The following is a 70,386-nucleotide window of genomic DNA, read 5'->3' on the forward strand; positions in this document are numbered from 1 at the left end:
CTGCTCGGTACAGCACACTCAGCCAGCGCAGACCAGAGGAAGGAAATGCACTTCACTTGGAGGGTATTGCGATGAAAAATGGAGTGGTTTTGCTCAAAGGATTCTATCCTGATTTTAACCTGTCCCTTCATTTTTTGAGTAGTGCCCCCATGTCAAGAAACAGCAAATGTCCAACAGCAGCTCCATCACCCACTTCCTCCTCCTGGCATTCGTGGACACACGGGAGCTGCAGCTCTTGCACTTCTGGCTCTTCCTGGGCATCTACCTGGCTGCCCTCCTGGGCAACGGCCTCATCATCACCGCCGTAGCCTGCGACCACCGCCTCCACACCCCCATGTACTTCTTCCTCCTTAACCTCTCTGTTCTTGACCTGGGCTGCATCTCCACCACTGTCCCCAAAACCATGGCCAATTCCCTCTGGGACACCAGGGACATCTCCTACGCAGAATGTGCTTCCCAAGTCTTTCTGCTTTTCTTCTTCTTGGAGCAGAGTGTGCCCTTCTCACTGTCGTGGCCTATGATCGTTTTGGTGCCATCTGCAAACCCCTGCACTACGGGACCCTCCTGGGCAGCAGAGCTTGTGTCCACATGGCAGCAGCAGCTGCCTGGAGCAGTGGGTTTCTCAATTCTCGCCTGCACACTGTCAATACATTTTCACTCCCCCTCTGCCAAGGCAATGATGTGGACCAGTTCTTCTGTGAACCTCCACAGATCCTCAAGCTCTCCTGCTCAGACGCCTACCTCAGGGAAGCCAGGCTCCTTATTTTAAGTTCTTTGTTAGCCTTTGGGTGTTTTGTTTTCATTGTGCTGTCTTATGTGCAGATCTTCAGGGCTGTGCTGAGGATCCCCTCACAGCAGGGACGCCACAAAGCCTTTTCCACGTGCCTCCCTCACCTGGCCGTGGTCTCCCTGTTTATCAGCACTGCCATGTTTACCTACCTGAAGCCCCCCTCCGTCTCCTCCCCATCCCTGGATGTGGTGGTGGCAGTTCTGTACTCGGTGGTGCCTCCAGCAGTGAACCCCCTCATCTACAGCATGAGGAACAAGGAAATGAAGGATGCAGTGTGGAAACTACTCGATTACAAGCTACTTCATATTAAGAAGGTGCCCATTGTCCCACTTGGGCTCCCACAGTATCACAGGAATAGCCTGGACTGACTTTTCTTCATACATGTCTTTATTTTTCCTTTGTGGGATATTTGGGGGGTTGTTTTTTTGTTTATACCTGTGATAATATTATTCTTGGCCTCCTACCTGCCTTTTCCTGACCCAAAGTCCTCATGCACATATGGATCCGGGCTCCCCATTTAGATAAACTCAATAAAGAAACCAGTAGAAAATTATTTGTCTCAGCTCCCATCTCGTCACATCTCCTCTGGAGCTGGGGGAACAGCCCCAGCCTGCAGGAGGGGTTCAGGGGACAAATGCCCAGCTGCCTGACAGAGGAGCAGCCCTGGTGGGCACTATCCCACTACTGCCTGCGCGTTGGGGCTGCTGCTTTCCTGGAGCCATGGCCAAGGACAGCAGCAGGACATGGCTTTTTCAGTGCTGGTCTCTCCTCAATTCCACGCTGTTCTGCTGTGCCCTTTTATTTGTGCTGCCCCTAAGGTCTCGTGCAACTTGTGACAGTCCTGTTATCTGTACGGTGGCATCCCTGTGGCTGAGGGCAGGAGCAGGCCACGTGAACCACTCTATCAGAGCTGGTCTCCATGCAAGCACCATCATAACCAAAGGGGCTCCTCAGGACAGGGCCAGAAGGCCGGGCGCCTCTTCCAAAGCTGGTGTCAGGAATACACCCAATAGGGTTCTCCCTCAGAAGGACTTTTGCTCTTCTGGGGTTCTTGATGGATTCAGGGTGACAATCGCAGAGTCCCACGGTGATGTGTTAGGGACCAAGGCATGGATGAAGACCTCCCTTCTTGGTTGCATATATCCACTGAAAGATTGGCTTATCTGCTTGGTGCTTTCCCACCTGCAGTGGGGCTGATGGCAGATGCCATCCTGAAGAGGAACTGAGAGCTGCCAGGAGAGCTCAGGCGACCTCCAGGGACAGTGTGTGTGTATCTGGGTGGGCGGTGAGTGGCACCTCATAAAATGAGTGACCATCCAAGGAGTCTCCTGGAGGAAAAGGTGAACATGAGGGGCCCACAGGCTAACAAGGGCCCTGAAATGCCAGGGGAGGCTGTGAGGAGACAGCAGGCAAAGGGCCATAAGACTGGAGAGTGTTTCAGGGCAACCTCTTGGAAACCCCATGGGCTGGATCCAGTGCAGCCATCCCCTGCCCTGTGTGCCATTAGAGACACCCCATGGTCCTGCCCAGCCCTGTCCTTGGCTCCTGAGCAATCAGGGATGATGGAAAAGGGCTCAGCAGCAGTGATCCTGCTCCAGCTGGGTCTGCTTCTGACCCTGACCAGCATGGCCAGTGCAGGGTCACCCCATGGCCCCAGGGCACCACAGCCCCCTCCCCCTGCAGAGCAGCACCGCCAGCATGGGGTTTTGTAGGAACCAGGAATGTCTGGCCAGGCCAGCACAGACATGCTCACCTGGGGAAAGGCTGTCTGGAGAGCAGGGATGACTGTGGAGAAGAGCAAGGGAGCATTTCTGTGCCTGCAGGGAGGACTCCATGAGAAAGAGAAACCTCTTTCTGCAGGCACCCACTCGGGGCAGGCTGCTCTGTCCCTTGGCCAGGACTCCTGTGCTGGAGTGAGGTGAGGGGCTGACAACAATGGGGCAGAGTCAGTCTGCGGTGGGCATCTCCTGGACCGGAGGCCATGCTTCCTGCAGTTTCCCTAACCTCCATTTTCTCATGCCATGGTGAGCCTCCAGCCCTGGGGCTGATGGGGAGGCCGAGACTCCTCCCTGCCTGACAGGAGCTGCTGTGCCCTTCAGAGGGGCTGGGGCTGTGGGGTGAGTGCCCAGAGCTCTGCAGCACCCTGTGGCGGTGTCGTGGTTTAACCCCAGCCAGCAACTAAGCACCACACAGCCGCTCACTCACTCCCCCCCGGTGGGATGGGGGAGAGAATCAGAACAGTAAAAGTGAGAAAAATCATGGGTTGAGATAAAGACAGTTTAATAGGTAAAGCCAAAGCTGCGCACACAAGCAAAGCAAAGCAAGGAATTCCTTCACTACCTCCCATCGTCAGGCAGGTGTTCAGCCATTCCCAGGAAACCAGGGCTCCATCATGTGTAACGGTTGCTTGGGAAACCGAAGCAGTCCGGTCAAGGGGTTGAGTGCATCTGTCACACTTTGCCCCACTGTCAGCCCACAGGCACCACCACAGTCCCTCTGCGCTGGGTGTTGGGTGTCTCCACGGGCCCTACCCTGAGCCCATGCAGGGACCCCAGTGCATCCCACATCCTGGCCGCATAATCCCAGGGAACCCTGGTGAGGCCCCACTTGGAGCGTAGGTTATGATTGTTGTGGTTGGTTGATCTCAGCCAGACCCACCCTGGTTTTCATTCACTGCCCTCTCCTAGAGGATGGAGAGAAGGAAGGAGAAAAGTCTCATGGATCAAGAGAATGACACCTTAATAAGAAAAGAAAAAGCTGTGTGTGCAAGCAAAGCAAAAAGCGGAATTCATGCACCAGTTCCTGGGGGCAGGCAGATGTTTAGCCACTTGCTGGGGGGCAGACTCTCAGCACACACAACACCGGCTTGGGAAGACAAACACCATAACAATGAACAGCACCCCTTCCTCCTGCTTTTGCCAAGGTTTTATCGCTGAGCATGACATCCTTTGGTGTGGAACAGCCCTTGGGTCAGTTCAGGTCTGCTGTCCTGGCTGTCTTCACTCCCATTTTCTTGCCCCCCCACCCCACAAGCCTACTGTCTTCTGTGGGGGGTGTTTGAGAGAGAAAGCCTTGATGCTCTGCAAGCAGTGTTCAGCAATAGCCAGAACCCTGGAGTGGTATCAACGGCAAAGGGTGTATCCGGAGTGAGGAATAGATTCTATTGCATGATCTCCATGAGCTCAGTTGGTAGAGCATGAGACTCTACATCCCAGGGTCATGTGTTTGTGCCCCACATTGGGTGCCAAAACGGACTGTCGTGGTTTAACCCCAGTTAGCAACTAAGCACCACACAGCTGCTCACTTGCTCCCCCACAATGGGATGGGGGAGAGAATCAGAAGAGGAAAAGGAAGAAAACTCATGGGCTGAGGTAAGAACAGTTTAATAATTGAAGTACAGTAAAACAGAACAGTTCAATAGGTAAAGCAAAAGCCGCACGCACAAGCAGAGCAAAGCAAGGAATTCATTGACTCCGTCCCATCGGCAGGCAGGTGTTCAGCCATCTCCAGGAAAGCAGGGCTCCATCACGCGTAACGGTTACTTGGGAAGACAAACGCCATCACACAGAACGTCCCCCCCTTCTTTCTTCTTCCCCCAGCTTATATACTGAGCATGACGTCACATGGTATGGAATAGCCCTTTGGCCAGTCTGGGTCAGCTGTCCTGGCTGTGCCCCCTCCCAGCTTCTGGTGCACCTGGCAGAGCATGGGAAGCTGAAAAGTCCTTGACCAGTGTAAGCACTACTTAGCAACTACTTAGCAACAACTTAACACTACTTAGCAGGAACCAAAACATCAGTGTGTTGTTCTCATCATTGTTCTCACCCTAAACCCAAACCACAGCACTATACCAGCTACTAAGAAGAAAATTAACTCTATCCCAGCTGAAACCAGGACAACATCGCTTTGTGCCCTGTCCCTCTTCTGTTCCTCCTACTTGAGACAGCCTCCCTGGAGGTCCTGGAACCTACTCAGCCCTATCCACACCCCATGTAAGATTTCACAGACATCCCTGACCCAGGGTCTGCCAGGGTCTGGACAAGGAGAGAGGTCGAGCAGGGCTGGCCATTCCCCCAGTGCAGGCCCTGAGCCCAGCAGGAGGAGGCAAAAATGGCCGTGCAGCAAAAGTCACCCATAAACCTGTGGAGAGTGGCCAGTGCTGGATGTGGCCGAGTAGGGAGGGCACAAGTGAAAGCTCCCTCCAGTCCCATTCCCGAACACATCGCCACATGCCCTACTGCCCTCAGCCCATGGAGAACACCAGCACAGCAGCACGCCCTCGTGGGGGACAACTTCCTCAGCCTGTTCCTGACCTCAGCTTTGGAAGAAGAGCCCAACCTCCAGACACTGGCACTGACGCAATCCCCTTGTATTACAGAGATGTGACATGGGAGGCCAGCTGTGCCATTGGGAAAGACACATGTGCAAACACCTTTGTGTCAGCCAGACTGGGTTCATGCCTCTGGAGAAGTGGAGTGCATGCAGACATTCCTAGAGAAACAGAATTATCATAGATAAAATGCCCAAAGCACAGGACATACCCCAGATACATTGGAAATCACTTGTGAAGAGACACGGGCAGCTTATTGCTGCTGAAGGACTACAGATTTAATGAGCTTCTTCACTGTGCCTTTGAGCTCCTGGTTCCTCATGCTGTAGATGAGGGGGTTCACTGCTGGAGGCACCACCAAGTACAGAACTGCCACCACCACATCCAGGGATGGGAAGGAGACGGAGGGGGGCTTCAGGTAAGCAAACACTGCACTGCTGAGAAAGAGGGAGACCACGGCCAGGTGAGGGAGGCACGTGGAAAAGGCTTTGTGGCATCCCTGCTCAGAGGGGATCCTCAGCACGGCCCTGAAGATCTGCACATAGGACAGCACAATGAAAACAAAACACCCAAAGGCCACAAAGACACTAACCACAAGAAGCCCAAACTCCCTGCGGTAGGAGTGTGAGCAGGAGAGCTTGAGGATGTGGGGGATTTCACAGAAGAACTGGTCCACAGCATTGCCTTGGCAGAGGGGTAGTGAAAGTGTATTGGCCGTGTGCAGCACAGCAGTGAGAAACCCACTGCCCCAGGCAGCTGCTGCCATGTGGACACAAGCTCTGCTGCCCAGGAGGGTCCCATAGTGCAGGGGTTTGCAGATGGCAACGTAGCGGTCATAGGCCATGACAGTGAGAAGATACAATTCTGCTGACATCAAAAAGACAAACAGAAAGAGCTGAGCAGCACATCCAGAGTACGGAATGCCCCTGGTGTCCCAGAGGGAATTGGCCATGGCTTTGGGGACAGTGGTGGAGATGCAGCCCAGGTCAAGTAAAGAAAGGTTGAGGAGGAAGAAGTACATGGAGGTGTGGAGGTGGTGGGCACAGGCTACGGCGGTGATGATGAGTCCGTTGCCCAGGAGGGCAGCCAGGTCGATGCCCAGGAAGTGCCAGAAGAGCAAGAGCTGCAGCTCCCGCCTGTCTGCGAATGCCAGGAGAAGGAAGTGGGTGATGGAGCTGTTATTGGACACCTGCTGTCTCTGCACATGGGGATCTGTTCAAGGAGGTAGAAGAAGTGAGAAGTTAGGGCAGACTGCTTTCAGAAAAATCTACTGACTTTCTTATAGAAACCCCTCAAACTGCTTTTCATTTTTTAGAAAGAGCTTTGGTGAGCTCTGGTTCGTGGTGGCTGAGGGTGCCCCAGGGAGCAGGAGGCTCTGCTGGGGGCTCTGCAGGGGTCAGTCCTGCCCAACAGCAACAGGTAAACAGGAACTCGGGGTGGTCTCATATTAAATCCACTTGTGATATCAAAGAGCATTTCAGCATTGTCACTCCCAATTCACCTGACTGCAGAGCAGAGCTGTGGGGAGTTTGGGTTGTGCCTTCTGTTCTAGTTGCCCCAGCACAGCTGAGGAGTGGTTTGAATGCAGCAATGCCTGGCATTTCTGCTGCACTGCAAGGGAAACCTTGTGGGTGCTGAGATTGGGCACAGGGACTGTCCCTTAGTGCAGAGTGAGGACAGCCGCTCTGTCCATCAGCCCTGCTCTCTGCTGCCCATGTCTCTGCTGCCTGGAGCTCTTAGCCACGACCCCTTTTTCTGTCCCCACATCTCCTCCCTCTCCATGCTCACAGAGCCCATCCCACCTGCTGTGTGCTCAGCTCTGCCCTGCAGACACCTCCTGGCAGCAGGGCACTGCCCAGGGGCATCTCTGTGTGTGCAGGAGCTAAGCAACAGCTCAGACAAGTCCTGACGAGAACTAGGGTCTCATTGCCTTCTCCAGAACAGAGAAATAAATTCCCATCTCCCACTGCCCACCCAGCCAACCAAGAGTGGAAAAACTCAAAGCACAGATTTCTTCCCTTTCAGGCAATCTCCTACCTTGACATCCCTCTTTAGAATGACCCTCTGCAAATGTCCTCCAGGTGATGTAGAAGTCTGAGCAGCCCTGACCCACGCTGCACCCTCTGGACAGCAGAGGGATCCTGCCCTGCTTCCACCCACAGGTTTTCCCCGCAGCTTTGAAGGGCGCTCCCTGGGTGGGCTGAGTGCTGACCCTGGCAGATGGCAGAGTCCCTGCCCTGGTGCACAGCCCGCTGGGGTGCAGTGACCCTGCTCTGAAGAACAGCCCTGGGCACCCACAGGTGCACACTGATCTTCAAAACCCCAGAAGAAGGGAGCCGTCATGTCCTATCTTTCTGACAGCGCACAGGGAAATCCTCTTCTGCAGCACGTCCTCTTCCTCTACATTAGAGAAACTCTGAGAATCCTCCTGAAAATCCCATAGGCTGTGGGATGTAGCAGACCTTGGATATCCCTCCAGGAACACCAGCTACATTGTCCTGCAGCCAGAGACTTTACCGTGTAGAGGGATGTGAAGATCTCTCCCATGCAGTGAGCTCTCAGCATCGTTCCACTCCACACTGCCTTTACAGTCTCTCTGCCTCACCCCTCTCCTCTCAGCACTTGCAGGCAGTGCCCTCAGCCCTGCCGCACTTTGCAGAGGAGCTGCTCCTGGGCAGAGCTGTCTCTCTGCAGTGCTGCCCACTTGCCATCAGCTCCCTCCATCCCAGGAGCCCAGCCCAGCTCAGCGGCAGAGGCCCAGCCCAAGGCACCACTTTCTCTGCCCCTCTGGGCTCCCTCCAGGTGTCCCTGGGGCTCCAGGGGAACCTGCTGTGAAACAGGCTGAAGGCATCACTCATGTTCCCTCCCTCAGCTGGGGGGAGAGACACTTCCAGCACTGTCATTTCTCATATTAGGAAAAGACTTTGGCATGAGAAACCCCTTTTTTTTGTCCCATCATTAGACAGGACAGCCAGGAAGGTGACAAGGAAATATCTAATTTCTTCAAGCCTGGGAGTTATCCTCAGTTCAATGAAAAAGGCACCAGGGGCTAGGAAGACATGCAGCTCTATTTTGTCCAGACCATGTCTCTGCTTTTGCACCCACGAGGTCTTGAATGCTTTGTACCAGGGTTCATTATGGCGAGTCAGAGCTTGCCTGGTTGCACAGCTTTGTTGCCTCAGCCCAAATGTGCAGCAGTGCCCTCAGCCAGGGGCACAGGCAGGAAGAGCTGGAGCTGTTCCTGAGCAGACAGAGCTGTGACATGGTGGCAGAGCTCAGGACAGCTGCTCTTCAAGGACAGCATCCTCCAAGCGCAGCAAGGGTCCAGATCAAAACTCAGTCTAAACTTGAAAGGCAATTGAAGGGCACCATAAGGAGTGTTTACTGCTTCAGGAACAGTTAAAGAAGAAACAAAGATCCTGTGTGGCCACTGCTGAATTTAGGAAGAGCAGGTGTAGATAGATGTGAGATTCTGTGTGTCCTCTTTGCCTCAGACTTCCCCAGCAAGGTCTCCCAGGCCTCTGTGACTCAGGGCAGGACTCTGGAGGAGATCAACCAGCAGTGCATGGGGATCAAGTCAGGGATCACTTGAGCAAATTCTTCCCAGTGTATGGGACAGGAGGGGCAGCATCGCAGGGAGCTGAGTGAGCAGGCAAATGGCACAGCCAGGCCACTCTCCAGCATCTTTCAAAGGTCAGGGAGTCTGTGGGAACTCCTTGACAATGCGGAAAATGCAAACGTTGCATGCACCTTTTTAAAATGCCCAAAGGATGTGCAGAGGAGCCAATAGCTGTGCCCCAGATCGTGTTCACCTGGATCCCATTTCTGGGTGTCTGAAAGAGAAGGGGATTAGATTTACCCAGGGGAGCTTGTCTCTCCCCATCCTCTTTGCTTTCTCAACTGAAAGGACAGGATTGCTGGATGCAGGGAGAGCAGTGGTTGTCTTTTAACCTGGAAGTCAGTGAACTTTTCAACATTACCCCTCCACAATATTCTTGTGCCCAAGTTAGGATATTCTGGTCTACCTCAGTGGATAAGTAGATGGGTAAATAACCAGACAGATGGTCAGGCTCAGAGGGACGTGGTGAATGCGTGGCACTCTGCCTGGAGGCATCTAGCTAGTAGGGTCCTGCTGGGGTCTGTGCTGCAACCTTCCCTGTTTAACGGGCTTTTAATGACCTGGAGGAGATGAGAGAGTGCTTTTTCATAACATTTGTAGAAGACACCACATTGAGGAGAGCAGACACTGCACTGGAGGGCAGGGTGGCCATCCCAAAGAACAAACACAAGCTGGAGTGACGGGCCAATAGGAACCTCAAGATAGCCAATAAGTTGTGCCCTTGAGGTCAACTAAGCCCATGACACAACATAGGCCAGGGACTGCCCAGGTCTGCAGCAGATCTGGGGAAAGGCTTTGTGGTCCTTGGGTTCCATTAGGCAAAAGAAGAGCAATCAGGAAAGAGGGCCAACAGCATCCTGGGCTGTAGGAGCCGGAGCACAACCAGTCTGCTGAGCACTTTTCACATCATATCTGGAATATTTTCCTAGGTTTTGACATCCCACAGTGCCAGAGAGACCTGGACAAACTGGGGCCTGTTCAGTGGAGGGCCACCAAGGTCAGTAGGGTGGGAGAACTTGTACTGTGAGAAGAGGTTTAGAGAGCTGGGCTTGTTCAGACAGGAGTAGAGAGGATCTTGTGGGAAACATGCGGCAGCATCACACAGTTCCCAGGAAGATGGAGTCAGGCTCATGTCCATGACACAAGGACAAGAGGCAATGGGCTGAAACAAGAGAGGGTCAGGATAGATAGAGGGATAAATTATTCCAGCATAAGGATAGTCAAGTGGTGGAAGCTGTTTCCCAGGGAGCGTGCACTGGCTCTGTGCTGGAATGGGATCAAGATGTGTTTGGATAAAGGCCTGAGTACTCTGTCTGACCCTGCTTTGAGCAGGAGGTTGGTCCAGACACCTCCCGAGGTCCCCTCCAGCCTGAATGATGCTGTCCTTCCTTCCCCTTCATGGTTTCCAATTAGAGAGAGAGCGCTCAGGTTCTCCGTGACCCCAGAAGTCATTCACATCAGGTTCAGGGCTGCTTCACAGGTGTCCCCAAACAGCCCTGACCACATCCTTTGCTTCCCTTTTCATTTGCCCAAAGCCAACTTCTTCTCTTTTACTATCCTTATACCCTCCAAGAATAACAGCCTACAGTGTTAATCCTTTCAGAGTCAGTTGCTCAAGGAATGTCAGCATCCATGTACAGAGTCCAGAAATGACCTGGGCATTGAAGCCATCATTGCGGAAAGAAAGATGAGGCATTTGACTGGTCCCTGAGCCCTGGAATCTGTATGCCATGCCTCCTGAGATTCCTGGCAACATCTAAAATTTCAGTTCAGAGAAATGTGAGTCCTCTTTAAGTGTCCAGGAGAGAGGGACAAGAAAGCATGGTACAGTTTCCCAAATGCCATGACAGTGCCCAAAGCATCAGTCCCTTGGATGTTTCTGTGATTTCCCTAAAAATGGCAGGATCTATTTTTTTTTTTTTTTAAAAAGGCAGAAAGATTATAAAAAGCATGAGGAAGATCCAAAATGCTTAATGCCTCTTCTGAAGAGTCAGTGGTCCTGAACAGCAGTGATTGGCCATGTGTCTGGGAAAGAGGGTTGGGAGAAGTCTGGGAGAAACAAGCTGATGGCTGATGGTGTTAGCAAATCCTTAAAACCATGTCTGAAGCCAGCAATGGAAAGCAGTGGATGTCTGATGGTGGAGGAGGAAGAAGAAGATTGTCCTGGGAAGATGGCAGGAAGGAAGGCCCCTCCTGTGCAAATCAGGGATGAGACAGGCATTTCCATCGCATGTGCATGGCTCAGCCTGACCGATGGGGACTGCCCACTGCTTGAGGTGTCTGTGCTCACTCATGCCCCATGAGCTGACCTGGCTCTCCTCCCCTTCTTCACTCCTCACACTTGGGTGGATGTCAGGAAACCTCCCTGAGCCTGGAGGATGCACAGCCCTCCTGGGGTGAGGTCCCACCACTGCAGGGGAAGAGGAAGGGTTGGTGAGACACATGGGCATGCAGGGAGAGAGCAGTGCAGGTGCAGCAGTGAGTGCATTGAAGGCAGGAAGAAGACTTGACATGTCGGGGGCTGTCATGCTAAAGTGAAATAGGTTGAGTCTTGATTTGGAGGCAGCAGAAGCAGGAGGATGTGCGGTTGAGTGCCCCCAGGAAGAGCCCAGAGCATCACAAGAGGGAAAGGAGCCCCCTCTGCAGGGGATGGGGATCAGGCCTTGGCCATCCTGCTTGGTGAAGCACATCAAGGGCTTTCACAGTCTGAAAACATCTCACATTGAAATGTCCTCCTGTGCCATGTGCCTCCGATTCCCTGCTTCACCAGCCCCCAGGGACAGGAACCTTGTCTGCTCATTCCCTGCATGGTCTCTTTACTGACAGACTGCAGCAGGGCCTGCTAACACCCTCCAAAACCTTCAGCTGTGCTGCTTTTACTGCTCTGGAGGCTTGCTCAGTCTTTCAGGAGCTGCAGTTCAGGAACTCGGCACCAGAGGGCTCATTGCCACACAAAGCACCACAAAGAGCCTATAGTGGGCATAACTTTCCTTTAGTCTTCAATTCTTACGTGGCTTCCTAGAAAGACTTCAGGAGTGTAGTCAAAGTGAAAAGATGTCAAATCAAAGAGGCAAAGTGAATCAAATGCTTGATTTAGAATAGCCAGTTCTGCATTAATCCCAGCATATTTGGGTTGCAGGAATGTCTTCAAGCAGAGTCTGCACCATTGAGACCTATGGGGATGGACCAGCACAGCCACCCCCAGCAGGGGGAATCCCCATCTCCTAGGCTGAGGCATGCATTCAAGATGCAAACCTCTGCAGTTCCCACTTGTTCCAGGCCTCCAGGCAGAGTCTGACTCATTCTGCATGGCCCTCTAAGCCTCTATCAGCTCATTTTGCTTTTGCCAAGACACTGTCACCCTTACTCACTCCTCCTCTCATCCTCACTCACACAAGCTAACTCAACCTGTTGCCCATCTCATAGAGGAGCTCCATATATCTGAGCTGCTCCTTCACACTGGGGGCATCCTCCACCCTCATCCTCCCTGCCACTCCCAAGCCTCTGATCTGAGGCCCCTTTCTGTGGCCAGTGGAGAGAGATCTGTTAAGTGGTGAGCATAAGGTCACCCACCTTAGGACCTGATGAATCATGAATGGGAAATGTTTCTCTTCCCATGGGTAGCAGGAGGAACCAAGAGGAGGTGATTTGGGAGGGATTCATCTCAGACAGCTGTAAATGTCTCCACAGAAGCCATTTGCAATGAGTCAGTCTCATCAATCAAAAGAAAGAGGTACTTTCAAGGTAAAATTTGTCTGAGCTGACTAAGACTGGTTTTGTCTTCAGGTCACTGGCAACCCACAGAACAGGTACTAACCTCCTGGTCGTACAAAAGAAAGAATTGGTTGAAGTACAGCAGAAGAGTTCTTTACTCCTTTAATAAAGTCCTCAGAGTGAACTGGGATGCTTCTACTCTTTATTTATGTGCATTTTCAATTTAGTCGCTAAAAAAAAAAAGTATCCATTATTCATCCTGCTCAAGTGCCAGGGGACTTCTGTCCACTTAAGGAAGCGTGGTATTTCCTGTCCACACCCATTACATGGAAGAGACGCTGGTCCCCACGCCATGCTGCTCATAGTGCATCACTTCCATGTCTCCTGGGTCTCACCTGGCCCCATGAGAATTCCCTGCAGCCCAGACACATAGTCCTGTACTTCTGTGTTTCATCCACCCCAAGTACATGAAACCAAGTGAGGTCTGTATGGTGTGCTTTGTTTTGTCTTGTAGGCTGCCAGTAAGGATGTTCTGCATGCACGTGTGGCGTGAAATACAGTTTGGTGTCTGCGCAGACTAGAGGAAGCAGCACCTGGCACAGCCTTGTTCCTACACCTTGTAAGGAAGAGCTCTTGGGGGGAGCTGTGCCTTCACTCTAAGGAGCACTTTCCTGAAGGAACGATGCCCACAGCTGCACCCAGCCTTTTCCCTGGTGTGAAGGAGGTGAATAAGGTGATCAGTCTGGAGGACATGCCGTTAGAGCAAGACAAGGGCCTCAGATATTTGCTGCCTAGAGGTACCAGTGGGGATTCAGTCAAACCTAAGCTATATCTACCCCAAAATATCAGAGCCATTGATGCACAAGTGGCTGTGGGTAGGATTTATCACAATAACATGCCTGAAACAGCTAAGCTAAATCATCACCTGTAATTTCAAAATCTCTTCACTGAAGAAACATTGGTGGCATTCATTACCAGCTTGGATGGGATAGGATTCATCTCCCTAACTTAGGCATTTCAGCCTACACTCATCCATCTTAGTTTTCTGTATTAGTAATACGTGTGCCAGCTTGATGGAATCGTTTATGTATTTCAGTGTTTCCGTGGCTTGTCAGGGAAGTTATTTATTCAATGCAAGAAAACTGTCTCAGTTCAAATGCAAAAAAATCTCTCACATTGCATGACAATCCCATATTTTCACGTAAATGAAGGAGCAAATCATGGGTTTGATCCTCTTTCCAAAAGAGAATATTTTTCTTGCCAATCATGAGTGAAAAGTAATCCAGGAAAATTACAAAATGGCAACACTGTGGCAGGGATTAGAGGAGATGTTTCTGTTTACTTTTGGAGAGACCTTAAGGTACAGTTGTAACCCTCGTGTCTTCAAAGGATGGCCCCCGCTGAGCAAGAGTCCCTCACTTGTGCAAATCACCAGACGTTGCCCAGCACATGGGTCAGTGCACCTGGCACTAGGTATTGAAAATTTAAGCTGCCAAGCCTGTGCTAAGTACAGTTCCCCTGAAGTGCCATAGACCACTGTAGGAGGAGATGACACCATCTTCTGTACTGCTCCTTCCTCCCCGCTGTCAAAGGAGACCAGGCAATGAACTCATCTTTTTAGACATTGCAGTCATAAAAGTCTATGTTGGAATAAGTTAATCCCCCTGAATTTGCTAGATCAGCTGAAGTATTGGCTCTGAGAGCATTGCGTCAAGGACTGGACATTTACTTCAGCAGACCTGATCTGGAGACAGCTGCCTTGTTACTCAAAACTACATTTCTGACCAATATTCAAGATTTTGCACCAAAGCGGAAGAGAGGTAATTCGAGGCAGTTAAACTGGACTTGATTTCAGGCATGTTTTTGTTCTAACCAGGAGGTTAATGGAGATGTAAGTGCCACTTGGTAGAGAAATAAAGCCATTATTTTTCTTTTGATTGTGTTCCACCTATTTTCTGTCATTTCCTAAAGATGAAGAGGTTCAACAAAGATCTGCCACCAAAATAATCAGGAAACCAGATTTAGAAGCAAGGAGAAGTTGCATCAGAACTGGTGGAGGGTGAAGCTTGTTGAGAACTGGGCGTGCCATGGAGGGATGAAGCCCTCTGCTTGTTGCTTTCTGTCTCGGTTTCCACACGTAGAAAATGCCATTATGGTATTCACCAGGGTTTGTAAAGTGCTTGTAGGTCATTTGAAAGGCATTGCTAGATAAGGCCTTCTTATGGTGATCTCTTGCAGGAGAGAACCTGGTGTGATATTCATTTCAGGAATCTTTACACTGCTAAGAAAGAAAGGTCTCATTCCTGCAAATATGTCATCATCATGTGTTTGTCCTCCCCACCCCTGTCCCCTTTCAAAATCCACTTACAAAAACTCTTCTTAGATGGAAAAGTGTTGCCTGAAGATGATCACCCTTCTCTGCAAGCGTGCCTTGAGAGCATCTTTCATCATCTGCTTCCTCAGGCTGAAAAGAAACGGACTCATCAAAGGAGTTACCACTGTCTTGAGAAGGGCCACTGCCTTGTTGTAGGAAATGTGGTGACTTGAAGGCTGGACATACATGAATATGCAGCTGCCGCAGCCCAAGATGACAACGGTGAAGTGAGAGGAGCATGTAGAGAATGCCTTGTGCCGTGAGGAAGCTGAGGGCAACCTCAGTATGGTGTTAATGATGTAAAGGTAGGACACTGCTGTCATGCCCAGTGAGCCAAGTAGGATGATGGATGAGGCCACGAAGGTGATCAGCTCAACAATCTGTGTTTGTGCCCGGGACAACTTGATCAAAAGCACGCTGTCGCAGAAGAAGTGGTCAATATGATTGGCATTGCAGAAGGGCATCCTGGCAACCAGGACAGTGGAGACAACCGTGGCCAGGAAGCCTGCAGCCCACGAGCCCAAGAGTAGCTGAAGGCAAAGCTGACCATTCATGAGCATGGGGTACTGCAGAGGGTGGCATATGGCCACAGAGCGGTCATAGGACATGAGAGCCAGGAGGACAAACTCGATGTAGCCCAGAAGGGAGTAGAAGTAGCCCTGAGTTAAGCAGCCTGGGAAGGAAATGGCTTTGCTGCCCATCAGCAAGTTTCCTATGGCTTTGGGTATGATGGATGTAGTGATGAAGGTGTCCAAGCAGGAGAGGTTACAGAGGAAAAAGTACATGGGCCTGCAGAGGTCTCTTTCAGGCAGAACGAGGGCAATGATCAGCAAGTTTCCCACTAAGATCACCAGGTACGAAGCCAGGAGAGGGACTGCCATTAGGCGCTGCTGATGGTGGCGGGAGGGGAAGCCCAAGAGAAGGAACTCTGTGACAGTTGTGTGGTTCAACATTTCCGCATTGGAGCTGCAGTGAGCAAGGACAGATGGTCAGTGGAGGAAACAATGCCTGAGGAGGTTACAAGAAGATGAGACAGAGCGAAAGAATGTAGAAGGATGAGAAAATGCGTTCATGGAGACATTCATGCAAAGGCTGGAAGGAAAACAGAAGAGAGGAGAGAAGAATCAAGCTAGAGCAAGAAGGACCCATTTTACGCACTAGGAGCAAACGTAGTATGGGGGTTAGAGCAGGAATCCACTATAAACACAATGCAAGTTATTGTATTTGAGCTCTCTACCCAACAGTCCCTTTACAGGCAGTGGGGAAGAAATAGATGTTTCTCAATCAGTTTTATTCTAATCTATTTAAAGGTATCTTTTAGGATGAGCTACAATGCATTCTAGTGCAAGATAAAACAGCTCAGCCAAGTGCCTTTAACCTTTTGATTAGGACAGAAAGAGAGAGAAGGCGGCATGAAGATGGTGACAAATGTGGAGGCGTGTGGGAAGTAAAGGTAAGAAGGAGGGTGAGAGAAGAGGGAAGTTTTATTCCCTGGGAAAGGTTTGGTTTTCAGGGAAAGTCAGAGCCAAAGAGGGAGAAGACAAACATCCCGTGTTTAAAACTATTCCATTTTCAGGTCTGTCTTTCCATCCATGCTTGAACTTTGTTGGGTAGAAGAGAAAACTTTATAAACAGATTCCTCCTCTGTCACTGACAACTTTCTTGCTGAAAAGCAGTTTTGATAAACCTTTCTGGCTGTCGGAGGGAAAAAGAAAAGAAGATTTGAAAAGCAGCAGAGAAGAGGGGAATAAATAAAGGAAATACCTAAGAGCATAACAAGATTGAAAAAGATGGGGGGGTAGGGAGGCGGAGAAGGGAAATTCATTCAGTTGGGGGATAAAAATTACCTTGTAGAGCAAACAAATAAAGAAACCAAATAAACTAATGAGAGACTGAGCCTTCTCTCTCCTGTGGTGTTTGGGGTTTTGTTTCTTTTTCTGGTTTTCTTTTCTTTCCTGTGGAATGAAGCTCGGTTTGGTAAGGAGTTCATCCTTACCAAGTCAAGAATTTATTATCTGAGGGCTTGGAAAGTTTGAATTCCTGGTGCAGCGCTTCTTTCCAAACAGCCTTCCCCTATGCGGGCCATCTCCTTCCTGTCCTGCTGGTTTTGCTCACAAAACCTACACAAGCCTGAAAACCTTAGACCCATCTGGTTCTGTGCAGCTTAGCTGAGATGGGCCAACAAGCCCACATCAAAGGAAGGGGTGGAGATCCTGACACAGGCCTTGCTTCCCGAGAAATATCACAGGGAAAGGAGGAATACCAAAGGAGGGTAGCAGGTAAGAAGGTAGGCAGGCCAGGAATTAAAAAACAGCCAAATCAATGAAAATTGAGGTGAAATGTGACAAACCACTGACATGAATCTATGATGTGCTGGGAGCATTAGCGGGGGGAAAGAGAAGCCCAGCAGACTTTGTGTGAAGCACCATCTCCTTTCTTCCCACAACCCCTAAAGAACAGTCTATCAGGGCTCCTTTCAAGGCTCTTGTAAAGCCTTTGTGGGTCAGCTGGGAATGCCATTTGTGCTGAGGCACTTCCTCCAGACTGAAGGAGTCTCCAATTTTTCTTCCCCTTTTGTGGAGAACATTTCTAAGGCCTTCGGTACGTTCCCTGAGGAGTCATGGCCTTGGGTGCTAAAGGGTTCCTCAGCAGAGCAGCTCTGAGAGGGTGAGGGGAGATTAATGACAATGATAGCTGGCAGCATGGTGACCTAACCCCTGCAGAAGTCGAGATCCATTCTGTGAAGTATTCTGTGAGGGAGAAGCACCAAATCTTAAAAGGTGCTGTCAAGAGATGTTTAACGGTGAAAGCAGCTTCTGTGGAGTGACTTCCATGCTACCTGCCTTGTCTTTACAATGTTGGACACCTAAATGATAGGTGGTTTTTAGTGTCAGAGTAATCTCCTTAGTTTTCCTGGGGTTTGCCAATGAAGTTCAGGACACAGTTCAACTTATTGCAGAAATGGATTTCTAAAGGTAGAGGAGAGGAGTTGATTCCTCTTCTGCACTTGCAAGGGGAGGCCTGACTGACCAACTGACACCTGGCCTCTTCATTGCAGACCTCTGGGAGATTTGCAGAGATCATTCATTGCTGCCTAAGGGCCACCTGACTGTCTCCTTCCAGTCCAGAAGGAAGCCGATGTCCTGAGGGTTTGGAGCTAAAACTGGCAACATTGTGAAGGCCTCTCTGCCCATCTTAGTGCATCTGAAATAGGACAAGGTATCTCTCTTTGGGTGGAATTGTTCCTCTAAAGCTAAGAGAGAGGAATCTCATTCAAGGCTTTGGGAGTCTCCTCCTTGATGACATGGAAGAAGACTCTCCTTCTCCCTGAGTACAGATAGCCTCTTAGTCCCCCTTTCTCCACAGGGCTCATGAAAACAAGACCTCTTTGCACTCATGTAGGCCAGCCCCATCCTCTGGCACTGTCTGGCAGAGCACAAACCTCTGCCCATGGACTTCTTCCTGATCTCCCAACTTGGCAGTGGACTGGATGACCTGCATTTGTCTCAGTTGGGCCCCAGATCACTTCTCCTTTCAACCCATTTCTTCATTTCCCAGTGCAGGCAGGGGGTGTACAGCAGGGGCTGATAGAACCCACTCTCCCTCCATTTCATATATAGAGTTTATGTTGCTGTAGGCATGATAGTCAAGAGAAGGTTTAAAGGGAAATTGGAAGGAGGCCATTGCAGTGGCTCTGCGGATCAGTAGAAGAGATGTTTCCCAAATTATCAAAGAATCATAGAATCGTTGAAGTTGGAAAAGACCCTTTAGGTCATCGAGTCCAACCATTAACCTAGCGCTGCCAAGTCCACCACTAAACCATGTCCCTAAGCACCATGTCTACCTGTCTTTTAAGTACCTCCAGGGATGGGGACTCAACCACTTCCCAGGGCAGCCTGTTCCAGTGCCTGACTACCAATTCAGAGAACTAATTTTTCCTTCGCTCCAATCTAAACCTCCCAAGGTGAACCTTGAGGCCTTTTCCTCTTGTCCTATCGCTTGTTACTTGGGAGAAGATATCGACCACCACCTTCCCACAACCTCCTTCCAGGTAGCTGTAGAGAGCGAGAAGGTCTCCCCTCAGCCTCCTTTTCTCCAGGCTAAAAAACCCCAGTTCCCTCAGCCGTAAGACCTGTTCTCTAGACCCTTCACCAGCTTCGTTGCCCTACTCTGGACATGTCGCAGCACCTCAATGTCTTGCTTGTAGTGAGGCAGCCAAAACTGAACACAGGATTCGAGGTGCAGCCTCACCAGTGCCGAGTACAGGGGGACGAGCACTTCCCTAGTCCTGCTGGCCACACTATTCCTGATGCAAGATAGGATGCTATCAGCCTTTTTGGCCACCTGGGCACTCGGCCGGCTCACATTCAGCTGGCTGTTGACCAACACCCCCAGGTCCTTTTCCTCTGGGCAGCTCTCCAGCCACTCCTCCCCCAGCCTGTAGCGTTGCATGGGGTTGTTGTGACCCAAGTGCAGGACCAGGCACTGAGCCTTTTGAATCTCATACAGTTGGCCTCAGCCCATCGATCCAGTCTGTCCAGGTCCCTCTGTAGGGCCTTCCTACCCTCCAGCAGAATATAACTTCTTCCCAACTTGGTGTTGCCTGCCAACTGACTGAGAGTGCACTCGATCCCCTCATCCAGATTGTTGATAAAGGTATTAAACAGAAGTGGCCTCAGGACTGAGCCCTGGGGAACACCACTTGTGACCAGCCCCCAACCGGATTGAACTCTGTTCACCACCACTCTTTGGGCCTGGCCATCCAGACAGTTTTTTACCCAGCAGAGAGTAAGCGTGTCCAAGCCATGAGCAGACAGTTTCTCCAGAAGAATGCTGTGGGAAACAGAGTCAAACGGTGTCAAACACGCAGTTGTGCTGGAGAGCCCTGGCATCTCGCATAGCACTACAGGCCTGTATTTGGCCGTTGAGTAGCTGCCCTGAATTAGGTTAGGCAACGTAGGGATGTCCATGAGACTTCTGCCATTACAGTCCATGGTGATCTAGTATATGCAGCTGATGGAGAAGATGGCTGATGGCTATGGCAATGGCTACATCTGCCCCCCTGACTACCTCAATAGGCTGCCCTGAACATAAGGAGTAGGGAAAAGTTCAGATGTCCTAAACATGGGCATCTGCTGTTGGCCAAAGGAAGTCCCCTCTAAGCTCAAAGATGATGCCTCCAGATGCTGCCCTCTCTGTGAACCGCTGCATTACAGCTTGCAGTTACCTGCACATATCTTGGACCACCTCTGGCACCCCAGATGTCACCAGGTGTTTGAGTCTGAACAGCTCACTCCTTGCCTCCATCACCAGCAATTACCATGGTAGCTGAGACAAGAGGCTCCCAGGCACCAGGTTCCTATTTTGTGTCTAACTGAATGGAGGCAAGAGGAATCCCATCTCCTGTGGGTTTGTGGCAGCCGTAGGTGAGAGCTGAGTGCCCTTCTAGCCCCAGGACTACAAACAAAGGATGAGAACCCTCAATTGACTCAGCTGAATCCCTTCCCGCAGCAGGGCTAAAGGAGCTCTGTCACTGTCCCATACCAGAAGTAGGGAAAGGTGATTCTCATGCCCAACTCTCTCTCTGATAGGAGAAACAGCTCTGCTGGAAAGAAGTATCTCTCCAGAGGTGAACACAAGTTAGTACTTCAGTCAGTAGTTCATCATGAGATCATTCCCTGTCCTTGCCTGGGTGTCCTGCCTAAAGATGGGACAATGATAAGGTGATTCTTGGACCTAACACTTCTTCAGATGGGAGAAATGACACTGGTGGAAAGCAGATTCACTCCCCAGCTGAGGGAGGGAACATGAGTGATGCCTTCAGCCTGTTTCCCAGCAGGTTTCCCAGGAGCCCCAGGGACACCTGGAGGGAGCCCAGAGGGGCAGAGAAAGTGGTGCCTTGGGCTGGGCCTCTGCTGCTGAGCTGGGCTGGGCTCCTGGGATGGAGGGAGCTGCTGGCAAGTGGGCAGCACTGCAGAGAGACAGCTCTGCCCAGGAGCAGAGCTTCTCTGCAAAGTGCGGCAGGGCTGAGGGCACTGCCTGCAGGCACCAAGGGGTGAGGAGATAAGTAACAGAGAGGTTAAAGGCAGCCTGGAGTGGAAGGACAGGTGAGAGCTCACTGTGGGAGAAATCCTCACAGCCCTTGACACGGTAAGTCTCTGGCTGCAGGGCAATGCAGATGGGTTCCTGGAAGTCTCTCCGAGACCTGGCACATGCCACAGCGACATGGCTGTCCTGGTTTTTCCAGTGTGGAGGAGGAGGACATGCTCCAGAGCAGGGCTTTCCTGCTGCACCATCAGAGGGACAGGGCATCACGACTCTTCTGGAGATGGCTGCAGGGGTGTGAAGCTAGGCCTGGAGGCGGGGGTGTCCAGGGCTGTTCTTCTGAGCAGTGTCCCTTGTGCCCCAGGGGACTGTGTGCCAGGGCAGGGACACTGCTGCCTGCCAGGGTCAGCGCCCAGCCTGCCTGGGGTGCTCCCCCTGGGACTGTGGGAAGCTGTGGGTGGAAGGAGCAAGCCCCAGCAGGGCAGGGCAGGGTGCTGCATGGGTCAGGGTTGCTGACAGCTCCAGATCATGCCAGGACATTTCCGAGGGGACTTCTCAAGAGGAAGGTCAAGGTGTGGTTACATGAAAGGGAACGAGTTTGTGCTTTGAGTTTTCTCCTCCTGTTTGGCTGGGTGGGCATTAGGAGATGGGAATTTTTTTCTCCACTCTGGAGAAGGCACTGAGACCCCAGTTCTCATTAGAACTTTTCTCAGCTGCTCCTTAGGTTCTGCACACACAGAGCTGTGTCCAGGGAGTGCCCTACTGCCAGGAGGTCTCTGCAGGGCAGAGCTGAGCACACAGTGGGTGGGATGGGCTCTGTGAGCACTGACAGGGAGGAGACATGGGGATGCAGAAACAGCTGCTGGTAGGGAGAGCTCCGGGCAGCGGAGGCATGAGCAGGGAGTGAGAGGGAGCTTCTACCAGAAATGCCATGGGAGGGGGGATTCAGCATCTCCCTGCCATTCCCTGCGGTGCCGATACCTTCCCCAGAGCAATGCCTGGTCTTCTCTCCCACCCTTAGTGTCACAGGGACTTGATCATGAGCTTCTTTCCCAGTAGCCCAGCCACAGAAGGGGAGAAACACTCTAAATTATAACAAAATGAACACAACAAAATTCCCACAGTGGTGCTCTGCAGTTGGGAAAATTGGACGGGACAATGCTGGAAATCTTTTTCATATCACAAGTGGCTTCAGTCTGAGATCACCCTGTGTTCCTGTTTACCTCTGTCTATAGGGCAGGACCGACTCCTGCAGAACCCCCTGTTCCCAGTGGCACCCTCAGCCAGCACCAGGCCAAGCTAATGAAAGGGACCTGCTGAAGGTCTTTCTGAAATGGGAGAGGCAGGTGTGGGTGTGGGGGGGAAGTATTTCTGTGAAATTGAATCAGTTCTCAGAAAAGTCTACTGTAACTTGTCACTGTCTTTTCCTCCTTGCACAGGTCCCAGTGCCGTGAGGCAGCAGATGTCCAACGACAGCTCCATCACCCAGTTCCTCCTCCTGGCATTCGCAGACACACGGGAGCTGCAGCTCTTGCACTTCTGGCTCTTCCTGGGCATCTACCTGGCTGCCCTCCTGGGCAACGGCCTCATCCTCACCGCTGTAGCCTGTGACGACTGCCTCCACACCCCCATGTACTTCTTCCTCCTCAACCTTTCTTTTCTTGACCTGGGCTCTGTCTCCACTACTGTACCCAAAGCCATGGCTCTGAGACACCAGGGCCATCTCCTTCTCAGGATGTGCTGCCCAGCTCCTTCTGTTTGCCTTCTTGATGTCAGCAGAGTTTTATATCCTCACTGTCATGGCCTATGACCGCTACATTGCCATCTGCAAACCCCTGCACTACGGGACCCTCCTGGGCAGCAGAGCTTGTGTCCACATGGCAGCAGCTGCCTGGGGCAGTGGGTTTCTCACTGCTGTGCTGCACACAGCCAATACATTGACAATTCCCCTCTGCCAAGGCAATGCTGTGGACCAGTTCTTCTGTGAAATCTCCCACATCCTCAAGCTCTCCTGCTCACACCCCTACCTCAGGGACGCTACACTGACTGTTAGTGTCTGTTTAGTGTTGGGATGTTTTGTTTTCATTGTGCTGTCTTATGTGCAGATCTTCAGGGCTGTGCTGAGGATCCCCTCACAGCAGGGACGCCACAAAGCCTTTTCCACGTGCCTCCCTCACCTGGCTGTGGTCTCCCTGTTAGTCAGCACTGGCATGGTTGCCTGCCTGAAGCCCCCCTCCATCTCCTCCCCATCCCTTGACTTGGTAACGGCAGTGCTGTACTCGGTGGTGCCTCCAGCAGTGAACCCCCTCATCTATAGCATGAGGAACCAGGAACTCAAGGAGTCCCTTAAGAAAGTGATTTCATGGGTGTTTGTCAATATTTATAAACTTTCTGTCACTCTCCACAAATGAAATCTAGTGTATCCCAATGCAGGCCTCTACTTTGTTTATTGATTTATCCTTTCTATTGTTAGTACTACCTGTTCTGTGATTTATGCTTGTTATGTTCCTACATAACCATTTCTATTCAGCTCACTCTCCTGAGAAATGACAGTGGAGATGATGGTGAATGCTCACTGAGATACTGCCATACCATGCTGTCCCAATGCATGACAGGGCAGAGGACATCCTCCAGGAGAGGAATCTGGAGCTGCCTGGAGAGCCCGCGACACGTGCATGGACCACGTGTGCCTGGGGTGGTCACTGACTGGAGCCCCACAAAGTGAGAGATCGCCCAAGGCGGAGTCAACCAGAGGGAAAGCACTAAATCCAGGTATCTGCAAGGAAACACAGATGGACACAGCCAAGCCTACACAGACCAACTCCAACAGGCCACAGCACCTTGACAGCCACCACACCACCAGCAGCACTTACACAACCATGAGCAACACAACCGGCCCCATCCCGTCCCCCCTCTCAGGCTGATCTGGTGCGAAGGTTGCACGAGTGGTCTGTGCATTCCCAGCAGAACTTACCCGCAGGCTCACACCCCCCCGCAGTCCCTCCAGCGTGGGCCTGGGCTTAGATCTGCCCAGACTCACAGATATTATCCAAGTGGTAGTTCTAACCCTGGGTGTCTCCAGATCCTGGGGTCCTCCTCCTCCTTGCTAGCCCTACTTGGCCAGCAAAGCATGTACATACATTCACACCCAAACACATGTACACACACACCAGTGAGCCCAGGAAAGGTAAAAGTGAGACAACTCATGCGCTGACATAAAGATAGTTTAATAGGTAAAGCAAAAGCCGCACATGCAAGCAAAGCAAAATGAGGAATTCACTCACTGCTTCCCACCAGCAGGCAGATATTTAGCCATTTAAAGGAAAGCAGGGCTTCATCACTCCTAACGGTTACTTGGGAAGAGAAATGCCATCACTGCAAACATCCCACTTCCTCCTTCTTCCCACAGCTTTTATTGCTCAGCATGATGTCCTATGGTCTGGGATAGCCTTTTGGTCAGTTGGGGTCAGCTGTCCCAGCTGTGTCCCCTTCCAGCTTCTTGTGCACCCCCAGCCTACTCTCTGGCAGGGCAATGGGAGGAGCAGAAAAGGCCTTGGCGCTGTGCAAGGACTGCTCAGCAATGACTAAAGCATCGGTGTGTTATTAACACTCTCTTCATCACAAATCTAAACCGCAGCACCATACAAACTACTATCAAGATAACTCTACCCCAACGGAAACCAGTATAATGAGCAGGACAGACCACGGTGATCAGGCACAGGGTTTGGCCAGACCACCACTGACCAGCCACCTCCCCATGGGCACCTGGCCCCGACAATCCTCCTCCTCCCTACTCTTCCACAGGCTGCTTCTTCCATGATCCGTCTGTATCCCTTCCTCTCTCTGCCCAAGTCTCCTCTCCAATTCATAACCCTCAGCAATTTCTTTTTCCCCATTGGTCTCAGGTTTTCTCCGTTTGTACCCAAATTTGATAGTTTGGATACCATTGCCTAGGTCCTCTGGGACTTCAATGGCGGCACTGATGGCTTCCCCAGCCACTGATGGCCTTGCAAGACTTGACTGCCCAGCAGGTCCCCAGTGCTCCCCTCTGTGTAGTTTGGCCACTTCTCCCGTCTGCAGCCACCTGCGAGACCCAGCCGGGACACACGGTGCTGCCCATACTTCTGGTCCCTTCTCATGCTGTTCTCTGTCACATCCCGCAATTTCTCATGCCGCGTCCCATAGGTTCCCATGTCATGCACAGGTGCCTCCACCCCAGGGCAGGGCCTGACCAGGGGCCCAGTCATCTGCCTGCAGCCTTCCCCATCTGGTGTCCTTGATGACCTCATGACACCTGCCTGCTCCTGGCCAATCACATTGCTGTCATGAGGTGACCTCACAAGCAACAGCCTAACCATGTTGGTTTTGCCTGCCTCTACCCCTTTTCACTGCCTGAGCTGCCATCTGTGTCATGTTGGGGTTTGTGATGCGCTTGATGATGTCACAGTATCTGCCTGCCTGCCGCAAGTCAGTCCGGTTACTGCAAGAGAAATGCCATCACAATCCACCCCTCAGCCATGTCATCTTCACCTTCCTCTGCATCTCCCCTCTCCCAGGCTCTCAGCACTGCCACAGGGGTTTTCCGACAACCCAGGCGACATCCCTGGGCCTGCCCGAGCACCTGGCCCATTGGGTTGTTCCCAAAGAAGTGACTTCAAAAGCCACCTCCCAGCTACGATGCCTCTCCTTGCAGCATCCTCTTCTGGCAATCGGAGTAACCTCCCAGCCAGCCTCCCAGAACCCTTCCCCTTTACCTGTCTCTCCTCTCCCCTCCCCAGCGCTGGCATTTCTGCTGGGCAGGCAGCAGCGTGTTCCCCCACGGGGACTGCAGAGCCCTGCTGGGACAGCTGGAGTGGTGGGAGGGCAGCTGTGGATGGCAAGGGCTCCTCAGGAAGGCAGGTAGGCGGGTGAGCAGGTGGAGGTGAGCTCTCTGCAAAGGGGAGGCTGGCGTGCACAGAGCCTGGCCTTGGAGGAAGCCTCGTGGTCACAGGTCCTCAATTACGTGGCAGGTTCAGCCACTCCACAATCTGCTGGGAGGGCAACAGGGCTGGGCAGAAGCAACCCAGGAGATTCCGGGAGGGTGTGGAAGACAACATTTTGACACAGATACTCGATGAGCTTCCTAGGGCTGGTCTCTTACTGACAGACAAGGTGGATCTGGCCGGGGCTGGGAAGGATGAGGGCAGCCATGGCTGCAATGACCATGGGATGGTGGAGAAGTAGGACAAGGAGCAGAATGACAGTGCAGGACTGCAGGAGAGCCGATTTCAGTTAGCTGAGGATCTGCTTGGACTGTCCTGGAGGACAAAAAGGGGCTGTGAGTCCCTCCTGGATCTTCAAGGACAACATCCTCAAAGCCCAGGAAGAAGCCAGTCTGATGCAGGGAGTCGAGCAGGGCCTGGCAAGAGGTCAGCGCGGATGAACAGGGACCCTCCTGACTTAGGAGGTCATACTCACGAAGGAAGTGCAGGGAGGCTGGAGGGGGAATGGTCTGCCCAGGGGGCAGAGACCCCTGGCCTGTGGGTGCAGGGATGGAGCCAGCAAAGTCAAAGCTCAGCGGTGGCTGGAAATGGCCATGCATGGGGAGGGCAGCCAGAAGGGCTTCTCTAAATGTGTTGTCAGCACAAGGAAGGCAGCTGAGGGAACGCTGGTCCCAGTGCGCAGTGGGGCAGGGGACGGAGAGACAAAGCCAGTACCAATAGCATAATTCCTCAGAACAAAGATTCTCCCTTGAGAGTGCTGGTAGGAAATGTATTTTGCTGAGTAACTGAACACACCTATACAGAAATATACATTTTTCCATAGACTCACGTAGAAAGACAGATAACACAGATTCAATGAGAATTGTGCAAATTTGGCCATCCATAAGTTTCACTGAAGCTTTGTACCCTGCTTTCCTCCATCAGGCACGAGCGGTCAACACCTCCAAGCGTGACTCACTCTGTGCCAAGAGTTAGAGGTGGCATGGACAGTCCAGGGCAGGGAGTGTTTTGGGGCCCTGGGCTCTGTGCAAGCCACAAAAAATATATCTTTCTTAATGCTGTAGGCCTCAGTATGATGGAAATGTTGAGACCATTTCCAAAAAATGAAGCAACAAAGAAACAGAATGAAAGATGTAGAGTGAAGTAGATGCCCTACTGCAACTTTAAGCTTCAGACATTGTTGATGTTGTTCTCCTCCTTGCTTTGTTTTGTCTTGTTTTAATGTACTGATCTCTGGGGGATTTTGTGTACTGCCTTTGTTTGCAAAGGAAAGTGGTCCTAAAATTGCGGTGGGATGCCGTTACAGGGACACAGGCTCCAGCTGCAGCTTCCGAATGTCTCCTCTGTGACACTGCCAGGCCCAGGCTCTGGGCACTTCAGAGACACTGGGTCCTCCAGAGGCAGCACTCGATACTTATGGTCAGGCAGCGCAGCGCTGCCTGACAACCTGAGAAATTTTTATATGTGTTTAAAAGTATGAGCACGACCTCATCAGCTGAAACAATTGAATACTTTTAATAAAAAGTCATTTTTTTCCCATGAGATCAAACTGAGGGGTTTTCAGGATGTACATTAATCGCAAGAGGAGAACTGTTGACCTTCCACTATATTTGCATTGTCAGTACTCTCTCTCTTAGGCCGTGCATTTCATTTCCCTCATCTTTCACCTATTTCCACTTGTCCTAACTGAACTGACCATGTCTGAAGTCACCTTTCCAGCAGCCTATCTGCACATAACCACTTGCAATTGCTCTCTAGATTTCCCTTCCCGTTACTCTTGGAACAGTCAGATACCTCTCAACAATCCAGTAGCTGCTTTGAGCATCAGGGAGTTAAAAGCTTGCCTATCTTTCAGTAGTCTGTCTAATTCTGTCTTTAGCCAACACTTTAATTGTGTTTATTTTATCATTTTCTTTCTGTGTAAAATATTTCTTGCACGGTTATCCCTTGTGGAAGGTGAACCTCATTGGTGGCAGCTTGTACTTGGCATACAGTTGAGGAGTGTGTTATACTGTAATGGTGAATCTTATCATTTTTATTTTGTTTGTTCAAAAATCAGAAAAGTCCCTCTTTGCCTTTGTGCAGCCAGGTCTCTAAGGAGAGCAGGCGGGGGCTGCTGCAAAGGAGCTGTAACATCCAGCTGCAGACTGCAGAGGAGAAGTCTGATGTAAGGATACAAGTCCCAGGTGGCTGATGAGAGACATGAGGGGGCTGGGGAGGTGAGGAGCAAGTTGTCCATGCTGTGTCAGACCTCAAAGGGACAGCTTCTCCTGCCAGTCCAGACCTCCTGAGGAGAGACCCTGCAGCAATACCAATCAGAGAATGCTGTTATTGCCTCTTCTCTACACTGAAAAGTAATAAAATACACCCTTTAAAATAAAAATTCATTTTTATTGGAAGTTCTTTGAAGTCTTTCTCCATAACTACACTAGGAAAACCTCTCTAATACACTGTACAAGACTAGAAGAAAATTACAGGAAGAGATATAGCTTGTTAGGGCTTGCTTTATTTTAAAAAGCCCTGTGGTGTATTTGGTGTCAAGTCCTTGAACCTCAGGCACTGAGAGGAGATTGCACAAACCTCTCCAAGACTCAGCATCAAAAGCAAAACCCAAAGTACCTTGAAGTATTCATAAGCCCCACTGAGGGCCATTACTGGCAAAGCCTCCCCAGGGACTCGTTAGAGCAGAGAATTGGAGGCCATGATTGCACGGAGGCAAAGGGAATGTGCAGGCAGCTCAGATGCTGAGCAAACCCTGGCTTTGTTTTATGAAGCAGAAAGGCCAAGCTCTGACCCCCAGCCCCGGGGAAGGCAGGTCCTGTCCCTCATGCATTGCTCAGGGCTCTTCCTGGGGCAGTGGGATGTGGGGGGGTGATGCTGAGTGCAGGACAAGGCTATGGCAGCTCCCAGCCTTACTGGGGGTGTGCAAGGAGGCAATGAGGCCCCCCCAGTGCCTTAGGACAACATGTCTCCTCATAGGCCTTGGTAACAGAGATGATTGCTATAGCCAGGGGGACAAAGCCTTGGGTTCTCTTGGCGACTTCCAGCCTTGCCAGTGCTCTTTGCCATCTCCACCACAGCTTGTCCTACGCTGTCCCACAGCTGCTTCTTTTGCCCTGCAGGCTGCAGACACCCATCTCGCTTCCTCACCTTGCTCTCCCCCTGCCATTTCCATACATTCACTGACGGCTGTCCACCCTCACACTCTGTTCCTTCAAACACAAGGAGATGGACTGATCTCATACTCCTTCTGGATGGCTTCATGTACCACAGCACTACCCTCTGAGTGATGTTTCTTCCTATCATGTCCAGTCTCCATCTACCAAGCTGCACTGTGTTGCAGTGTTTCTCTCTCCTGCTCTTTCCTACAACCACATGGGAAACAACCTTTCAAGCAGGCACCCCAACCCATCAGCCTTCTTGCAGCCCTTCACCTGACCAGACAGAAGTAGCCTCTCCATGGTCTTCCAAGGCTGCGAGCCTTTCTGCTTCTCAGATAGACATGACTGAGCTGCGTACCTGCTGCTGTCCCATCCTGTACTCAGGCAGAAGAGACAGGACAGCCAAAATACTAGCCCCGTTCCTGCACTGAGCCTAGGTCCTTCGGCAGAGGGGGTCTCCCAGCCAATGTGCCAACGAGGTGCCTTCTGCTGGCCTGCCAGAGACACTGGCAGAGGTGAGTTTAGAAGCACATATCCCAGCCATGAGTCAAGGGCTGACCTATCGGCTGTTTCAGGAAGAAGTGACCTCACAGTGCCTTTCCCAGACACATTCCTGCTGTTGGCCTCTCACCTCCAGAGGCAGAAGTGACCTCACAGCCCCCTTCACAGTCATTGGCTTCCTACTGGATTATGAGGTCCTGGGACACAAGTGATCAGATGATACTGTACCCAGCCATCACTCTCTTTGTGGCCCAGTATGTGAGCAGACAGAAATAAGCTTGTTTCATCAAATTTATCTAATAGGTTTCTAACAAACAATTTGAGTGGAGAAATGTTTTTCAGAGGAACTGCTGCATTTGTACTGGTGCATTTAATATCTCTGCTTCTGCCTCACTTATTTTCTTTCTTCCTCTGTCTCTTCTGTCTTCAAAAAGCTCTCCAGGAAAAGAGTCATTGAATCCTAGAATAACTCAGGTTGGAAGTGACCCCTGAACATCACCTTGTGCGCCTATCCTGCTCAAGGCAGGGTGAACAAGACGAGGTTGCGGAACGGGTCTGCCCAGTTTGGCATCATCCACAAAGGAGATGAAAAGGCACTCTGGCACATTATCCAGGCAGTTAATGAAGACAGTCAACAGTGTTGGCCCCAGTGCTTGCACTGAGGGATGCCACTAGGAAGTGGCCACCAGGAGGACTCTACCACTGCTGACATTTGGGCTTGATCCACCAGCCACCTTCCCACCCACTACTTCACCCAGTTCTTCAGTCCAGATACCTGGACTGGAAACCAGTCTGGCTATAAAGAGACTATGGGAAACCATGTCAAAACCCTTGCTAAGGCCCACATACAAAACATCCCCTTCTTTCCCCTACCCACACAGGTTAGGCAATCCCTTTCTTGTCCTACAAGTACCTGGAAATGGATGCAGCAGTATTTGGCCCATCCCCTTCCCAGGGAAAGATGTAACATTGACCAGCCTGTAATTCTCCCAGTCCTCCTTCTTGCACTTCTGGAAGTAAGGTTTGGTGACTGCCTTTTCCAAGGACCCCAGAACCTCTCTGATGGCTCTGACACCTCTGAGGGCACAATCCAGAAAGGGTGACGAGACCAGACAGGAGCATTTGCAATGAGCCTGTCCGAGGCGGGTGAGATGAATCTCCCTGGGCCAGTGGGGTTTGTTGCTGGAGTCACAGACAGAAAGGGCAGGGCCCTGTGAGGTGCCCATATCTGAGCTGGCCTCATGCACTCCTCATACACACAAGGGTGTTCAGAGGCACGAGTCCTTCCCTTGCACATGCAGAGGCAGGGCTCTGCAGCAGGCATAATGGCTCTCTGGTCTCCTGTTGCCACTGCCAGAGGCTGGGAGGCACCTCAGCCCTGCGGTGTATCGCCCTGTTCTGCACCTGTCTGAGATGCCCCTCGGCATGAGGAATGGACACAGGGACCTCAGCTCAAGGAAGCACATCCCAGTGCTGCATTCAAGGGCTTTCCCAGGGGAGGTTACTCTCAAAGTGAAGTGACCTGGAGGCACTGTCTGTCCCACAGGCCTTCATGACACCCCAAGGATTAGCTGATGGCGCTTGTGCTCACTCAGGACCATCTCAGCTCACGTACGTGATGTGCATGCTTACATCTCCTCTGTACAATGCGAACATGGACGTCTGACTTAGTCATTCGATGTCCTTCCATGGAGGGACAAAAAACCTCTCCGAGCTGGAGAGGCCAGTGCTGGGAATGGTGGTTGCAAGGGGCTGGTCTGTGGCCATTGCCCTGGGGCACCTTGCCCAGGGTGTCAGGCAAACATGGGCACAGACCAGACCCTGCTCTGCTTGTCCTTCCAGTCTCTCACAGGAGGCCTGGCTGTGCAAGGGACACTGCTGTGTGCCCCAACCCTGCACACTCACACACCTTAGATGTTCACTGATGTCTTTGTCACTAGGGCACTATCGTGAGCTTGTTCTTGACAGCAGCTTTGGAAGAAGACCTAAGCCTTCAGGCACTCCCCTGAGAAGATCACTGTTCTTTATGGAAATGCTGTTATGGAGGCCAGCTCCGTCACAGAAGTGCCCATTGCCTGTCCCTGCCTGTGGTCACAGGATGACCATGCAGCACGACTGTCACCAAGCTGCCAGAGTACTCCAGCCTTACACCCACGCAAGGGACCAGAAGGAGAGTGTGGAAGTGGCAAGAGACCAGCTCTGAAAGACCAAGCGCTGGTGTTCCCCGGCAGTGCTGCCATGCCAGGACTCTTTTCCCCTCCACCCATGCATACAGGAACTCTCCCTGCAGCTCCAAAAAGGCCTTGGAGGAAAAAACTCAGGAAGAAAATAGTCGATGAAGGGGCCTTTATTTTGTTTAAACACGCAGAGAGAACAGCTCCTCATTTACACAGCCACTTGGTCAGAAAAGAAAAGCAGACAGTGAATTAGAAAGGGGATGACAACATTATCAAAAGCGAAAAACCACCACCACCACCAAAAAATAGAGAAGACAGGCTGGGCCTGGAATAAGTTGCATTATAACTGCTATGTATAAGGTGATTGGTAGTTTATTGCTTCAGAAGAAGATCTAGTGATCAGTTTCCAGACTGCATCCTTGAGCTCCTCATTCCTCATGTTGTAGATGAGGGGGTTCACTGCTGGAGGCACCACCGAGTACAGAACTGCCATGACCAGGTTCAGGCGTGGGAAGGAAAATGAGGGGGGCTTCAAGTAGGCAAACATGGCAGTGCTGAGAAAGAGGGAGACCACGGCCAGGTGAGTGAGGCACGTGGAAAAGGCTTTTTGGCGTCCCTGCTGTGAGTGGATCCTCAGCACGGCCCTGAAGATCTGCACATAGGAAAGCACAATGAAAACACAACAGCTGAATATTACTAAGAGACTAACCACAATAAGCCCAACCTGCCTGAGGTAGGCATCTGAGCAGGAGAGCTTGACGATCTGAGGGATTTCACAGAAGAACTGGTCCACAGCATTGCCCTTGCAGAGGGGGAGTGAAAATGTATTGGCAGTGTGCAAGAGAGCATAGAGAAACCCACTGCCCCAGGCAGCTGCTGCCATGTGGACACAAGCTCTGCTGCTCAGGAGGGTCCCGTAGTGCAGGGGTTTGCAGATGGCCACGTAGCGGTCATAGGTCATGATGGTGAGAAGGCAATACTCTGCACCAAACAAGAGGAATACAAAGAAGACCTGGGCAGCACATCCTGCATAGGAGATGTCCCTGGTGTCCCAGAGGGAATTGGCCATGGTTTTGGGGACAGTGATGGAGATGCAGCCCAGGTCGATGAGGGAGAGGTTGAGGAGGAAGAAGTACATGGGGGTGTGGAGGTGGTGGTCGCAGGTTACAGCAGTGATGATGAGGCCGTTGCCCAGGAGGGCAGCCAGGTAGATGCCCAGGAAGAGCCAGAAGTGCAAGAGCTGCAGCTCCCATATGTCTGCGAATGCCAGGAGAAGGAACTCGTTCATGGAGCTGCCATTGGACATCTGCTGCTTCTGGGCAGGGAAACTGCCAAAGGAGATAAACCAGAAAAATTCAGAGAAGCTTCTCTGAGCAAAATTTCATTCATTCATTGCGAAATACCTAAGGGAGCTTTTCATTCCTGGGGGACCGTTATGCAGCTCCGAGGCTTCAGCTCTGGTTTGTGTTGGCTGAGTGGGCTGTGCAGAGCTGTGCCCTCTCCCCAGGGGCTCCTTGAGGGTCAGCCCTGCTTTACAGCAATGACCCATGGAGGCAGCAACAGCCCAGTGTGTTTGGAGGGAGGGTTCCTGGGGAGGAGTTCCCTGTGCTGCTCTATAGCGGAGGGTGAAAGCTCCGAAGGACACTTTCTTCCACAGAGGAATGTGGGGGCTGAGGTGCAGCAAATGCGTCTCATTACACTGAGGTTTAGTATTCAGACACCCCCATCCCACTTGGGCAATATTCTGGAAAGCATAAAATTCCCCCGTTGCCCCGTTGCTGTCAGTGTAAAGCTGTGTCAGTGCTCCCATCCAGGAGGGCTGCTCTGTCCATCAGCCTGGTGCCCAGCTGCTCTGTGCTTGCACCGCTCCCAGCAGGAGGAGGACTGCACACAGAGGTTGCTCTGAAAAAGACACTGGTCTGTCCTGGGAGCAGAGGGGTCCTGTTCCAGGTGCAGATTTCAAAACACCTCTCCTTTCCAGCACAGCTCTGCAGAGTATGATGGAGAGCACAGGACAAGGATGCTGATTGGCATGGGCAGATCAGACATCTCCAAGGTCCTACAGGAGAGCTGTGCCCTTCTGGAGTGATGCTCACAGCCCCGCAGGACTCCCTGTCCAGCATGATCAGGTGTCTGAAGGTGATGTCTGCTAAGGGAAGCAGTGTCTCAAGCCTGGAAAATGAAGAGAGGGCTTGGGCACCTTGGTCCCATGGAAACACCTCCAGGGCAGCGCCCTCCAGGTCAGGGCCAGAGCAGGCACTCAGCACCCCCACCCCTTGCCCCACACCACCACTGTTACTGCCAGGGAGCCCAAGAGCAGGAAGAAGAGCAGCACAAGCAGGTGGAGAAACAAAGGAAAACCCTGTGACTCTCCTCCTAAGGGAAGCAAGGAGAGGAGAGGCAGCCGGGCACTCAGGAAAGCCTTCTCCTCACCCAGCAGAGCACAGCACCTCCCGATTAGCAAAAGCCCAGGGCAGTCGCTCTCAGCCCCTTTGCCCTGCACAGGGAAGCGGCCCCGTGTTCAGGGGAGATGCCCCTCTGCTGTGCCAGAGCTCTGGCTGCAGAGGAGGCACCTCCTGCCCTGGACCACACAGCCTTGAGGGCAGAGGCTGTGCTGGGTGGGAGACAAGAGCAGGGGTCTTGCTCAGAGGAAGGTGTCTGCATTGGAGGGGATGACAGGGAGCTTTCCAAAGTCTCCTTCCCATGACATTGCTGGTTGGAGTTTCCTACAACACTCTGCCCATGTGTTTGCAGCCTGGAGCTATCCCTGGTGGGAACTGTTTTCTCCCTCCAAGTTTTCCCTGTCAGGGATCGCAGACCTCATCACCAACTCCCGTCTGCTCAGCTCTCATCTGAAGAAGCCTCCCAGTTCCAGGCACTCTCTAGAGGTACTCCCCATTTGCAGGCAGTGAGGAGCAGGTCAGACAAACCCTGATAAGGACAACAAAGGTGATGCTGGTGCTCTCTGGAGGTAGAGGAGGGGATAGAAGCAGTTGAATTGCCTCCCACCAGACCTACTGATCTCTCAGTGTAGCAGATCAGGACTCTCAGTCTGCCTCTCCAAAGGTAGCAGAACCTTTTCCCTTTTTCCTGAAACAGCAGGAAACAGAAAGCATAGCCTCAGGAAAGCTCTTTACCTTCAAGGGATTCCCTGCCTTGCTCTTCCTCTGGAAAAGTCCCTTCTGAAATGCCCTGGGCAGCTCTGGATGTACACCCTGCCTTCACCCCTTCCCCCTTGTCTACCATGAGCCCCTGGGCTGGGAGGCCTCCTGACAGATCCCAAAGGCTTTAGGCTATGAACGCTTTAGGAGACCCTTCCAGGAACGGCAGCTGCATTGCCCTGTACCAAGAGACTTAACGTGACAAGGGCTGGAAAGATTTCTTCCCTTGCAGCTCTCCTCTCTCCTCCCACTCCACGCTGCCTTTAATCTCTCTCTGCCCTACTCCTTTGCCCAGAGCCCTGCTACGCTTGGCAGAGGAGCTGCTCCTTGGCAGAGCTGTCTCTCTGCACTGCTGCCTGCTTCCCATGAGCTCCCTCCATCCCAGGAGCCCGTCTCAGCCCCGGAGGAGAGGACCTGCCCAAGACGTCACTTGCTCTGCCCCCCACCCCACTTGGCGCTCCCTCCAGGTGTCCCTGGGGCTCTCCAGGAACCTCTTTGGAAAGGGACTGAAAGAATCACCGATGCTGCCTGTCTCACCTCCACAGAGACGTTTCTTTGCAGCAGTGCCCTTTCTCCTCTCCGAGACACAGTTAGGTCTGAGAATCCCCCTTCCTTGGCCCGTCATCAGACAGGACACCTGGGCACTGGCAGGGAGGCATCTCCTTTACCCATGCTGAGAGAAGGCAATCAGCTGAGGCAATGGAGGCATCTCCTCCTGGAGTTGTAGTCCTGGGGCTGGAAGGGACCTCAGCTCCCTCCTTTGCCTGCCACAAACCCACAGGAGGTGAGATTCCTCTTGCTTCAGTCATGGTGTCTGCTAAAAATCGGCACTGCACTCCTTTTCTGTGGTCCCATGGTCACTGATGGAGATGGAGACCAGGAGTTCACACACAAACACCTGGTGACATCTGAGGTGCCAGATGTAGTCCACGATAATGGAGCAGTACTGAGAGATTGGGAAACATCTCGGGGCATCATCCTGCAGCCTGGTGAGGATGCCAGCTGAAATGACGGCAGATGCCCACATTTAGGACATCACCCCCCGTCCCTACTCACGCTGTTCAGGGCCACCTAGAGAGGTGTCCAGCTGACCAAATGGAGTTCCGTGCCAGAGGGAGAGGGAAGTCTTTCTCTTTCTCCCCTCCTTTAGCTGGATTGACTAGCTGTCCATTGCCTGTAACAAGAGTTGTCTCACACAGCCCCACGGAGCCTAACCTAATTCAGGGCAGCTGCTCGTTGAATGGCCAAACACAGGCCTGTAGGGCTCTGTGAGACACCAAGGCTCTCCACCAAAACTGCCTGTGGCTGGCAGGGACAGCACAGGACCTGCAGGAAAGCCATGTCCTCTCCGAGCGGGTGCGTGACAGACACCCCAGGCACCATCTCAGATTCCTTCGGTGCTTGTGTGCAAGTGACTGATTGCCACCCCTGCAGTGAGGCCAGCCCTGTCCCATCTCTATCCAGCAGATGCAAGGCACCGCATGATAAGAAGCACATTGCACTGGGCACTCCACTTGTGGGCCTCTGTTCTCAGCTTCTTCTAGTTCTCCTCTGCCCCATCCTTTACTCACCCTCTTGACAATACAGTCTTCAAAGAGCCCAGTGAATTTGGAGTGGGCGTAGATCACAGGATGTCCACACCCAAGGATGCTTTCAGCAGCACCTTGTCCTTCCAGGAGATCAGTGCCTCTCTCCACCAAAGGTCCTCCAGGGCTGCAGAGACACCACAGACAGACATGCCTTCTCCTGCCAGGGCTGCCCAACCCAGCCCTGTTTCTCTTGGACCTTGGGGACAGCAGGCATTGCTCTCTTTTGGGGCACCTCAAGTCTTTCTTACAATGCCGTCTGCCATCCACTCCAGCATGTCTCTGCCATGCAGCAAAGCTTTTGCGTACATGGGCTCTTGGGTGCTTGGTATCCCTGTTCACCATGACAAGGCTGAGCTTGGCCTGGAGCCACAACTCAGGGGCTGCAGCCCAGATGTGCAACACTCTCCTCTGACTGGGAACAGCCAGGAGGAGCTGGAGCCCCGAGGTCTGTGAAGTCACAAGCTGTGACTTCTGAGGCACAGTGGGACACCTCCCACAGCTGGCGTGCTGCAATGGATGGATACAGGTTCTTCACGAGGCACAGGCTGGGAGCATCAGAAGAGGAATACTTTCTGTGTGAAGGAGTTGCTTGGATGTATGGAGCTCCTTGCTGGGAAAGTCAACAGGTTGGGTGAGCCCTTGTGGGTGAGGATCGGAGGAGAGGCCAGTTAGGGCGACATTGTGGTGGGAGATTAAGAACTGGTGATCAAGGGGAGGAGGTGGACAGGCTCTTACTTAAGCAACTCCAGGAGGTCTCCAGGTCAGTGACATGGGGCTCTTTGAGGGGACTTTAATGACCCTGACATTCATTGGAGGGGGAACACAGCACTGTGAAAACAGACCAATAGGTTTCTGGAGGGTGTTGGAGCAATTTCTTTGCAAAGCCACCAGCTGGACCAACAGAGATGATGCTCACCTGGATCAGGTCCTTGCAAACCATGAAGAGTGGTCAGGGATGTGAAAACCAGGGTCATCCTTGAGTGTAGTGACCATGAAAAAGGGGAGTCGCAGCTCTTGAGCAGCCTGAGGAGGGAGAGGAGCAAAATGCAGGTGTCAGACCTGAGAGGGGAAGACTTTGGCCTGTTCAAGGGGCTTTTAGTGGGGATCCCATGGGCAGCAGTGAAGGGCAGCACAACTCAGTACAGCTGGTCTTTAACGAGAGAATCACCCACAAAGAGCAGCAGTGAGTACATAGCTGACAAGACCAGCTTGGGTGAAGAGGGAACTCATGGGGAAGCTCCATAGGTAATGGAAGCAGAGAGGAAGTGGGTGCAGAGAGTCACTTCAGAAAGGGCAATTTAGAAATCAGAGTGCCTTTTTTTTTTTTTTTAAGAACAATTTTGCTTGACCACTGCTCTGTCCAGTATGGAGTATACAGAATCTCACTAATCTTCTAGGTATTCCCACATGTCCTGATTCAGCTGACCATTTCTCAAGTCATCTTCTCCAGCAGACTGTCTGCACAGATGCCTTTTTGAGTGTCCATCCGGTTTTCCTCCTCCCATTACTCTCCATTCCCTCAGACCCCTCCCAAGTACCCAGGTGCTGCTTGGAGCTTCAGGCAGTTGAAAGCTTGCTGCTCCTGTCTCCTGACTGTCTCTGTAGCCAACTCCTTCATTGCCTTTTTCTCTGTCCTTTCCTACTAATCTCACTGAAGATTTTCCCGTCAAAAGTACAAGTGGGATTTAGTGGAAGCAACGTGGACTTGATGGGCAGCTGAGGAATGTAATTTATTTTCTACTGAACTATTCTTTTTCTTTTTTGTTTTTGTTCTGTTAACTAAGAGAAATGCTGTGTGTCTGTGCAGCCACATCCCAGTGGATGACAATGCTTCCAGCAATACCAGTAGCCATGAATGCATGTCTCTGCCGCCCAAGGGCTCTCTCCCCTCCGGCCACTGGCAGCAAGGTGTGAGCACCACCAGTTCCTGCCAGCTGGATACCAGCGTCTGCCCAGAACAGCTCTGGCCAGCGATGGGATAACTGGGGCAGCAGCACTCTACCAGCTACTAAGAAGAAAATTAACTCTATCCCAGCTGAAACCAGGACAAGTGTAACTATAAAAGTTGTAACTATTATACAAAAAACTATTGAAATAAGGAGTCTTGCAATCTCTCAGCGAAGGACAGTTCCTGATAAGAACAGAAACTTGTCCTAAAAACCAGCTGAAACCGACCCTGCAGTTTGGACAAGAGTCAAGGAGCAACTGAGTCTGCGCAAGAACAAGGGGTTACCAGCGGTGACGAAGAAGAGTCATCAGCCTTCATCCCCACGACCCCCTGCGACCACCATCAGGAGGCATCGCACAAGCGCAGTTGGGAGGGGTTTATGGAAATGACCTCTGCGGGCTAATTTTAATATGAAGCGGGGACAGGTCATGCATATGTATAGGCGTATTGGGAAACCTTTTGTATATGTAACACTTTCTTGTATAAATCCACGACAAGCCACCACGTGTGCACGCACGACTTTGGTGGGATGATCCCCCGTGCTGCCCAGCGCTGAATAAACATACCTACTTTACAACCTTACGGGTTGTGGAGTCTGTTTCCACACGTCACAAAGCCTTATTTATAGGGTTCAAAGGCTCATTTTTGGGCCCAAACCCTCAGTTTTAGCTTCTAAAGCCTCCTTTTCAGGGACCAAAGCCTCGCTTTCAGGAACCATAGCCTCATTTTTAGGATCCAGTCTGCAATTTCGACAGACCAAAGCCTCATTTTGACAGCCCAAATACTCATTTGGTGGGCCCAAAGCCTCATTTGAGGGTCCAAACTCCTCATTTACGCTACAAAGCCTCATTTGTTTCATGTCCAAAGGCTCATTTTGAGCCTCCAAAACCCCAGTTTTAAGGTGAAAAGCCTTAGGTTTTGGTACCAAAGCATCATTTTAGGGCACCAAACCTGATTTCAGGGTTCAAAACCTCCATTTCATTTCCCAAGCCCCATTTTGAAGGCCCAAATCCTCCTTTGGAGGGTCCAAACTCTCATTTATAGGCTCCAAAGCCCTCTTTGACAGCTCAAAGCCTTCACTGGGGTGCCCAAAGCCCTATATTCAGGATCAAAGCTTCAGCTCTTGGGGCCAGAGAGGAACATAACGTGTTCCCCTCGTTTGCAGGGTCCCGAGTGTCATTTGTAGCATCTGGCCCATTCTTTTTAGTGCCCAAAGAGTCCCTTTGAGGGCCAAAATCCTCATGTTTTTGTTCCAAACCTGTCTTTTATTACCCGTAGCCTTTTTTGGGGGCCCACAGTTTCATTTTTACAGTTTAAACCCTCACTTTTAGGGCAGCAAGCCTCTTTTCAGGGTCCAAAGCTACATTTAGAGAGTTCAAAGCCTCATTTTTACTTTCTAAAGTCTTAGTTTTGCTCCCAGAGCATCATTTTAGACTTCAAAGCTTCATGTTACTGGTCCAAAGGCTCCATTGTAGTTTGCGTAGTCTCCTTTATAGACTTCAAAGCTTCATTTTGACTTTCAAAAGCCTCAATTTCAGGCTCCAAGGTGGCATTTTTAGGATCCAGACAGTCGTTTTGAGGGCCCAAGCCACATGCTGAGTGTCCAAACCCTCATTTTTAGAGTCCAAACCCCTCTTTTAGGGCTCACAGCCTCATTTTTAGGGCCCAAAGCTTCATTTTTGGAGTACAAAGCTTTGATTCTAAGACTGAAAGCCTCCTTTTTAAGGTCCAAACCCTCATTTTCAGGGTCTACACCCCCATTTGCAATATTTCCAAGCCTCACTTTCAAGGTTCAAGGACGCATTTAAAGGGCGCAGAGCATCATTTTTAATTCCCCAGTTCTGATTATGAAGGGCCAAAGCCTCATTTCTAGGGTCCAAAGCCTCATTTCTAGAGTCCAAAGCCTGATTTAAAGGGTCCAAACCTGTCTTTTATTAACACCCTTTTTTCAGGACACACACTGTTTGGGCAGGCGGGGGTCGGATCCTTGGTGCTCCGTGGCAGGTGGGCTGGATTTCCAGGCACAGGCGGTGGCTGCTGGCATCAGGTCCGGCTCTCAGGGGTTCTGGGGCATGCGGGACAGCTGTCTGGGCGCGTGGGGCGGCTGCTGGTGTCAGGCCGGGCTCACGAAGCTGCAGAGAGGCGCCTGTGAAGAGAGGAGGCTGCTGAGGCCCCGCTGCAGCTGCGGTGCCACGTGGGTGCCAGGGTGTGGGGCAGCGCTGGGCACCCTGTGGGGTTTGGGCACCTGGCTGCACATGGCAGCTGTGGGCACGGAGAGCTTTGTGCAGAAAACAGGGTGCCCCAAACTCCTCGGCTGGGGCTCTGCTCGCCTGCCCATGGCTCGTCTCCTCTCAGCCCTGACCATCCTGACCTGCCTGCTCTGCATGTGTCGGGAAGGAGACCTGACCCCGGCAGGCCGAGAGGACCAAAGCCGGGCACGGCACTGCAGGGCCAGCAGAGCCTCCTGGTCGACTTTCTCAGCGTGCCTGGCAGGGACCAGCGCTCACCTCCATGCCCATCCCTGACCAGGCAAGGGGACAGCCTCGGCTCACTCTTCGCTGAGGTGCTCTCCATCCTCTCTTCACAATACCTATCCAAAGGGATACGTACCCTGCACAGACAAAAGCCCTGCCTGTGCTGAGAACGCGCACGCTGGCAGTGTTGGGCTGCAGGTGGGACAGACTGACTCTTTCTCCAAAGCAAGGCACAGAGCTGGGAAGGTTTGTCACCACGGTCTGCGTTGCTGGGACACCTTGGCTGCGGTGAACATCTGGGATTTACAGCATCACCTAACAGAGGGATTTCTGCTGCGGGGTTCACTGGTAGGGAGATGTCACTGTTGCAGTTCTCACTTTTTATGGCAACGTCATCCCTTATTGTTTTTACTTTCTGACCTTGCTCTGCCTACGTCTGTCGCTGGGTCGGCTCTTGTCGAGGCAGGGTCACTTGTAACCAACACTTGCCACAGTAAGAAGGGGTTTCAGAAAAGAATGCCCATGAATGGAGAGGCCACTTAAAGCATCTTACAGCAGAAACCTCAGTCGAGTCTAGCCAATAAGTAACTCGGCACTCCAGAATACTCTAAATGCTTCATGACCAACAGCAGCCATCTCATACAGAAGTTTGGCCAAAAAACCTCCCAACAACTCACTGTTTCCTCTTCCTCCACAGACAGATCACACCACACAATGCCATCCCAAACAGCAAGGAGCCCAAGACTGCCACGGCGCCTTCTATGCAGTATTTCTGGAAATCATTGGGATTCACAGCATTTGAGTTTCTCCTGCCATCCACACCTGGAGGAACAATTCTGCACGTTAGTGTGTCCTGCACATGACTGGCAATCTCACAGGAGGTCTGACGTTGCCAGGAAATGGTCTCTCTCACTTTGTTAGCATCTCCGAAGGAGTGACCATCCTGGCGCTGCAACATTTCAGTAGAAACACAGGAAACTCCCAAAGCCATTGCAAACCAATGCACTCTGGAGCCTCTCTTTCTCCATCCCTGCATCAGGGAGTGCCACCCCCAGCTCTCCCTCCCCAGCCCAGCACCCACACCCCGAGGGGACGGAGTCAGGCCCTCTCACGAGACACCTCAACATCGCTCTCCCCCTTTGCCTTTCCTCCATCATGGGCACCACTTGCATCTACTGAACGAGGTTCAGATGGCCTCGTTCCCAAAATGGCAGAGTTCTGAAACTCCTGGGAAAGGGGGGGCAGTGGGAGGCGAGCACTTCACCACATCCACAGAGGGTTACCGGTGTCTCTCTGGCACACTGCTGGCAAGAACCTCCACACCCCCGAGATGACAGCCATCCTCAGAGAGCCGCTCCTGGCTCCCTTCAGAACACTTGCTCTGCACTAATAGTTTGGCTGCTGACACCATGTGCAGTAGCCGGCACCAGGGGAAGAGCCTGCAGACACCCAGGGATTTTGAGATATGACACTGGATGACCGAGGGACAGCAATTACCTGCCACGCCGGTTGGTTGAATTGCCCCCGTTTTTCCATCAGAGACTGGCACTGAGGGACTGCCTCCTTCCTCAAGCGCCTCCTTCTCAACGGTCTCACGGTCCATCTCTTTAGAAAGAAAGTGGGTCAGTTTAAGTAGAAGTAACCATTCCTCCTCAGGAACACGGTATCTTCAGGAGGCAAAATACATTAATAACACTTAGAAACAAAGACTGGGCGTTTGGGGGTGCACCTCATCACTGGTCCAAACAATGTGTCATTCACGGAAAAAAAATTAAGCACGGGACACTTTCCAGTTTACTAGTAGACAGCAAAACCTGACCTGCTGAGAGACTGGGAGATTGCAGGTCATTTCTTGTTCACATTCCACTCAGTTCATTTTGGGCAAACTGCAAGATGACGGTAAATTACTTCCCTCAGAGAGGACAGGAGGACGCTGCAGCCAACTCAGGTGGGGAAAGAGCCCTTTGGAGAAGCACATCCCATCATGCCAACTCCATCACACACTAAGGGTAACAGCCCCACATAGTGGAATGAACCCTAAGCTCTTGCAACCATGTTCTGGGCACTTTCACAAGTGGCAGTGAAGAGCCCGCAGTCCCCCAAAACAAGAGGAAAGCCACAAACAAGGTATCTAAAGCACAACTACACACAGACAGCTAAACCACCCGAGACTGAATGCACAGCCTTTCATTTTAGCTGCCTTCAAGGTAGCTGTCCAGCCTCAAGCTGGGTGTCCAGCTTTCACCTGTCCCTGACCCCGAGGCGTCACAGAGTTCTCAAACATCAAGGAGAACAACGGGGCTGGACCAGGCGGTGAAGTCGGGGCTGCTCCGACCCTGGCCAGGGCATGCCTGCAGCCCCGGCAAAGTCTGCCGCTCTCAGCAACCCCAAGCTGCCTGTGCATCCTCTCTGCCGCCCAAGGGCTCTCTCCCCTCCGGCCACTGGCAGCAAGGTGTGAGCACCACCAGTTCCTGCCAGCTGGATACCAGCGTCTGCCCAGAACAGCTCTGGCCAGCGATGGGATAACTGGGGCAGCAGCTGTGCCTGGGACTCAGCCGGAACCACAACTGGCAGCAGAGACTCTGGACCATCTCTGCAGCTCACCAGCACCTGCGAGGTGTGCAATCGAGTGTCAGTGCAGCGAGGCTCTCATCGAGCCCTTTCTGCTTGGGCTGCCTATGGCTTGTCCATACGGGTGTCTAAAACCTCAGCTTCCCAAGCCTTCTGGTTAAGAGTGCTATACACCCACCATGTGCCGCTTTCTCCAGTTGTCCCAGGATTTCCTTTAGGACTTCCGATGACTGCTGGGAAGATTGCCCTAGTCTGGCTTTATACTTTGCTCTTTGAGGACCTTAACAGAAAGGATCCAGTTAAATTTCTCACTACTAAAATACTGAAAAGGAGTGCTTAGTCTGTGAAGTCAGCCAAGACTGACTACTCACCCCTGGGATGCCAGCTGAGCTCCAGCACAGGGTCCAGCTGAGGAGCTGGAGCTGGAGCCACATCTGCAACCAAACACCCGTGACACGTTTCCATCCTACACTGTGATATACACCATCATAACTGAACAGCAGAACATACACGGGGATCACGGAATGTCACGGCACACACAATGCAGGTCTATATTCTCACACCTGCATGCGTTTGGGCTTGGAGCTGGCAGCTCGCAAAGGCAGTAAAAAGCCATGACGTACCCATGCGATCTCCCTGCGTGTCAGCCCTGGGAGCCAGCCGGGAAGCTGGATATCCATCGCCTCCTGCCACGTCTGGAAACAAACAGAAGAGAGCAGCTCCCGTGAAGTAGTTCCGTATACTTCCTCAGAGCTGAACGGCAGGGAATGCTGTTCAAACGCGGGACTGCTCCATGGCACTCCTCTCTCCCTTCCACTCAGGAGCATCGTGCAGACAGTTCCTGGGTGCCTGGAGCATGCTGATCCAAAACAACCCGTGCACGGAACTGTCGGGAGAAAGGACTCCCTGGAGCTCCCACCAGCTCTAAACTCAACCCCAACAAGCCCGCTGGCTTTGCAGCAGGCACTGGAAGCAGCGCAGGCTGGCAGAGGCTGGCAAAGACAGCTTCCCAAGGCAGAGTGTCCCAGGGGACATCACTCAGCCTGACCCATTCCCTCTCTGCTCTTCTGCATGTCTGAGCATCGGCCAAGAAATTATTAAGTAAAATTTCATACGAACAGAATATGAAACCCTAAATGCTCATGCATTCAAGTGCCATACCTGTGGGATCGCCCTGAGGCTCCCGGACAAGATCAGGCTGAGACGTCTGGTGGCCGTCGCCTACAGGCACAGCTGTAATCAAGCACATTTCCATTAGATGTTGTGAGCTACTTCTTTCCCAGTGACCTGCAGTGACTGGAGGGGAGTCAGGGAATGACGTGGCACCCAGACGTGGGTGGGGGGAGATTTCCAAAGCTGCAGAGGGGCCTGGGTGACCTGTTGGCTGGCACCTGGCAGCAATCAAAGTACCGTTTCCAGGCCACGTGCAACTCCCCTCAAGGACCAGGTGGACAAACATACGGCCCCTCAGGGATTTCTTACTGGGAGATCTCTGCTGTGCACAAAAGAAGCCCACATGAAAGCACTGGAGGAAAAAAATGATCATTCGCACGTCTCATGGAGAAGAGCCCGCTGGCCAGTGAGAGGCTGCACAAGTGCTGCTCTGTCTGTTCCCCTGGGCTGTGGGCTGGGGCTGTGTGTCGGGGACCTGTGTTTGCCCAAGGAGAGCACTGCAGGGCTAGAGCAGGAATGCTCCCGTCTTCCTGAGCGGACACCTCCTGAGGACAGATGTCCCCGAGGCTGAAAGCTGGGACCCAGCTGGGGAGCGGCAGGGCCAGAGCTGTATGGAAGGGCCAGGCACCACCGTTCATCTGCAAAAGCCCCCTGCAGCGGATGCGGCCCCTGTGCCTCCCTGCAGGGCATCTGCCTCCCGCTGGCCCGAGGAGCTGGCCACAGCTCACCCATCTCAGCCCAGCCCCACTGCTCTCCCGGCCCTACCTCACTACAGCCCTGGCCCTGCTGTCACCCCAAGGTGCGGTGGGCTCCGCTCCATGCTGCCCAGGGCTGGGTGCCGTCCCTTGCCCGCCTGCCTACCTAATCCCCGCGCTCGCCACGGAGCAGCCTGTGCATCCTGGGCTTGCAGGGCCACCAGGAGGAGGAGAAGAAGGAGGCGCATGGGGGCCACAGCCCCCCACGCCTGCACCATGCTGCTGCTGCTGCTGCCGCTGCCGCTGCTGGCACTGCCAGAGTGGTGCCCGCGACACAGCAGAGCACATCACGGTGACGCACAGCGGGGGTCTGTGACCTCACAGCCCAGCCTCCCCACCGCAGCCACGCCCCCGCGGTTTCGCCCCTCCCCCTGGAACGCCCCGCCCCCACATCTCACCTCGGGAGGGCAGGGCTCCTGCAGGGGAGGGAGAAGGAGACTGCCCAGCTGGAACTGAATCTGGCTGCTGCTGTCAAACACAATAGGAACTCTTTCTGGAAATGCATTAGCAACAGAAGGAGGGCTAGGGAGAATCTCCACCCTTTATTGGAGGCGGGGGAAACAGGGACAAGGGACGAGGAAAAGGCTGAGGTACTTAATGCCGCCTTTGCCTCAGTCCGAGGCTCCTCAGTCCGAGGAGCTGATTGTTTTGTACTGCACTGACACAGGGCAAAAAAGAAAGGCTGTTTGTCTTGTCTGAACGAACGGCTGGAGAACTGTTACTCACTTGGGCCAGCTGTGAGCTTGGTGTTTGCCCTGGCACATCCAGAGATGGGATACACTGCAGGCACCTACTGCCCATTCCTGGTCACGGAGGGCTCCAGACAGCAATGAGGACCTGGAGAGCAGCTGTCTCCCACAGCGGGTTTTGCCCCTTTCCATGTGTAAGCCGGGGCTTTGGGTTTGGTGGGAGTGAAATGAATGAACCTAGGAAGAAAGGCATATGAAAGGTCACCGGCAGGCAACCGCCCATTTAAAGCTCTTGCGTGTCTGGAGCAGTTTTCTCCCTTGGCTCCTCTCCACGGCTGCAGCTTGCTGGTGGAGCTGTCGATGGCCGCCTGAGGGTGACAGCGTTGGTGGCTGGGTCCTCTTCCAGGCATCCATTTCCCAGAATCAGCGGCTGCTTGAGGCTGGCCGGGAGGTCAGCTGGAGGACGAAGTCACCTGGTCCAACCCCCCTGCTCAAGCAGGGCCTCCTGCAGCCGCTTTTCCATGACCATGTCCAGAGGGCTGTGGAACATCTCCAGGGATGGAGACTCCACAGTCTCCCTGGGCAGCCTGTGCCGCTGCTCGTCACCCGCACAGCACCCTTTGCACGTCCCCTTTCTGGTCTGGGCATGAGGGCCCTGTTAGCCCATCTCTGCAGCCTGCCCAGGTCCCTCGGGATGGCAGCACGACCCCCTGGCCTAAGCGCCACTGCTGCCAGTCTGGTGTCATCGACCAACTTGCTGAGCGTGCACTCTGCCCCATCCTCCAGAACATTAATTAAGGATGATGTTAAACAAGATCGGACCCAGTCTTGACCCCTGCTTACTGGCCTCGCACTAGGCTTGGTGCCACTGAGCAGCACCCTCAGGGCCCGGCCGTTCAGCCCGTTTCAGTCCCACTCGCTGTCATCTCATCCAGCCCATTTCTGTTTGAATGACTTGAACTCCATATTTGACAAGAAGAGATTGCAAGATGGGCACGTGCAAGCACACAGCTTTCAAAATCCCATGACATAAACCTCCCACACTGGGCATTTCCTCCAATTGCCCCAAAACCTACAGAGAAGAAAACACCCCATCAATTACATATGCAAGGCCAACGAGTGGTTTTAATTCTGGCTTTGGCTTTTCTGACTGTTGGTACCAAGTGTTGTTTTTGCAAGGCGATCCCAAGAGCTGACCAGGGCTTAAAGCTCTTCCTCGCGGGACATGTGGGCAGGCCGGCTAGCCGGCAGAGCTGTCCGAGTCTCTGGAAGGTCTCTCTGAGCTCTTCCTGGCCAGAGGCAGCACTGGGAGGGGGGACAGGGTGGGCTGCTGGTGCCCTTTGTGCAGCTTGGTCCCTGCTGGGGGCAGTTTTGGTGCTTCCTCGTTTTCTCTTCCTCCTTTTTTTTCTCCTGCTCCTCTCTGGCACAGCAGCAGAAAGATGCTGTGCTCCTTCTTCAGTCATGGTCACAATCTGCCCCTGTCACCACCGCAGCGCCCCGAGCCTTTGTCTGGCATGCATCTCTGGGGCGCTGAAACCCGCCTCCTCCTGCTCTTCTCTGCTGAGGGGTCATGGTCTGTGGTGTCCACAAACTGGCTGCAGACATCCTAGCCCTGCTGTGGGGATCTGCTCCGCTCTCTCTGCCTCAGCAGGGTTTGCTCCCGAGCAGCCCTGGGTGCAGGAGCCCACTTGGAGCTGGTGTTGGAGGGCCCTGGAGCTGTGTCATCCCTTGGGGCTTGGTCACGTCGTGGAGGACTTGTTCTCACCCTCTTCCTCCCCCTTCCTGAGCAAGGGTAGTCTGTGATCTCCACAAACCGGCTGCGGAGATCATAGCCCCGCTGTGGGGATCTGCTCCGCTCTCTCTGCATTGGCAGGGTTTGCTTCTGAGCAGCCCTGCGTGTGGGAGCCCACTTGGAGCTGGAGTTGCAGGGCGCTGGAGCTGTGTCATCCCTCGGGGCTCGGTCACGATGTGGAGGACTTGTTCTCACCCTCCTCCTCACCCTTGCTGAGCAGGGGTAGTCCGTGATCTCCACAAACCGGCTGCAGAGATCATAGCCCTGCCGCAGAGATGTGCTCTGCTCTCTCTGCATTGGCAGGGTTTGCTTCCGGGAAGCACTGGATGCAGGAGCCAACTGGGAGCTGCTTTTGGAGGGCCCTGCAGCTGCATCATCTCTGGGAGCGTGATCACGCCTTGGAGGACCAGTTCTCCTCCTCCTCCTCCCTGCTGAGTGGTCATAGTCTGTGGTGTCCATGCACCAGCTGCGGAGATCTTTTCCCCACTGCGGGGATCTGCTCCGGGCTCTCTCCTTGGCTCCACTCTTCTGGCAGTGGGAACAAGGGCTGAATCCATGCTCTTCTTTGATGATGTCTTCTCGCATGGTGTGCAGCACACACTCACATGGTTGAGAGCACAGCGGGCACGCAGCTTTCCTTCTGGACACCAGCCTTACACAGCCACAGAAGAAGCGATGCAAGCAGGAGCCAACGTAGGAGGCGATGCTGAGCCTGCCTGGCCAGATGAAGCCCGGCCAGCCTGCAGATGCCTCCCGTGCACCTGCCCAGGTTAGCTGGCTCTTGCTGGCTGCTGCAGAGGAGCTGCTGTCCTCTGCAGACTCCTCCATGCCCAGCGCCACGTCCTGCAAAGAGAGCTGTGAAAAGGTCCTGCCCTTTCCTCCCGAAAGGACCAGAAGAGTGAGGAAAGCCCAGAAGCTGTGGGAGGGGACAGCTAAGGGCCTCCCAAAGGCTCTCCTGGAGGGCTGCAAAGCCCAAAGGGCCAAAAGGCAGACAAGTGGGATGCTTTGAGAGGGAGCAGCATTGGGGCTGTGAAGAAAGCTGCAGTGTGGGAGGGAAAAGAGAGCAATGCCAAGAGCCCAGAAAGAAATCCACTGTCCACCTGCTGCCCTGACCCACCTCCCCACAGTTACCTTAGTCCGATGAGGCAGACCCTGTGGTCCCACAGAGCACGCCTGTTTGCTGTCAGCTCCCCGCTGACTGAGGAAGGGACGGGCATATGATGGTGCTGGTGAGGAAGAAGCCCTTTCTCCAGTTTTCAAATCAGAGCACCTGGAGAAACAAAGAGCGATCTCCATTTAGGTCTGTTCTTGCAGCCTCCCCTGGAGTTCAGTCATTTTCTTGGAGCAGTTTCTATGACAGAGAGAAGACGTAACCGAGACTACAAATGAGAAATTCGATTGGGTCTTCCCACCAGGTCTACACCTGTCAGAGCAAGTCCTTGTCTTTATACCCCCTACGGCCTCCATTTCATAGAATCGTAGAATCACAGAACGGTTGGGGTTGGAAGGGACCTTAAAGATCATCTAGTTCCAAGTCCCCTGCCATGGGCAGGGATACCTTCCACTCAATCAGGCTGCTCAATGTTCCATTCAACCTAGCCTTGAACACTTCCAGGGAGGGGGCATTCACGGCTTCTCTGGGCAACCTCTTCCAGTGTCTCACCACCCTCACCGTAAAAAATTTCTCCCTAATACCTAATTTACATCTTCCTTCGTTCAGTTTAAAACCATTCCCCCTCGTCCTATCACTACACTCCCTGACAAAGAGTCCCTCCCCATCTTTCCTGGAGGCCCCCTTTAAGTACTCTTCTCTACATTAGCCAGCTTCAGAGAGCAGACAAGGAGCAGTTTACAGCAGGGCAGGAGCCGAAAGCCCGGCAAGGAAAGGTAAGGACGGAGGTGGGGTAGTTCAGACTTGACAGCACTGAATGATGCAGGTAGGAACTGTCTCCTAGGACCGAAAGAGAAACACTCAGGAGGATGAGAAGAAAAAGAGCAAAGCCAGGAGAAGGAAACGTATTCGGAACACATTTGAATACTGGTTATTACCTGACATAGAACAGTAGATAGGCTTGCTGCCTGAGAACTGTGTTGATGTCAGAACCATCCACAGACGCATCGTTCATCTTGTACCACAGTCCATCGCTGGCCTGCAAAGAAAGGCATCGATAGCTGGAGATGAACTGCCTGGTTTCTCAGGGATAACCCAGGCAGAAAACTACAGAACCAAGAGGACGCCAAAAGAAATCCAACGCAGCCGGGAAGGAGACCTTCTCCCCCAGAACCTTGGCTGCCAGTAACCCTGCTGTGAAAGTTTGCCTTCCCCAGCACACATTTTTCCCCTGCTAGGAAGGAAGTTGCTCTTGACCTTGGTGTAGCAGAAATAGTGTCCTGCATGACAGCTAACACCGCTGTGTACCAGGACAGCATACAAGGCGTAGAGGAGCGGTTCTCCTGCTGTCCGAGATGTGTATGGCCGAAGATCCAAGTACTCAGGATACTCCACCACCTACGGAGAGACCAAGAAGGCTCAGAAATGATCCTGAGATAGTACATGGAATAGCCTTCAGCATGTAATGGTTTGGGTGGCAGGAAACTGTTCTTTCCCATACTGCTTTGGGAAATCTCCCGCTCCAGGAAGAGAAAGTTGCACTCCAATTGCGTACGCACCTTGCTGATCTTCCTGCCGGTGAAATGTTCAAACCTTTTCAGACACACGGTGAGAACCTTGGGCACGTGATGGATTGTAAACCTCTTGGAGGCGGCAACCATCTTGTCACACCTTGAAACCAAGCACAGAGCCAGATGCTGAAGGGCAGCCTTTTTCCCCGCCAGAAGGCAAGACAAGCTTTCCTGTCTCACACATCCTGATGCTGTTTTAAGGCTATTCAGAACCATAAGTGCCAGATTAAACAACAGCTGCGATCCATTATTGTGCATTAAACCTCCTTGAAAAGATGACTTATGCACGATGACATGCAGCACCTTCATGAAGGATCTAGCATTAATATGTCGTTAGTAATCATCTTACTTGCTACAGTTAAAGCAGTTTTCACCATCCAGCTGCTCGGGTTTGACAAAGTCCTCCAGAGCTGTGGTGACAGATGAGGCTGCCTGGAGGAGGGAGAAAGGAGAGCACTGAGCTCGGGGAAACGCCCTTGCCCAAACACTTAGCTAAGAGCTGCCAAGAAGGCCCAGGTAGCTGAGGCTGAGGAGACCCACTGTGAACCCACAAGCAGTGTCCAGAAGGAGGCAGAAAGAGGGTATTATGCTAAACATTTCCCTCATTTCCCAGGAATGCCCAGGGCTATCAAGAGAGACCTCTCTGTGGCACCACTCAGTTCAGCTACCGATGGGGTGCAGGGTCATCGTAATGAAAACAACACAACGCATCCGCCTGGGAGACAGACGGGTGTTGAGAGAGGGCAAAGGGAAGAAGGATGAGAGTCCCTCAAGGGTGCAGGGAGGATAATGCGTGCTTGTCCAGCTTAAAGCCAGCACCTAGAGGGAGACCACTGCCATGGCCTCCCCGGAAGGACACAGTCCATTCCACTTCCCACCCACCACCAAGCTCTCTTCTCTTGGGGTTGCAGTATTTGTTTTTACACCACCTGCGTTTATTCTGGAAAGCTACAGGGGCCTTGGGATGTCTTGAATCCCAGTTACAAACCCTCTTACATTTATATCCAAAGGAACATCCAGGAAGGCCTCGTAGGAATCGGAAACCGCTTTGCAGCTCAAGCACGTGACTGCAAGGCAAATCAAAATGCTTAGCGATAGGGGAAGTCGACTGACTGCGCCGGTTTACGGCCTCCATACCTGCTACGCCAGTCACACAATGAGCTGTTTATCACAGGCAGAGAGAAGGACACAGACAATTCCAAGGAGAGCAATAGTCATGGAAAAGTACCTCTGGATCTCAGCATGCCCCCAAATATTTGGTGGACGATGGTAGTTGCTTGAGAAGAGACATCCAAGCTGTTAATAAAGGGTAAGGCAGGGAGGTCAGAAGTAGGGCAGAGAATTTTCTCCTCCAAGAGTTTTGCTTTGTCTGAAAACCCCGTCTGTAGGGTTTCCTTGATGGGAGTACGCCAAGGAGTCCAAAGGGCTCAGGAGCATTGAAAAGGGAATTTGCTCGTGCTTACTCGCTGCTTCCACTCAGACAAGCTCTCTGCATGGCATCGACAGTGCAGCGTAAGAACTCGTGGGCGTCTTCCTGCCTGCCATGCTGGAAATGTTCTCCTATTCCTAAGAAAGAAGAAGTTAGTAGTTGTCCCCCACAGGAAGGGAAGGAAACCTGTAAAAGCACCTGGAATGACTCACGTGGGAGGACATTGACTACAGTCCAAGGCTGGATGGCACTGGCTGAGGAATGCAGGACCTTGTTAACGTGCGCTTCCATTCTGCACATCATGCAGAAGCCTTGCTGGCGACCTGAAGAGGAAGGGAGGGAGGGAAGCTTCTCAGGTTAGCAAGATATCCAGAGCGGTGGGAAACCTAGTGGAGATCTTGAAGTTACAAGGACAGCCCCCACTCCTCTTCTCCCGAGGTGCCAATGGCCCACCGAGCCTGGGACATTTCAGTGCACAGAAAACTTTCTTCAGAGGGATGCTGAACTGACAAAAGTTTTCTGTGCAAGAAGCAAAGAGAGTTTAACTTGCAGGCATAGGGACCGAGAGCGGGGGCTAGAAAGAGGTGCCTTTCTGAAGATGAACACACCAAGATAGGACAAGGGGCTTCTAGGCTTGAGTGTTCAAAGCACACCAACTCGGGGGATTGACAGAGGAGGGCTGCTTTTGTCCTCAACCAAATTCCAGATGCTGGGAATCCTTGGGAAGAGCCCACCAGATTTGCAAGGAGCTGTTCATAAAAATACTGACACGAGCGGCTGTGCTCACGAGACAGCAGGTAGTTGGCGAGAGGGGGTGTGTACGTCAGGCACTGCAGGACGGAGTTGAGGTAGCACGTGTTGCCCAGGTTGTGGAGTCCTGCTCCAGCTCTCTGTCTTTGCTGCCAGGCCATGCAAAGCTTCTCCGGGGGAAAGAGGATCCTCTGTGGCCGAGCCATTCCCTCGGCAATGGCTGCAGGGAAATGACATTGGAAAAGAGACGAGATGATGCTGTTGCATGAAAGCATCTTTTAAAAGTCGAGTTCTGTACAGGAGCCCCCAGGACAAGCAGCTCTAACCTCCAACACAGAACCACTGGGGGAAGCCTAACACTGCCATTGACAATGACTGGTCAAGAAACAGTTTTGGAAAAGAGTCTGTTGCCCTGCTTACTTTGCCAAAACACCATGAAACCCACACTCTGATTTCTGTGCCTCAGGCTACCTTCCTTTCCCTCTAGACTCCTGAACTGGATTATCAGGTCAAGTCTTCCCTTTTCCTGATTGTAACTTGATGAAAACAAGGAAGTCCCTAGCCCAGAAGGTAACCCTACTGATGTCAGACCTTTCTACGAGCAAAGTCCTCTTTCAAAGTCTTGTCCATAGTGGCAGGGGAGGGACAAAACGTGTTTTCCTGTGTCTAATCAAAAACACCTGGGCGAGCCTGGATGATTGCAAGGAAATAACTGCAGTTCAACAAAACGATTGAAAAAAATTCCCAAATTCCAAAATTCCAAATGAAACCCACAGATCAACGTCTGCCATCAGAAGTGTTTCAGTGGTACTTGTAAGTGCTGCAGAGCTGCAGGCTGACGGCCCTGCTGTCCCTGTCACAGGACTCCAATTGACAGCAATTACCAAGGCCCTTTTGACAGACTGCATTGCGTGTCACCTTCTCTGAAGGGGACCTGCTGCTTACCTGTGGCCAGCATTAGCAGCAGAGCCCTCTGGTCTCCAGCCCACACTTTCCCACCTTGTACACAGGAGTGACCGGCTTTTGGCCGCTACTTTAATGGCTGCCTTTGGCGTCCTCCTTTTCTGTCTCCCTTCCTACCCCATCAGTCAGGGTGGGCTTCTTGTCATTCCAGGCTGAGCCCAACGCCTCAGACTACACTGCCACCCCCCTACTTACCTATCCTGGGATATGGTAAAGAAATATAAGAATTCGCAAAGAGGAACTCTACCCAGAGCCCATATCTGGCCAGCCTAGAAAGGTGTAATAGCTCAGCCTAGAGCTCGGAAGGCACAGACCAGCCTATACTTTTATCCCATATCTACCTACTCTATGATGTGTCCTGAAAGTCAAATCATAATTACCTTTGACCGAGGATGGAAGTTGAGGAGAAGTGGGCAGGAAATGATAAAGGGTTGGAAAAAAGTGGGTACGCAAGTAGCAATGGAAGGAGCCGAGTTATCCCGAAGGGCAGCTCAGCCCAACTAGCTTTCGCTGGCCTGCTTTTCCGGATTCCAAGCCCTGGCCAGGTGAGGTCACAAGCACCGGGTGGGTGCTGCATCACTGCCCCTTTGTGACATGGGCCCACATGGGGATGAGTCCCCTGGAGGCCACACAGCTGCCCTGGCCCGGGCACCTCCTGCAGCCATCAGCCGCTGGGCTTCCCCATGCACTGCTGGCAAAGGGCTGCTCATCTGCCGTCAGAGCTCCCGCCTCCTCCCTGAGCCACACCAGCTGGATGAATAAAAACCTGCCCAGGGCTGTAAGCATGCCTGTTCCCAGCTTTGGCTGCCACATTTGGGTTGCTGAGGGTTTCTTTTCCACTCTTCCCAGGTACAAGACTGTGTCCATGAGACTCGTGGAGCAAAGCACCTGGTCTCTTACAGGTTCATTTCCAATGAATTTTTTCTGCCCCCAAGATACAGCCACGGGCTGGCTCTGAACTAGTGCTCCTTGTCCCTCCGTTTCATTCCCTGGTGAAAGGCGGCCACCCCTATGAAAGGCGGCACCACTTTGCGGTTCCCAACGGGAACCACCACCCCGGAACTGGCATCCCCGCCCCGGCCTGGTACCAACACCCCTGGTATCTCTGCCCTGTCCTGCTGCTGACAGCCCCACTGCCGGCATCCCCACCGCAGGCTGGAACTGGTGTCCCCAGGAACAGCATCCCCACCCCACGCTGCTACCATCGCCCCCAGTACCTCCAGCTCCCACCCATCTACGAGCAACCCCCGCAAGTACCTCCCGGGGACCCCCACAGAGGGACACCCCAGGGGCTCTCTTAGGAAAATCTCATGCCCTAACTATTGCAGCAATTAGTCATGAGAGTATGAAATTGGGTCAAGTTCCTGAAGACAGACAGATAGATAAACATCTAGTTGACATTGTATACTGCACAGTCATGGTTCAGTCAGCATGACTAAAGGGCCCCAGCTCACTGCAAGGAGGAGAAGGACAGCCCCCACCCTGAAGAAGAAAGGATGCCCCTGGATGACCCAGCTCACGCCAGCATCCCAGCCCCTCCGACACCTCTGTGAAACCCTCCCCTTATCTGCCATCAGAGACCAGGATCTGCAGCCAGACCAACTCCAGGGATGCCAAGATCAAGAAAGCAGCAGATGGATGACGACACCACAGAATTAGAGTTGCTTTGCAAAAAAGCAACCTGTGTGTGTGTTAAGCAGCAATTGGTAAAATTGTATTGGACCTGAACGCTTGAAAGGCATAAGAAGCATGTGTAAAACTGCATTTGTGGTGCCCCGGTTTGAATGGGACATCTCATGCGCACGAATGCAAGAATTCCTCTTGTAGTGCTATACTCTGCGTCCCAGCTTCCCTCCTCAGTCAGCATAGCCCACTTGCCAAATTTTCATGACAGCTCCCCATCATGGCTACACAGTACCGGTACCGGCACTGGTTCCACCACAGTTGGGAGCAGCAGTTGCCTCCCAGGGCACAGAGGGGAGGACAAAAACAACCCAGAAGTGCCCCCACCCCCAACCCCCCATCCCAACCACCAGGGCAGGATGGGGCAGCACAGGCATGTTGGCATCACAGGGCCACTGGGGCTGGCCCCATCCCTTCCCCTTGGACAGGAAATTCGCCTCCCCCAAAGCATCATGTTTGGGATGGGAGACCACTGGGGTAGCAAACCATCATTGGGATGGGAAATCATCACTGGGACGGGGAACCATTGTGGGGCTGGGAAACCAACACTGAGGGCACGAAATAATCAGCAGGATGGAAAATCATGGATGTGGGAAGTTGTTGTGGTTTGAAAAATCAAACCATTGCAAGGCTGGCTGAAGCAGGTGCTGGCGGAATGATCGCCATGGGGATGGACCCCTCAGAATGCTGTTTGCCCCAAATCAACCCCACACTGCCCAACTGCCATGGCAGGTACAGCAGCAGGCTCACGCTCCTCCTGGTGCCTCTGCCCTCTGGGTAACCCCCCCAACAGCCTCTGCCCACCAGCATCTCAGGATGGGGGTCTGGGTCTCTGTGCAGAGGCTGAGGGACCTGGGCTTCTTTCGCCTGGTGAAGTGGAGGCTCAGGGCACTCTAGTAGTAGCGTGCAACTGCTTGAAGGGTGACCTCAGAGGTGATGGAGCTTTTCCTGGCAGTGGGAAGAGAAGGAAGCCTCCACAACTGCAGCTTGGAAGGTTCAGACTGGATGTGAGGAAAAAGAAATGTCACTGAAAGGGTAGCCTTGTGGTGCAAGAGGTGACCCAGAGGGTGTCTGGATCAGCCCATGGCTTTGTGTTTCAAGGGAAAGCCAGCAAGCGTGCAGAGACATCAGTGAAGATATTGAAATGCTGGTCTGAGAGCTAGGCAGGAAGGCAAGATGGATGTCAAGAGCCTGAAGGCAAAGAGGTGCAGGCTTTGGACAGTGTAGGACAGCCTGCAGCAGATGTGGCCAAGGGCTCTAGCAAGGCTGAAAGGCCCAACAAGACCGAGGTCTTTGCCCTCTTGGCTATGGCAGCTGCCTCCGGCATCGAGGCCTACCAGGCAAAAGTTGTTTTGAGGCTCTGGCCTTTGTTTCTTCCTCAGCCCTGCTTGGGGAGGCCGGGAGGTGTTGTACAGTTTTCCTACACTTGGCATTGCTCACCCTCACACCCCACTGCCCCCAGGAAGAGCCCTGAGCCACGCGGGAGGGACAGGATCTGCCTTCCCAGGGCCTGCAGATAAGGGCTTGGCCTTTCTGCTTCACAAAAGAAACCAAAGGGTTTGCTCAGCATTACAGCTGCCTGCACAGAGCCTCTGCCTGCCTGCAATCATGGCCTCCAATTACCTGCTCTAAGGAGTCCCTGGGGAGGCTTTGTCAGTAATGGTCCTCATGGGACCCATTAGTGCTTCAAGGTACTTTGGGTTTAGCTTCTGACTTGGACTTCTTGAGCAGTTTGTTCAATCTCCTCTCCGTATCTGAGGTTCAAGGCATCAGCCCCAAATACACCATGGGGCTCATTAAAATACAGAAAGCCCTAACGAGCCCTGTCTCTTCCTGTGATTTTCTTCAAGTCTTCATGACTTGTACAGCTAATTAGAGAGGTTTCATAGTGTAGTTACCTTCGGCTGGGGCTGCACGGCTAGAAGGCGCGTCCCCTGGGTGGTGGATAGGGGATCCCTCTTTGGAGGGTGCACCGGACAAAATTGAAGAAGGTGCTGCGAACCAACGCAGCCTAAGGGAAGGCCACCCTGACAGAAAAACCACTGGCCCTCCAAGTCATGGGGGTTGGGCAGGAGGCCAACTACCTCCTCTCGGAAAAAATAAAAAGTTGCAGAAACGACGAGCATCAACTTTCAAAAAAAGTGAAGACACCTGGAAGCTGATAGACAGGAGGAAAGACATCAAGACCCAGAACACTCCATCAGAAAGGATTAAGAACAGGCTGAGAACCGATCGAAGTGGAAAAACGATGTTCGCGCCTTGTGTGCCTTCTGGCACTGAGAGAATTCAGATCAGATCATAGTGTAGTTAAGGAGAAAGATTTCAAAGTGCATCTAATAAAAATGAATTCTTATTTTAAAGGATATTTTGTATTAACTCTGAGGTTAAAGAAGAGGTGATAGAAGCATTCTCCAGGTGTTGATGATCCAGAGTGTCTGCTCGGGAGGTCTGGACAGGTAGGAAAAGCAGTCCTTTGAGGGGCACTGCATGGACAACTTTGCTCCACACGTCCCAAACCTCACCATTTCTGACATTGGCCCCCTGGGACTTCCATCACTGTTCTTTGCATCAGACTTCTGCACTGATCTCTGTAGCTGGATGGTGCTCCATTGCACCATCTCCCACCTGCTCTCCTTCGAGAACTGGCTGCAGACAGGCACAGAAGAATTTTTCCTATTTGCAATTATTAAAGAAAAGAGAAGCAGGATAAAGTTCCACAAACAATAAAACACACTCTGTAACCATATGCTCAGTACAAGCTGCCTCTAAGGAGGTTGCCTTTCTACAAGGGATATTCTTAGGAGAAATGTTTTAGATAGATAGGTGCAAACAGATAGATAGGAAAACAACTAAAGTGTTGGTTAAAGAGACAATTAGACTACTGAAAGACAGGCAAGCTTTGAACTCCCTGGGGCTTAAAGCAGTTGCATAGGTGAGAGGTATCTGAAGGAACAAAGATTAAGGGGAGGAGAAAACTGGAGAAAAATGGCAAGGGCCTTTGCCTAGGCAGTCTGCATCCACAAAGACGATTTTAGAAATGGCCACTCTATCAGGATAGGTGAAAGTATATGAAAGACTAGTGAAACTAAATACACTGTATAACAGGCAGAATACTGGTAATGGAGTTACAGGGGGAGACTGGCATTTCTTTGAGTATCCCTTTTGAAAGGTCATGGGACTGGTGAAGGTCTTATGTGAGTGAGGACAAGCAAGTGCTGCACCCATCTTGGAAGGCAGCCAAAAGTGCAAGGCAGGGAAGCGCAGGCTGTACAAGCTCCCTTTGGTGAGGAGGGAGCCACTGAATGCCTCCTCATGGCTGACATTTCTGGCCAGCTGAAAGAAAGATCATGTCCAAAAGCAGTCAGCATGGACTCCCCAAGGGTAAATCATGCCTCACCAGCCTGATTGCCTTCATGGTGAAGTAACTGTGTTGGTGCATGAGGGGAGAAGAGTGGATGTCGTTTACCTCCGCTTCAGCAGGGCTCTTGGCGTGGTCTCCCTCAATAGTCTTCTACTCAAGTTAGGCCATTACAGCCTGGATGGACAGACAAACAGTCGGGCAAAACGCCGGTTGGATGCTGAGGCTGAGAGAGCAGTGGTGATTGTGAAGGAAGTTCAGAAAGACGAAACTTGGAGGTGTGTGTGCCAGCGAGTGCATTCATGTTCCCGAGATGTGCTCTGTGCCTTGTGAAAGGTGAAAAATGCCTTCTTCTTCTCGAGGGCAATGTCACTGATGCTTGCAGAACCCCTTCTGACTGCACAGGGGAGATGCTCTGCAGGCCACCGCCTTTGATAGCATGTAATGAAAGGGACAGGCCAGAAAGCCAAGGAAGCGTGATGGAGCATTTGCAATGAAGCTGTCCACAGTGGGTGAGACCTAAGCCTTCAGCAACTGCCCTTTCATGATGGCAATGCTGTTATGGACGTCAGCTCTGTCACAGAAGCACCCACTGCTTGTCCCTGCCTGCTGGCACAAACTGCCACACACCAGGACTATATCAAGCTGCCAGTGCTCTCAGGCCTTACACCAACACAAGGCTCAGAAGGAGCGAGTGGAAGAGGAAAGTGAGCAGCTCGGAAAGACCAAGTGCTGGTGCTGCCTGGCAGTGCTGCTGTGCCAGGACTCTTTTCCCCTCCACCTCTGCACACAGGCACTGCCCCTGCAGCTCCAGAGAAGGTCTCAGTAAAGGACCTCAGACAAACAGGTCACTGCAGGGTTGTTTATTTTGTTTTAAAACACAGAGAGCACAGCTCGTCATTACACAGTCTCTGGGTCACACAGGACAGGTAGATACTGACTTAGGAATGGTATGAGTAATGGCATTTCTTTGTGGACAACATTATTGCAATGAAGAAAAGCTAAAAACCAAACCAAACCAAACCAGACAAACTACCAAAGTCAGGCTGGGCCTATAGTGCTTTACACTGTGAGTGATATACAGAAGAAGATGGGCAGTTTATTGCTGCTTAAAGCCATCCAGTCACCAGTTTCCACACTGCATCCTTGAGCTCCTGGTTCCTCATGCTGTAGATGAGGGGGTTCACTGCTGGAGGCACCACCGAGTACAGCACTGCCACCACCAGATCCAGTGATGGGGAGGAGAAGGAGTGCGGCTTCAGGTAGGCAAACACTACCGTGGTGATAAAGAGGGAGACCACAGCCAGGTGAGGGAAGCACGTGGAAAAGGCTTTGTGCCATCCCTACTCAGAGGGGATCCTCAGCACGGCCCTGAAGATCTGCACATAGGACACCACAAGGAAAACAAAACACCCAAAGACTACACAGGCACTAACCACAAGAAGCCCAGTTTCCTTGAGGTAGGCATCTGAGCAGGAGAGCTTGAGGATCTGGGGCATTTCACAGAAGAACTGGTTCAGGACGTTGCCTTGGCAGAGTGGCAGTGAGAATGTATTGGCCGTGTGCAGCACAGCACTGAGAAACCCAGTGCCCCAGGCAGCTGCTGCCATGTGGACACAAGCTCTGCTGCCCAGCAGGGTCCTGTAGTGCAGGGGTTTGCAGATGGCAACATAGCGGTCATAGGCCATGACAATGAGAAGAAAATACTCCCCTACAACAAAGAAGAGAAAGAAAAAGCTGTGCAGCACATCCAAAGTAGGAGATGGCCCTGGTGTCCCACAGGGAATTGGCCATGGCTTTGGGGAGAGTGGTGGAGATGGAGGCCAGGTTGAGGAGGGAGAGGTTGAGGAGGAAGAAGTACATGGGGGTGTGGAGGCGGTGGTCGCAGGCTACGGCAGTGATGATGAGGCCGTTGCCCAGGAGGGCAGCCAGGTAGATGGCCAGGAAGAGCCAGAAGTGCAAGAGCTGCAGCTCCCATCCGTCTGCGAACGCCAGGAGGAGGAACTCATTCATGGAGCTGCTGTTGGACATCTGGTGCTTTCGGTCATGGAAACTGCCAAAGGAGATAAAAGAGAAAAATTCAGAGAAGCTTCTCTGAGCCACATTTCATTCATTCATTGTGAACTACCTAAGGGTGCTTTTCTTCCCTGGGGGACTGTTACACAGCTCCAAGGCTTCAGCTCTGGTTTGTGCTGGCTGAGTGTGCTGTGCAGAGCCATGCCCTCTCCCCAGGGGCTCCTGAAGGGTCAGCCCTGCTTTCCAGCAATGACCCATGGAGGCAGCAACAGCCCAGTGTGTTTGGAGGGAGGCTTCCTGGGGAGGAGTTCCCTGTGCTGCACTGGAGCGGAGGGCAAAAAGCCCAGAAGGATGATTTCTTCCCCAGAGGAAGGTGGGAGATGAAGTGTAACAAATGTGTCTCATTACACTGTGTTTTAGTATTCAGACACCCCCATCCCACTTGGGAAATGGTCTTGGAAAGGGTTACATTCCCCCGTTGCCCCATTGCTCTCAGTGCAAACCTCCATCAGTGGTCCCATCCAGGAGGGCTGCTCTGTCCATCACCCTGGTGCCCAGCTGCTCTGGGCTTGCACCGCTCTCAGCTGGAGGAGGACTGCACCCAGAGGTTGCTCTGGAAAAGACACCTGACTGTCCTGGGAGCAGAGGGGTGCTGTTCCAGGTGCAGAGTTCAAAACACCTCTCCTTTCCAGCACAGCTCTGCAAAGTATGAGGAAGAGGACAGGGCAAGGATGCTGTTTGGCATGGGCAGATCAGGTGCTCTCAGACATCTCCAAGGTCCTACAGGAGAGCTGTGCCCTTCTGGAGGGATGCTCACAGCCCCGCAGGACTCCCTGTCCAGCATAATCAGGTGTCTTAAGGTGATGTCTGCTAAGGGAAGCAGTGCCTTATTCCAAATTACATATTCCAAAGTGCATATTCCAAATTACAGTCTCATCGTAAGCCCTCTCTATCAAGTGACCCGGAAAAAGAACGACCTCAAATGGGGCCTTGAGCAACAACAAGCCTTTGAACAAATGAAACGGGTCACAGTTCATGCAGTCGCCCTTGGGCCAGTCCGGGCAGGACAAGATGTAAAAAATGTGCTCTACACCACAACCAGGGAGAACCTGGAGCCTCCGGCAGAAAGCACCGGGGGAGACTCGAGGTCGACCCCTGGGGTTTTGGAGTCGGGGATACAGAGAATCCGAGGCCCGCTATACTCCAACTCAAAAAGAGATATTGGCAGCATATGAAGGTGTTCGAGCTGCTTCAGAAATGGTTGGTACTGAAGCACAGTTCCTCCTGGCACCCTGACGGCCAGTGTTGGGCTGGATGTTCAAAGGGAGGGTCCCCTTTACACATCATGCAACTGATGCTACGTGGAGTAAGTGGGGTGCACTCATTACACAACGGGCCCGAATAGGAAACCCCAGTTGCCCAGGAATCTTGGAAGTGATCATGGATTGGCCAGAAGGCAAAGATTTTGGAATATCACCAGAGGAGCAGGTGATGTGTGCTGAAGAGGCCCCACTGTATAATAAACTGCTAGAAAATGAGAAGCAATATGCCCTGTTCCCTGATGGGTCCTGTTGTCTTGTGGGGAAGCATCGGAGGTGGAAAGCTCCTGTATGGAGTCCTATACAAGAAGTCACAGAAACTGCTGAAAGAGAAGGTGAATTGAGTCAGTTTGCAGAGGTGAAAGCCATCCAGCTGGCTTTAGATATTGCTGAACGAGAAAAGTGGTCAATGCTCCATCTCTGTACTGACTCATGGATGCTGGCAAATGCCCTGTGCGGGTGGTTGCAGCAATGGAAGCAGAGCAACTGGCAGCACAGAGGCAAACCCATCTGGGCTGCCACATTGTGGCAAGATATTGCTGCCCGGGTAGAGAACCTGGTTGTAAAAGTACGTCACGTAGATGCTCACGTACCCAAGAGTCGGGCCACTGAAGAACATCAAATGTTCATCCCCAGGACATTTCCAGAGGGTCCTTTTGAAGAAGGACAGCAAGGCAGCATTTACCCGAAGGAGAAGGTGGCTAGGTGGGCAGTGGGAGATGGGAATTTCCTTCTGCCTTGTGGAAAAGGCACAGAGACCCCAGTTCTCATTAGCACTTGTCTGAGCTGCTCCTCAGCCTCTGCAGACACAGAAGTATCCGTGGGCAGTGCCCTGCTGCCAGGAGGGGTCTGCAGGGCAGAGCTGAGCACACAGTGGGGGGGACTGCGTGTTTGAGCACGGACAGGGAGGAGACGTGGGGACAGAGAACCAGCCCCTGGCAGGGACAGCTCCAGGCAACAGAGATGTGGGCAGGGAGTGAAAGGGATCTGCTCCCAGAAGCGCCATGGGAAGGTGAGGATTCAGGCAGCTCTCTGCCATCCCCTGCACTGCAGACGCCTTCCCTGGAGCAACTCCCTGGTCTCCTCTCCCAGCCAGAAGAGCCTCTGTCCCCATGGCCCCAGGGTCCAGGGCATGAGTTACCTCCTGCACAGCTGGACCTCCAGAAAAGAAGCACATGGGTCCTACAATTAATATTTATGTGTGCTTGTGTCTGTGAGGTGGAGAGCACAGCTGGGTATGGAGAAGGCTTCCCTACATGCCTCTCTGCCTTCCTCTTCTTGCTTCATTGTCCTGGTTTCAGCTGGGATAGAGTTAATTTTCTTCTTGGTAGCTGGTATGGGGCTGTGTTTTGGGTTTAGGATGAGAACAATGTCGAGGATACACTGACGTTTTGTTCTTGCTAAGCAGTTGCTAAGTGGCGCTCACCGTGGTAAAGGCCTTTTCAGCTGCCCATGCTCTGCCAGGTGCAAAAGAAGCTGGGAGAGGGCACAGCCAGGACAGCTGACCCAGGCTGGCCAAGGGGCTATTCCATACCATGTGACGTCATGCTCAGTATACAAACTGGGGGAGTTAGCCAGGGGAGGGGCAACGATCGCTGCTTGGTGGACGGGCTGGGCATCGGTCAGCGGGTGGTGAGCAATTGTAGAGTCTATCACTTGCTTTGTATTACTATTGTACTATTATTACTTGTTATTATTATTATTGTTATTATTATTATTACTACTGTTCTACTTCTATTTTACTTTAGTTATTAAACTGTTCTTATCTCAACCCACGAGCTTTCCCCTTTTGCTCTTCTGATACTCTTCCCCATCCCACCAGTGGGGGAGTGAGCGAGCGGCTGCGTGGTGTTTAGTTGCCGGCTCCGGTTAAACCACGACATTCATTTATTTTTTTTGGAGAGTGGCAGTATCCTTCCTTGATTCTCTCCCTGTCAGTGGTGCTCTTGCTCTCTGGGGTTGAGGTGGAGCTGCAGGTCAGCTTCTCTTCTATGACTGGGGATCCTTCAATGGAGGTGTCTTCATGGGAACTAGGTGCCCAAGCTGTATTTATAACTGTGAGGCACCATGTCATTCAGTTGACAGGGTTGGGGACTGAGCTGACTTGTTCCTCACTCAGCTCAGGGAGGGGCATCTCAATGAGAAATGGCACGGGATTTTCCAGAGATTATCCTAACTTGTCGCTGTCTATTCCTTTTTGGACAGTGCCCAATGCCCAGAGGAAGCAAATGTCCAACGGCAGCTCCATCACCCAGTTCCTCCTCCTGGCATTGGCAGACACACGGGAGCTGCAGCTCTTGCACTTCTGCCTCTTCCTGGCCATCTACCTGGCTGCCCTCCTGGGCAACGGCCTCATCATCACCACCATAGCCTGTGACCACCACCTCCACACCCCCATGTACTTCTTCCTCCTCAACCTCTCCCTCCTCAACCTGGCCTCCATCTCCACCACTCTCCCCAAAGCCATGGCCAATTCCCTGTGGGACACCAGGGCCATCTCCTACTTTGGATGTGCTGCCCAAGTCTTTGTATTTGTCTTTTTCATTTCAGCAGAGTTTTATCTTCTAACCACCATGGCCTATGACCACTATGTTGCCATCTGCAAACCCCTGCACTACGGGACCCTCCTCGGTAGCAGAGCTTGTGTCCACATGGCAGCAGCTGCCTGGGGCACTGGGTTTCTCCATGCTGTGCTGCACACTACCAATACATTCTCACTGCCACTCTGCCAAGGCAACGTCCTGAACCAGTTCTTCTGTGAAATGCCCCAGATCCTCAAGCTCTCCTGCTCAGATGCCTACCTCAGTGAAGTGGGGCTTCTTGTGGTTAGTGCCTGTTTAGCATTTGGGTGTTTTGTTTTCCTTGTGGTGTCCTATGTGCAGATCTTCAGGGCTGTGCTGAGGAACCCCTCTGAGTAGGGACGCCACAAAGCCTTTTCCACGTGCCTCCCTCACCTGGTCGTGGTTTCCCTTTTTGTCAGTACTGCCATGTTTGCCAACCTGAAGCCCCCCTCCATCTCCTCCTCATCCCTGGATCTGGTGGTGGCAGTGCTGTGCTCGGTGGTGCCTCCAGCAGTGAACCCCCTCATCTACAGCATGAGGAACCAGGAGCTCAAAGACGTCTTGAGGAAAGTGATTTCAAGGGCTTTTTTCAGGAGGCATAAGCTTTCTATCTGTCTCCATAAAGAACTCCCACGGTAAACCATTCCAGTCCTTTACTTTGTGAGGTTTTCTGTTATCATTAGCATCACTACGTTTATAATTGTCATTGTCATCATCATCATTATCACTATCATTATTGCTTCATTGAGCTTTCTCTGTCTTGCCTGTAGCATTTATTTATGTATGTCTAACACTGGGTCAGTGCTGACTCTCTCATAGCAGCTCTTTAATAAATGGCTTCTCCACGGTGCAGTGCCTGAAGCCTTGACTTGTCTTCCAAAGCTGTTGCCAAGAATGGTCATGAGCAACTGCATCCCAAAAGGGCCTGTTGCTCCCTGGACTCAGGAGCAAAGAGCTCAATGTCATGTTGCGACCTGCTAGAGAGCAAGGTTTGGATTCAAGTTTCTATTACAGTGGAGATGGTGAATGGTCACTGAGGTATTTATGCAGGGCTGTCCCACATGGGGGACATATTCCAGGGCTTCCAGATATGGCAGGCGATGTCCTTAAGGATGGGAGTCTGGAGTTGCCTGGAGAGCCTGGGGCATCTCCATGGACAGCGTGTTCTTGGGGTGGGCAGTGACATGAGCCCCACAAAGTGAGAGGTCCCCCACAATGGAGTCACCCAAAGGGAAAGTGCTAAACGCAGGGATCTGTAGGGAAATGAGGACTCTGCAGTCCCAGGGGAGGCAGTGGGCACCAAGCAGGTACAAAAAAAGAAGACTGGAGAGTGATTCTTGTCACCCTCAGGCCCAAGTGAGCACACCTGCTGTCCTTGGGAGAGCAGCGTAGTCCCTTCAAGCACCTGCCACATCCAGAGACCCCCAGGGAGGCAGATTAGCGGTAGTGACCCCCATCCAGGTCAAGGCCCTGCAGGGAGCATGGGGAGGGGGCCAGGAAACATCCAGCTGCATCAGAGGAGAGGTGGGGAAAATTCAGGTGGCAGCTGATGTGGGCTGGAAATTGCCTGGGGGAGACAAATTCTGGCATTGAGCTCATCAGCAGTAGTGCCCAGACTATGGCTACCCTAAAGCATGCTCACAGTGCAGAGCCAGCATTCCTTTCTGTCCTGGTGCTCCATGAGGTCTGGGAAGTGGATGAAGCAGAATTGGCATCCCTCACTCCCCACCCCTTAGTGCCATGGTTCCTCCTGAAGCGTGGCATTGAAAGGGAGGCTGCGAAACTTTGTCAGGGCTTGCGCTGAAGGAAGCACGACCACGTGAGTTTGCTGTTGTCCCTCAGTCCCTGTGCCCAGCACATGCCCTTGAGACAGTCTGCCCCAGCCCATACGCTGGCCCCAAAGTCACCCCCAATCCTGACCCTTTGTGTTTTCCAGCCCTGGCCATTCACCATGGTCCAGGTGTGGGCGATCATTTAAATGTGACCGGCTCTGCCTTCACTGGGAGAACATCCAGCCCTTCCCCAACTCCCACATGGCCAGACCCTGGCAGACCCCTGTCTACGAACCCCTGCCCAGGACACAGCCAAGTCTGGGCAGGGACCAGTGCTGGGGAGGGCTGCCAAAGCAGGAGGGCTGCAGAGGGATGTGGCACTGAGGTCTATTGGGCAGACCGTACCAGGGGGATGTTTTCCCACCCCCGAATGCAGCCTGCCCCATTGATGCCTGCACAGCTGGGCTGTGTGGCAGCAGAGCTGCGCTGGTGCAGGGATGGGAATGAGAACAAGAGCCATGATGCTCCAGGAAGCTCCCACACTGCCAGGACCCCAAATGACCCTCAAAATGACCCTCAAACAGGCAGGGCTGTCACCCCAGTCATAGTACTGGAGGGGCAGGCTGAGCTCCAACAGCTCCAGCTCTGCCAGCAGACTCGCTGAAGCCAGAGCAGCTCCCCACAGTCAGGAGAGGACTCAGTGCTGCTCGCAGGCTTGCGGGTGCCTTGGGGGTGCAGCCCCTGGCACCGCTTCCAGGAGGCCCAAGACACGGAGGCAAGCATCAGTTCCCTGCACTGCAGCCCCTGGTGCCTCCTTCCCTGTGTCACCATCCTCTCTCAGGAGCACCACTGGGTGCATTACTCCCTGCCTTGGCTGAAGGGGAGCTGCTGGAGGTCATCTCTGATGTCCTCCATGGCCCCTTGCTCTGCCCCAGCACCAGCTCCCATTCACTACCACAGTCCTTCTGTAGGGCTTGTCTCTGCTTGGATCTGGCCACCCCAGCCTGCCTGCATGGTTCCAGAGGGTCCCAGCGAGGCTGTGCTTGGAGAGGAGGTTGTGATTCTCCTTGGTCTGAGTAGGTGCGATGATCTGGCTAGGGATCAGGAAGGGAAGGAAGGCACAAGAGACCATAAAGACAAGCAGCAGTAAGGGGCATTTCTTATCAGGTTAAGTGAAGGAAAAAAAAAAACCAAACATATATATATACTCATACACACACATAGAGAGAGAGAGTTTTTTAAACATCTATATACACATATATCACCACGATAGTTGACAAGCAGTGGGTCAGGGGCACAGAGGTTTTCAAAACTCAGCTGGAGAGAGCACTGACCTCCCTGATCTAACCATAAACTTCTCCCTGCTCAGAGCAGACCTTCAGATGTCCCTTCCGACTCAGATCCTGAAGGAAGAAGGGGCTGGACATGGACTCAGGGGTAAGGGACACTGCTGTATGTTGAGGCATTGCTGCCATTTATAATCACTGTTTCACCCTGTCCTCAGGGTTACAAGGTGAGGGAGATCATCCTCAGGAGGAGGCTCTGCTCCAAGGGACACCAGGAGTCCTGCTGGTGTGGAGATCCTACAGAAAAGTTCTCAGAAAGCCTGCCAGGCATTACAGACCCAGAGAATCACAAAATAGTTGGGGTTGGAAAGGATCTCTGGAGGTCACCTAGTCCAATGCCCTTGCTCAAAGCAGGGGCAGCTAGGGCAAGTTACCAAAAGCCATTGGGTCCAGCTGGGTTGTGAATATTTCCAAGGATGGAGACTCTCTGGGAAACCTGATCCAGTGTTTGACCTCCCTCACATTTAACAAGTGTTGTCTTGTGCTCAGATGGAATTTCATGGGGTTTAATCTTTTTTTCTGTCACTGGGTACCACTGAGAAGAGTCTGGATCCCTCTTCTTCACTCCCTCCCATCAGGTTTTTTTTACACTTTAATGAGACCGCCCCCGAGTCTTCTCTTCTCTAGGCTGAACAGTCCCAGCTCTGTCAGCCTCTCTTCATGTGAAAGATGCTCTGGTCCTCAGTCATCTTCACAGCCCAGAGCCAGCCTCGTTTCTGCAAGTTCTCAATTTCATTGCACTGAGGAGCCCAGAACTGGACCCAGCACTCCAGGTATTGCCTCACCAGTGCTGAGGAGAGGGGGAAGGATCACCTGCCTCTGCCTGCTGCCCTTCCTAACGCAGCCAAGGATGCTGATTGCCTTCTATACACATTGCTGGCACATTGCTGGCTGATGTCGCACTTGTTGTCCACCAGGACCTGCAGGTCCTATTCTGTAAAGGACCTTGCATTTCCCTTTGTGGAACTTCATGAGGATCTCCTCTGAACCACTTCTCCAGCCTGTTGAGGTCCCTCGGAATCCCAGTGCAACCCTCTGGTTTATCAGCCACTCCTCCCAGTATCCTGTCATCTGTTAACTCCCTGAGGGTGCACTCGGTCTCATCCTCCAGACCAGTAAGAGATTAAACAGTATTGGCCCTAATATTGGACCCTGGGGAACACCATTAGTGACTTGCCTCCCGCTGGAGTTTGTGTTGCTGGTCACAAAAGCTGTGAGCCCAGCAAGTCAGCCAGTTTGCCATTGCCCTCACTTTCCACTTCTCTAGTTCATTCTTGGTCTAGGAGGGTGTTATGGGAGCCTGGCTGAGCAGCTCCACAGCTCCTCCTGCTCGTCCTCCTTGAAGACAGGACTGACATACGCTTTCTTCCAGTCCTCAGAAGTCTCACCCAAAAGCCATGGGACCCTTCAAAGGTGACCAAGAGTGGCTTCACAATGACATTGGCCAGGTCCCTCAGCCCTCACGAGCACATCTTGTCAGCTCCCATGGCCTTGTTTATATCAGGTTTGTCTAAACGTTCTGTAACCTGATCCTCCTCCACCAGACTTGCTCGCTGGTCTCAGGGGCCTGGGATTCCTGAAGGCCGGTTTCACCAAGAAAGCACTGAGTGCCTTGGCCCTTTCTGCATCCTCTGTCACTACAGCCCCAGCCCCATTTAGCAGCAGGCCCGTGTTTTTTCCCAGCCTTCCTTTTGCTGCTGATGTCACTGTAGAAGCTGCTCTTGTTCTTCAAATTCCTCCACAGATGCAACTTCAAGTGGCCTTTGGCTTTCCAAGCCCATTCTTGGGAAGTTATCATTGATGGTCTCCAGAAACTTCCTGAATTGCATGTGTCCTGCCCTGTTGTCCTTCCAGCAAATATCAGGGTGGTTCAAGACCTCATGAGGACCAGGGCCTGTGAATGTGAGGTTTCTGCCTGTTGCCTGAAGAAGGCCTCCTCTGGTGCTTCCTGCTCAGGTGCTCTGTACCAGGCACCCTCTACAACATCAGCGATGCTGGTCTGCCTGCTAATCCTGACCCATAAGCTTCCAGCTAGCTCATTACCCATCCCAAGGCAGAGCTCCATGCATTCCTGCTGACCTCTCCGATAAAGGGCAGCTCCCTCTCCTTTCCTTCCCAAAAAGCTTGGATCCTGCCTGCATGTGCTTGAGGTCTTTGTCCCCTTGGCCATGGCAGCTGTCTGTGCTACCGATGTCTACGAGGAGACAGGTTGCTCTCATGGCACTGGGGCTTTATTGTCTCCTTGCAGCCCCTGGGAAGGCTGGCCAGTGCCATACTCTTGTCCTTCACTAAGCATTGCACATCCCACATCACCCTGCCCCAGGAAGAGCCCTGTCATGGTTTAACCCCAGCCAGCAACTAAGAACCACACAGCCGCTTGCTCATTCCCCCGCGGTGGGATGGGGAGAGAATCAGAAGAGTAAAAGCGAGAAAACTCGTGGGTTGAGATAAAGACAGTTGAATAGGGAAAGCAAAAGCTGCACGCACAAGCAAAGCAAAGCAAGGAATTCATTCACTCCTTCCCATTGGCCAGCAGGAGTTCAGCCATCCCCAGGAAAGCAGGGCTCCATCATGCGTACCGGTTACTTGGGAAGACAAACGCCATCGCACTGAACATCCCCCACCTCCTTCTTCTTCCCCCAGCTTATATACTGAGCATGAC

At 52.4% G+C, this 70,386-nt stretch overlaps 2 protein-coding genes and 2 pseudogenes across 4 annotated transcripts; 2 read left to right on the forward strand and 2 right to left on the reverse strand.

The window, feature by feature from the left end:
- The first annotated feature begins 166 nt into the window (after positions 1-166).
- LOC309601319 (olfactory receptor 14J1-like) lies at positions 167-12,555 on the forward strand (annotated as a pseudogene). The gene is made up of 2 exons: positions 167-1,104; positions 12,526-12,555. The product of its transcript is annotated as an olfactory receptor 14J1-like (transcript).
- A 2,277-nt stretch (positions 12,556-14,832) lies between these two features.
- On the reverse strand, positions 14,833-15,780 carry LOC309601320 (olfactory receptor 6M1-like; the record flags this gene model as incomplete). Its single annotated transcript, XM_082334261.1, has 1 exon — positions 14,833-15,780. One exon carries the CDS (start codon positions 15,778-15,780, stop codon positions 14,833-14,835), a length of 948 nt encoding a protein of 315 aa, XP_082190387.1.
- Positions 15,781-22,334: 6,554 nt separating this feature from the next.
- Positions 22,335-23,283, forward strand: LOC309601321 (olfactory receptor 14C36-like; annotated as a pseudogene). The gene has a single exon. The product of its transcript is annotated as an olfactory receptor 14C36-like (transcript).
- Positions 23,284-25,222: 1,939 nt separating this feature from the next.
- On the reverse strand, positions 25,223-52,912 carry LOC309601322 (ubiquitin carboxyl-terminal hydrolase 42-like; the record flags this gene model as incomplete). The annotated part of the gene is made up of 6 exons (XM_082334262.1): positions 25,223-25,352; positions 50,179-50,339; positions 50,591-50,627; positions 50,877-50,932; positions 52,002-52,058; positions 52,739-52,912. The coding sequence occupies 6 exons, from the start codon at positions 52,910-52,912 to the stop codon at positions 25,223-25,225; spliced, it is 615 nt and encodes a 204-aa protein (XP_082190388.1).
- Positions 52,913-70,386: the final 17,474 nt, after the last annotated feature.

Source organism: Platalea leucorodia (genome assembly GCF_965183815.1).
Source record: "Platalea leucorodia genome assembly, chromosome: 31".
NCBI lineage: Eukaryota > Metazoa > Chordata > Aves > Pelecaniformes > Threskiornithidae > Platalea > Platalea leucorodia.